The 72,089-nt window shown below is 37.7% G+C and overlaps 1 protein-coding gene across 4 annotated transcripts; it reads right to left on the bottom strand.

Annotated features, from left to right (window-relative positions):
• Positions 1 to 25,088: 25,088 nt before the first annotated feature.
• HDAC2 (histone deacetylase 2) lies at positions 25,089 to 55,092 on the bottom strand. 4 transcript variants are annotated; one of them, XM_006743458.3, is made up of 14 exons: positions 54,798 to 55,092; positions 44,831 to 44,943; positions 43,635 to 43,752; positions 40,849 to 40,923; positions 40,100 to 40,238; positions 37,932 to 38,073; positions 34,698 to 34,790; positions 34,510 to 34,618; positions 31,203 to 31,343; positions 30,872 to 30,980; positions 30,119 to 30,249; positions 28,828 to 28,983; positions 26,130 to 26,187; positions 25,089 to 25,462 (listed from the first exon to the last, which is right to left on the bottom strand). In XM_006743458.3, exons 1-14 carry the CDS (start codon positions 54,847 to 54,849, stop codon positions 25,432 to 25,434), a joined length of 1,467 nt encoding a protein of 488 aa, XP_006743521.1. In that variant the 5' UTR covers positions 54,850 to 55,092; the 3' UTR covers positions 25,089 to 25,431. The 4 variants fall into 4 exon arrangements, with proteins under 4 accessions (XP_006743521.1, XP_081684966.1, XP_081684964.1 ...); XM_081828840.1 differs by lacking the exon at positions 54,798 to 55,092 and adding an exon at positions 54,574 to 54,592; XM_081828838.1 differs by lacking the exon at positions 54,798 to 55,092 and adding an exon at positions 53,985 to 54,219.
• Positions 55,093 to 72,089: the final 16,997 nt, after the last annotated feature.

Consider the following 72,089-nt stretch of genomic DNA (forward strand, 5'->3'; position numbering starts at 1 on the left):
CACAGATTTGTACATACCTCCAGTACCATGAATCCTACAAACCCTGACATGTGAAGACGACTCCTCTATACTATGAGGAGCACAAAATTAGAGCCTAGATGCAGATGTGCGGGTGTTCAATCTATCCCGCCTTTAAGATAGCTGTCAAATCCCAGTGAATGGGATAATCAGTGGAAAATTCTAAATATTCTTGCTTGCCTGCATAGCTTATTTCATTCTGTATTAACACAAATCCTCTTCAACTTTGTATATTACTTTATTCAGTGTTCTAATTCAATTCTTTCCATTTAGGACAGATGAACTGTTGCTGTTGTAAGGATCAAACCAGAGGTTATAGAGGACTGTAACTTGCACATTAACTATCACATAATAGATGCTCAATAATGTTTTGCTGGATTTAAGTCTGAATTTTGTTCCCTTAGGCCCATATTCACATATTCTTTGTGAAGTTGTAGAAAAGAATTTGGCCACCTTCTTCCTGTCTTCCTGGTTGGCATTTCATGGATGGTTCCCCTGCATATCAATCAACTTCATAAACTACGGCATTAATTGTCTATCTTCCTGAGTGTAGTTGGACCTACTTGCTGTTGCTGAAGTCAGCTTCAAGTTACATGGACATGTGTGGACTTTAATTACAGCTCCCTTTCTTTGAATTTAGAGGACAGTTATTTAGTTATATATATATATATATTGATCAATGTCAATAAGCATTATCCGACACTGTAAGAGAAAGGCAGGGAGTTTAACTCTCTAATCAAGCCTTTGCCCTGCCTTTTCTAAAGTAACTACAAATACCACGGCACATTAAAATTCTATCCAACAAACTTTCTATGTCCCAAGTGCTCCCAGAAGCACAACAGGGGACAAAGAAATTAATAATAGATGGCTCTCTAACCCTAAAGAGAATATGTCTTTCTTTTTCTCCTTTTCAAACATAAAAGCAGTTATTTTTGGTAAGAAGCACTCACCACAGTCTGCTTCTCTCTGCTCATTAAATTAAATAATTGATCATAAAATTATTATTGAATTAATCAACATTTCTATAACAATTCTTTTTAATTTAATGACTAGATTAAGGATATTTTTTCAATATTCTAGCTTCATGATTGCTAACATTACTAATAAAAGTTAATATAATTTAATTTATCCAATGTTCTAGTTCATCTGTTCTAATTAAGAACATCTCACAACTCACTAATAAGGAAATCAGTTTATAGGAATTTTTATGTAAACACTTCTATCATCTCAATACATTGTTATCACTTTATCAGGGGGAAAAATAAGAATCTATTTTTATTGAATAGAAAAGTATTAAAAAATATTTTTTTTCTCTTTACACAAATCAGAAAAAGAATGATAAAGTATGGACTTTTAAGTTTTTCTCCAATCAGAGAGGTGTTTAATGATATGGTTGTAATTTGTAATTCTCAGGTTACTTACATATTTTGATATCTTTCATATATTTATCAACCATTTGATTTCTCCTTTTGTGAAGAGCCTATTCAGTTCTTCTGGCCATTTCGCTCATTGATTTATACTACTATTTAACATTCTGGATACCAGACTTTTTGTTATTGTTGTATGTATTCTAAATACTTTCTCCATTCTGTTTCTGTCTGTTTAGTTTTTAAAGAAATAGACATTTTTTTTTAAATTTAACATCTAAAAAACGTTCTTAGCTTTTGTTTTAAAAGGTATCTTTGCTGGGTATAGAATTCTAGCTGGACAGTTTTTCTTTCCATGTTTTAAAGATGCTGCTTCATTCTCTCCTGGCTTGCATTGTTTCTAGCGAGATGTCTACTGTCATTCTCATCTTTGTTTCGCTGTAAATAATGTGCCTTCTTTCTGTAGCTGCTTTTAAGATTTTTATCTTTATCACTGGTTGTAATCAATCTGTTTACTATATTCCTTGGTGACCTTTTCCCCATGTTTCTTGGGCTAGAGGTTTATTGAACTTCTTGGATATGTAGGTTTATAGTTTTTGTCAAAATTTAAAATTATTTTTGTCATTATTTTATTAATTATTGTTTCTACTCTCACTCTTCTCCTTCAGAGACTAGAATTACAGGTCTATTAGACCACTTAATGCAGTCCTATAGTACAGTAAAATTCTCAGTTTTCCCCACTCTTCCTCTATATTTCATTTTGAATAGTTTCTATTGCTTATCTGCAAGTTTACTAATGTTTTCATCTGCAGTGTTTAATTTGCTCTTACTCCCAGACAGTATTTTTTCATCTAAGACATTGTATTTTTTCATCTCTGGAAGTTCTACTTGCATCTTTTTCATATCTTTGATGTCCTCACAAAACATGTTCAATCCTGTTTCTACCACCTTAGACATGTGGAACATAGTTATAATAATGGTTTTAATTCCTTGTCTACATATCTAATTTTCTTATCTGTATAGTTTATGGGTCTGTCTCCAATGATTAATTTTTCTTTTCATTTTGTGTCTTTATTTTTTTATTTTATTTTTTTGCTTGCCAGACATTATGAACCATACCTTGTTAGAGACTAGATTTTTGTGTTCCGATAAATAATCATAACTTTGCTCTGAGATGTATTTTATGGAAAAAAACTTGATCTTTCAAGGCTTGTTTTTCAATTTTGTTAGATGACATTGAGCAACCATTAGTCTGGAGTTGATTTTGGCCCATTACTGAGGTGATGCCCTTCTGAGAGCTTTACTTGATGCTGAATTATGTGGTTTTCTAGTCTGGCTAAAAGAAACACAAACTTTCTGCCCTGTCTGAGCTCCAAATATTATTCTCTCTGCTTCTTTTGGAAGGTTCTTTCTCTGGTCTCAGGTATTTTCTCACAAGCATACGCTGATCAGTACTTAGCTGAAAACTTGGTGCAGATCTCTGAGGCTCTCTCTTTATACACATATACGTGTGTATATATGCTCTGTCCTGTGAACTCTAGTCATCTGACCTCCTGTCACGGCCAGCTCCATCTTTTCAACTCAGGGAGACTACTGAACTCCGCTTGTGTTTTCCCTTCCCTGGGCTGTAGCCTAAAAACTCTCTCTAGGAAGTAAATAGGGGCAATTATGGTTATATTAATTTGCTAGGCTGCCTTAACAAAATACCACAGATTGGGTGGTTTGAACAGCAGAAATTTATTTTCTCATAGTTCAGCGGCTAGAAGTCCAAATCGAGGTGCTGATAGGTTTCTCTTCAGGCATCTCTCCTTGGCTTACAGATGGCTGCCTTCTTGCTGTGTCCTCATGTAGTCTTTTCTCTCTGTTGTGTGTATGCATGATCCCGGTGTCTCTCAGTGTGTCCCAATTTTCTCTTCTTATAAGGACAAGTCAGATTAAATTAGGGCCCACTCTACTTGCTTCATTTTAATCTAATCCCCCCTTTACATAAAGGCCCTACCTTCAAATACAGTCACATTCAGAGACTCCTGAGGTTCAGACTTCAACATATGAATTTGTGGGGGCAGGGGACACAATTTAGCCAGAGCAACATTTGTTTTCTGTCTCTCATGGATCACTCTTCTGTCTGATATCTGAAAACTGTTATTTCATATGTTTCATCCAATTTTTAACTTGTTTCAGGAGAGAGATTAAATCTGGTACCTGTCACATCATCTTGGCTAGAAGTAAAATTTTGAAACTATTAATTTTATTTATTTTTTATTTCTTTAAGAAACTATTAATTTTTTTTAAAAAGATTCTATTTATTTATTTGAGAAAGAGAGAGAGAGAACAAGAGCAGGCAGAGGGAGAAGCATGCTCCCCGCTGAGCAGGGAGCCCAATGCGGGGCTTGATCCCAGCACCCTGGGATCATGAACTGAGCCTAAGGCAGACACTTAACCAACTGAACCACCCAGATGCCCCAAGAAACTATTAATTTTAAAGTAATAAAATTCATTAATTTTTTTCTTGCTTACCCCAAGTTGTGAAAATATTCTTTTATATGGTTTTCTAAAAGGTTTATATTGTGGCCTCCCCTGTTTAAGTCTTTAATCCACCTGGAATTGATTTTTGTTTATGGTGTGAAATTGGAGTCCAATTTCCCCCATAAGGATTTCTAATTGTGTCAGCATTATTTACCAAAAAGCCCATTCTATTTCCCCCCTTGCTATGAAGTATATTCTCATCATAAATAGTTTATAAATGTGAGAATCTGTTTCTGAGCCCTCTTCTCTGTTCCATTGGTATAATTTTTATTCTTGTACCAATCCTATATGCTCTTAATTACAACAAGTAAAAGTTTGAAAATATCAATTGTTGATGACGATGCACAGGAAAAGAAATACTCATAAATGCTATTGAGAATAGAATCAATACGATCACTGTTTTTGTTTCCTAGAGCTGCTATAACAAATTACCACATCTGAGTGGCTTAAAATAACATTATTATCTCATAGTTCTGGAGGCTAGAAGTCCAAGATCAAGGTGTCAGCAAGGCCAAGCTCCTCCTAAAGGCTCTAGAGAGGACTCCTTCTATGTCTTTGCTAATTTCTTGTGGTTGCCAACAGTGTAGCTGCATCACTCCAATTTCTGCCTGTCTTCACTTGGCCAACTTCCCTCTGGGTATGTCTGCTTGTCTCCCCGTCACTCTCTCCTTATAAGGACCCTAGTCAATGGATTTAGTATCCGCCCTAATCCAGTATGACCTTATTGTAACTTGATTACATCTGCAAAGACCCAGTTTTCAAATAAGGTTCCATTGACAGGTACCAGGGCTTAGCACCTCATCATATCTCTTTGGGGGACACAATTCACCCCCAAAAATGACTTTGAAAAATAATGTGACATTTATTAATATAGTTGAAATATATATATATATCTATGACTAGCAGCAATTCCATTCCTAAATATATATCCTAAAGACATGATCACTATGTGCACCAGACTATAAGAGTATGTTTAGTGATATCATTTATACATTACATAAAAGTGATAAGGATAAACACATTGTGACATATTTGTGTAGTGGAATACTATAATGCAATGAAAATAAACAAAAGGCACATCTATTCACCAACTTGAATGAATCTTATAAACATACTACTAGGCAAAAAATACTAGTCACAAATGAATACATATGGTGTAATCCTACCAAAATGGGCAATTTGTGCCTATATTTTGGGCCTCAAGCTCCTACATGTAAGTTAAAGAAACTCGTACAAGAATTTCGACAAGAACATGTAAGTATAAATTCTCTGCTAATTCAAGCTGTTTTGAGGGAAAAAAAGAGTTTTTCACTTTCCAAAGAGTCTGACAGGTTGGTTCATCCAAAGTAGAGCAGAGGTCAGCAAACTTTTTCTGTAAAAAACCAGTCAGAACCCGCAGCCATCGACATTACATAAGAGAATGAGCATGGCTTACTCCAATATAACTTCACTGATGAGAACAGGCGGTGGGCTGCATTTGGTCCACAGACCAGAATTAGTTGCCTCCTGATCAAAAGCACAAATCACATTACATTGCCAACAACCCATGACACCCTTTGTGCTGTTGCTCAAAAACCTTTATTTTATGTATTTATATCCTTTTTGCCAAATTAAGTCCAATCTCCTTCCGTTCCATTCACAGCACTGCAGGATTTGGGGCCCCAACCTATGTCTCCAATCTCAGCTTTCTCCTCTACTCCTCAGGCACACAACTTGAATTTGAATCAAGCTGGGGTCTTAGGTATTCCCTCAGCATTGCCCCAAGATCCTGTTCCACACTGACACTGTTCCCATCCAATGGACCATTCCCATAAAAACAATTCCATGTCTACATTCCACTCTTCCTTCCAGAGTCAGCCCACATATGCCACCTCCTCGGTAACAACTTTTTAAATCATCAAGCTAACTTTCTCTTCTCGATTTCCATAATGCTTATTTCTCTCTCACCTGCTGTAAGACTCTTTTGTCCCCCTCCTTTTTGTTGAGATATAATTTACACATAATAAAATTCACCCATTTTAAGTGCACAGTTGATGAGTTTTGACCGCTACATACAACTGTATAATCACCACCACAATCAAGATATAAAACATTTCTATTATTCCCCAAAGTTTGTTTGTGCCTCTTTGAAGTCGACCCCCTCCTCCAAACTCTGGCCAAAGGCAACCTCTGGTCTTCTTGTTGTTATAGTTTTGCCTGTTCTAGAATTTCATGTAAGTGGACTCATAGAGTATGATGTCTTTTTATATGGCTTTCAATTCGGATGAAGTTTCTGAGGTTCATCCATGGTGTTTGTATCAGTATTTTGTTCCTTTTAAAAAAGATATATCACAAAATGTGCTGGTAGACAGACATTTGAATTGCTTCTGTTTTTAATTCCTATGAATAGTGTTGCAATGAATATTTGCATATACTTCTCTGTGTAGACCTGTGTTTTCACTTTTCTTTGGTAAATACCTAGGAGTGGGATTGTTGGGTCATATGAAAATGCCAAACTGTTTCCCACCATCACCACATGAGAGTTCCAGTTGCTCCACATCCTCATTAGCACCTGATCGTCAGTCTTTAATTTTAGCCATACTAGTGGATGTGGTGGTATCTCACTACGGTCTTCACTTGCACTTCTCTCATGACTAATTGTGTTGAGCTACTTTTCATGGTGTTTATTAGCCATCTGTATATCTTCCTTCATGAAATGCCTAAGTGCTTTACCCATTTTTTGAATTGGGTTGTTCGTCTTATTGAGTTGTAAGAGTTCTTTATAAATTCTGGATAAAAGTCCTTTGTCAGATATGCTTTGCAGATATTTTCTCCTACTCTGTGGCTTGCCTTTTTGATTCCTTAGCTGTTTTTCTCTATGAAAAAAAAGTTAAATGTAATGAATTCCATCCTCCCTGTTATTTGCAAACTCCATAAGGGTAGGGATCCTGAGTTACACATCTTGAGTGCATAGCACATCATAGGTACCTGTAAATATATGATAATAAGACTGGAAACTAATTATGTGGTGGGCACTATGATCAGTGTTTTTTATATGTTTCTTTGCATTTAATTGTCACACACCTGTAGGTGGACATTCTTTTCCTCATTTTGATGCTGAGGAAATGAAGGCACAGAGAGGTTTAGTAACTTCATCAGTTAAATGACTAGAAAGCGAGGGGGCTAGAATTCAAACCTGGGTCTGTTTGACTAAAGTCCATGTCCTTAGACACGTTATGATGCCCCCCTTCGTTAGATGACTAGGTAAATGAATGGATGAATGCTGCCTCATTTGTTCTTAAGGATTATGTGTATGTGCACATGTGTATTGGTATTTGCCTTTCTATGCACTAAAAGCTCTGCAACAATACAAAGTTCAGAAAATAATCATTAGCCATGATGACAAGGGAAAGTTGGGGAACCGAAGTAGGAAAGAAAGTTTATGTGTTTTATATCTTTTATTTTTGAACAAGGTGAATGTATTATGTACTACATCGAAGTATTAAGTAAGAAGAAAAATGAAGCCCCATATTTAGGACAATGGTATATATTAGAAATCAATGGAAAAATAGTTTACACATTTATTAAGGAAATGGTTATTAATGATTCTGCAAAAGAGAAAGAAAAAGAAATAATTGCATTTCTGGGTCTCCAGAGTAGAGGATTCCGCTTTCAACATTTTAAAATTCAAAGCCTCTGCATGTGACTATAGACACGCATGCAAATCTAGGCCAGGGGCGAGAGGCCATGGCTTTAGAATTCCCTCTTCATTCACTGTATCAGTTCTAATGTCCAGTAGCCAAACCCATCTGCCTGTGTACTCTTGGCCCTCAACAGGGGAAGAGTCAATTACTATTGAGAGCTTTGGGTTACTAACATAGAATTTGTACCTGGAGTTGGTTGCTGCCCAGATTCACAAAAGGACAAATTATAATGAATTTTGAAAGACTCCTCTGCAGTTAATGAAAACACCAGGTGTAACAGACCTTACTGACCTTAATGAGAAGGTCTGAGATCGATTTAATTACCCGGCCAGGCAACGCCTACCCCAGACGCTCTGTCAGTTTCACAACTTGTAAGCACCAACCTGGATTGGGTTGAGTGTGGACACGGCATCCATAAGACTTGTCGAAGCTATTCATCACTCTGAAGTTTCATTAAAGCTGTGACAGCAACCACACACTCCCACAGGACTGGCTGGCTATCTCGCTGTGCTCCTAAGAAGGCAGCTTCTGCAGGCCTGGGCGAGCAGGTGAAAGAGTGGCCGTGTGTCTTTTGTCTTCTCTCTCCAGCTGCCTGGTGGCCTGGGTCACAGCATGCATCGTCTGTGGATCCAAGTTAAGACTCTTACCCAGAAGGCTGGGTGCAAAGGTGGATGAGGCCACGGCCAGCACCAGTGACACTGTAGAATGAGCCAGGTGGAGAGAAGCAAAGGAGGAAGGGGAGACTTAGGAGTAGGCGTAGGAAGAACAGTGGTGGGGTATTTATGCTGAAGGGATGGATAGTGAAGTCGTTATTAATGATTCTGAGAGACAAACACAGAGAGAGAGAGAGAAGCCACTGCAAACACCCCACCCAGGACAGCCCAGGACCTGCACTGTAGAGAGCACACTCTGTAAGTACAGTACATTTCGTCGATAGGAAGCTCCGTGCAAAAGTCCCAAAGCGATTCCTTGAAAGTCCTATCTAGTCATGAGTTTAGAAAGATCTAGACATGGAAATGCAGCAATGGCTGTAATGGGTATAATAAACGCCATTGGCAGGCCTGGGTTTTAACTCCCAGCAATGGTGGTCCTCTTCAAATAAGAAGCCCTGAGCAACATTATCCCCCCCTTAAATGTTTATAGAATTATCTTATTATAAAGTAATAATAGCTTGCATAGTACAGAAAAGAACAGTGAAAGGTAAATGCCCATAAGTAGTGTGGTGCAGTAATTAAGAGTCCAGGATCTGGTAAAAATCTCAGCTCTGCACTTTCTACCCTTAAAGCGATGGAAGCCAAGTAAACACTTTGTACTCCAATCTTCTCACCTCAAAGATAGAATAATAATGGTAATAATAGCATTTGCCTCGATAATGTTGTTGGGGAGGAGAAACCAAGTGATTATATAATGTGTTTCGCATGATCCTGGGAAATAGGTAGCCTCCAGTAAACTCCAGCTGTCTTCATGATCATCATCACTGTTGCCATCGTTATTACTAATATTGTTATGACTCTAGTTTATCTTCCACTTCCCATATTTAGTCTGTTAACAAATCACACAATACAAAATCTGATGTCCACCTTGGCTCAGATTTTTGTCATCTGGACTGAAAATACATACGCTTGTTGGTCCCCAGCCTCATTGTCCTGCATCTCAGACTTTTGACCGGGTGTATATCCGGAGGTAAGTAAGGATATGGCAAATACACTTGTCATTTACATTATGTGACAGTGCGAGTATTTGCTTCCTAGGACCCTGATATTGAAAACGCATAGCACTGCTAAAAGCATTAAATAAAATCAGAGTTGGTACAGCTACACTAAACTGTGCTTTCTAAATTTACTGATGGAGGTGAAGAAAATAAGCTGGCATGGACTTTGTACAATTTCTGGATCGCACTAACCTAAATGCAAACAGTGTATTCAGCTAAAAATACTGTTTCCTCCCATGAGGTTCCCAATCTTGCAGAGAAAAATGCCTCTGTGAAGTACAGTACTTGAGACAGTGAGTGACCTTGCATTCTGGAGGAGAAATTACCCAGGAACGTCACCACCACCATCTCCAGAAGGAGAGATTCTCTGGCACTGAGTCAAAACCAACATGGAGTCCCCAGAAGGACAGAACAGATGGCACCAGGACTGCAGCCAGCCTCAGGAGAGTGGACAATAGAGGGTGTCCTCGCGTGGTCAGTGTGGACTTCCGGTTGTGGCCTGGCCGACTGAGATGAGGTGACAGAAGGCAGGAAAGAAACAAGACCCACAATTGACGGATTGGCCAACGCTCCAGGGAGAAAATAACCATCTCAGAAACTTCACAGCAAATATTTGCCTCAGAGGCTCTTCCTTAGAAAGATGTTGCGAGTTGTTAAATGTGTCCTGATGTTAGGAAAATGAGAATTTTACTTTTTTCTTATACAGAAAGAAAAACCAAGAAGAAAAGCACTGCTCTTAAGAACAGTTTATTAATTATAAAAGCAGAGAACCTGTTTCTTTCCAACCCTTACATTGAACTTCACCATCTCATAGGCAACCTTGTGGATTTAAGGTTGGATTGGTACTTTAAGCCCTTGGGATCGCCTGTACACATCCTCGTGTGCTCCCTCTGTTCAACAGGAAGACATCTGAAGCCACATGTGTGTCTGCTTCACTTCAGTAGTAATGTAGGTTAGCGTCGCACACTTTGTAGGCGGCTCAATAGATATCGATGGAATTAACGTTTTAAAATGAAACCATCAGCTCTGCTGTTACCATCATCCTTATTTCAGTTCACTGACCATTATCCTGAAGCCAAATACATTATCGTCTTTACATTTTGTTAGAGCCATCTATGTGAAGTTGGCAGAAAAACCCACAGTAAACTAGAGTTAGTAATTGTCTCCACATGTATTTTGTTTTTTTAACCCCAGATCTCAAAGCATTTTAGGAAGAAACACTATTGCATCTTTTATTTTTAATGGAAAAATAAAATAACCATAAAAAATGAATGCAATCTAAATAATAGCCAGTAAAAAGTTAGTAAATGATGCTAATTGATAAAATGGTATACTATGTAGTCATTAAAATTATGATATAATTTTTATAATTTTATAATTTATAACTTTTTCTATATTAACAGAACACTTCCCTTGGACAATTTTTTATTTACAAAAATAAAAGCAACTTAAAACATGTAAAATACAATACCTTTTTTGTAAAAATAGGTATGGCTATATGCATAAAAATATGTATTTGTATGTGTGTTTGTAAATAGGAAAGTATTTGAAAGGTATTAACCGTTGGCTTTTTACCATGCATGGGGAAAGGGGCACATTACAACTGATTCTTGTTTTTATATTTTATATATTACCCCGTTTTCTGTTTTGATAACAATGGAGAAGTATTACTTTACACACAGAAAAAAATATAGCCAATTTAAAAGAGTATGTAGCAACAATCCTAAAGTATTTTTTAATTATTCAAAATCTCATCACCAATAATTGTTTAAAATTTTTTTTCATGCTAGTTGTAATGTTTTGTAACAAAGCACGCCAAAATTCATTGCCTTAAAATGCAGATCTATTATTATTATTATAAGTGATGAATCTGTTTGACACTTGAGGATTTCCTGATCTAGGCTGAGTTTGGTTGATGTTATGGGCTGAATTGCATCCCCTCAAAATTCATATGTTGAAGTCCTAACCCCTAGTACCTCAAAATGTGACTGTATTTGGAGAAAGACTCTTTACAGAAGTAATTAAGTTAAAATTAGGTCATTATGGTGGGCTTAATCCGGTATGATTGGTGTCCTTACAAGAAGAGGAAATTTGGACACAGACATGCCTAGAGAGAGAATGCTATGTGAACATTAAGATGGTCAACCTACAAGTCAAGAAGAGAAGCCTCAGAAGAAACCAAATCTGTCATCCCATCTTGATCTCAGACTTCTAGACTCTAGAACTGTGAAAGAATAAATTTCTCTTGTTTAAGCCCCATAGTCTGTGGCATTCAGTTATGGCCGCTCTGGCAATAATACGATAATAATAATAAGGCTATATTATATATTGGCCAAGGCAATTCACGTGACTAAGCCAAAGGTAGAGATCAAACACAATGTAAATTATAGTCAATAAGAAGTATATCTACTGTAGGAGAACATTGCAAAGTGGCATAGCACAGAGTATGGATATGGCAGTGGGAAAGGGGGGATGGAGGGAACTGGGTCAAATAATGTAATCTATCATATCTTAGATGTTCACATATGTTTATATGAACTTAAATCGCATACTATATCTATATATTTTCAATGTTATTTAATGTTTAATCTTATTCCACATTTTTAATAGGATTAATAATTTTAAATTTCATTGGATGTATAATATACCATATTAAATCCACTCTTTTTATTAATCAGGACTATACGGTACAGAATCAATTGAAGAGTAGGTTAGTGAGGAACTAGAATAAAGAAAAGCATATTGAAAATTTGCTTCTAACCATCAGTCTATGAAATTAACACATAAGTTAACGAATATACAAGTTTAATTCATATCGAAAGTTCATAATAACACAGTATAATGTTTTGTACATAGTGAGCATTCAATATATATTTGCTGAGTAGATTCTTGTAAATTTATTTTGAATGTGAGAACTGTTGCTAAAACAGCACATTAAAAAATGTGAGAAATCTCATTTGTTAAACAAAGGAAAACGAAAAAAAAATACATACAAAATACCGATGACAGTATTAACTGCAAAACATTACAATTTGGTTTCCACCATCAACTTTCTGGCCAGAAATACATGGAAGCATTTTATGGACCTGCTAAAATTTTTAATTCACTTGGATGGAAGATGGACTAAAATTTAGCAATCCTGATAGCAATTATTTTTAACTACGATATTATTTTGCCCTCCAAAAACAATCTTACGTTTATGCAAAAGGAATGCAAGAAATTATCAGAGAATTTTGTTTTCTGAAGACTAATAAGCCTTATTTTTCTAAAAGGATCAAAGAACGACAAACCTTTATTGAAGTTTCCTTTCTAAGAGAAAGTAAATCTTGGCTCCAAGTTCATTTTCCAAATCAGGAAGCAGAAAATTTTTTAGGATAGTATTGAACTTGAGAAGTAGAAAAAATTTTTTTCACACTGGTTAATTATTTTTATAATTTGGTTCTAAAAACATTACCACTATATATATTCCTAAAGAAGATTTTAGTGTCTTATGTAATCAGTAATGCAGTCACTTAAAAAGCATGTGGAAATTGCAGAGCTAAATAGCAGACATTTATTTATTACATTTGGTACATGCCCATACTCTTGGGATAGCTCAATGTGTGTCTATAGTACTCCTTTGTCTCCTCTTAGAAACCCCTCTAGAGCTCTGTTATGAATTATATTGTTTAAATATGTCCACACTGTTTCAGGAGAGTTATTCCCAAGTCACTTTCAAACTGAACACATGTTGCATCTGTTTTCTGTTTGTGAATACTGAATGCTTGGCACTTTAATTGGGATATTTTCCTTTGGAATGAAATAATTTCAAATATTCGTTTAATCAAAACATCAGTTTCCTTTTCCAGTTTCCATCATGGGTTGTTGGTAGGTTTCCCAGACCTGATCTCCTGTTCCGTGGAAAGGGACCCACCTCCTCTTGGTGTGTAGGAGGCCACAGAGGGAAGTCAGGCAATAGCCGGCCTGTTAGCTCATCCCTTCCATATCCTGCCCCTCTCTACATTCCACCTGCCTCATATTCAAATACTCTTGAGTTAGAACTGTCCCACCTTCTTCTGATAACTTATAATCTTTTTTTCTTCTTTAAAAGTTTTAATGGCAGCAGAAAAATTTTTCCCACAGGTGAAGTTCTATGAAGTCACTGGAAACTCACAGCTCCCTCTCCTGCAGATTCAATCACAAGCTTTGGGGGCCCTTGATCTTTGGGATACATGCGTGTGAGAGAAACTAGCCTGGCAGCAGGGACAAAACAGAGCTGGGTGGATCGAAAGAGACTGGAGGGAAGGAAGACAGACTGTTGCTGTTGTCCATGGGGAAAAAGAAAGGTCACTGAAGTAGAACCGAAATGTGCTTCTTGAAGCAAAGTTCAGTCACTTATGAGCCCGTTGACCCAATCTCTCTACACCTCAGTTTCTCTACTTAGAAAACAGAGGTGAAGCAAGCATTTATAATGGTTTTAAAACTAAATTATAAAGTTTTTTAAATGCTTAGTATTTAATAGAAGCTCAATGTTAATCTATGATTTTAAATGGACACATCTGAAAAAGATTGTGAAGGAAGAAACAAATAAATGCTAGAGGATTGAATACAGGAAATGAAGAAGAAAGATATACAAATATGAGAAGGTATCTAGCCCATTAACACACATTTCTCTACTTTATTGACCACAGGACACTTTTTTTTCCCACCAGGAATCTCAGAGGACACTAGTTAGAGACGTGTGAACATGATACCTCTCTGGGAGATCACCAAGCACAGCTTCGCATTCCAGGCTCTGTGCAGGAGCTCCTGAAAATAAATTTGTCAACATTTAATCTAAAGTCTTCCCCAAACTGTTTGAGCACGGAACATTTTTCTTGTTTTAGCAACTGCTAATATAGCATGGGACTAGAGTCCGCAGAACAGACTATGGGGGACACGAGTTTAAATGTGGATCCTGGGGCGCCTGAGTGGTTCAGTCGGTTAAGCTGCTGCCTTCAGCTCAGGTCATGATCCTGGGGTTCTGGGATCGAGCCCCCATGTCCAGCTCCCTGCTCAGCGGAGAGCTTGCTTCTCCCTCTCCTTCTGCCTGCCACTCTGCCTATTTGTGTTCTCTTTCTATCTCTCTGTCAAGTAAATAAATAAAATCTTAAAAAAAAAAATCTCTTTAAATGTGGATGCTGGGCTTTGTTATGGATTTTCAGCTTGTCCTACATTGACATTCAGATCGACCAACTGGAGGGCAGCCTCTCCAAAGGCAGGTCAGTAACCCACCCTCTCCCTTTGTTCTGTGGCAAGTCTTCATGAGGCCGGCTCAGCAACAGATTCTGGGCTTTCCGTAGGTGTTCTTTTGGAGTTCTTTAAGATTCTGGTTCAAAATAAAACACAGGGCATCTCAAAGTTTGTCTCTCTGTGGGGATTTTTTTTTTACCTCTAGCTTTTCCTCCATTATCTGAAAGCTAGAAAATGTTAACAATATTTCTGTGATAGAAAGTGAAATTAATCACAGCTTGCAGTCAGTGAGTTGTTTTAAGAAATTATTTTATCAAACTAATATATATTTTCATTGTAGATAAGTTCAAAAATAGAAATAAACAAAAGAAATTAAAAATCACATTAATTCCATCATACAGAAATAATCACTGTTAATATTTGGACTTTTGTCCTTCCAGATTCTGTACATGTGTATTTATCACTCGAACTAAAATGTAGCGAAGTTATATATTTGTTATGTAACCTGCTTCCCCCTCACTAATTAATATCTCTAAATATATTTTCATGTCAAGAATACAGATTTATATCATCATTTTTATGGAATAATAAATATTCCAGTGAATTAATAAACTATAATTCCTTACAGAAATTTACAAGAATGACTATTTAGATTGTTATCATCAACAACACTAAAATGAACATCTTGGGACTAATTTTGTTATGTTTGCCAACAATATTTTAAATCAGGCTTAAAACCACTTGTAAAAATTTACAGTTTCATACATTCTTCGTATTTACAAGCACGACTCTCTCTTGGAGAGCATGACACAAGAAGACCGGTTAGTCTTCACACTTCTGATCAAAGAAGGAAAAAGGATGAGCCTTCTCCTTCTCCTGAGCTGTGTTTTCCAGGTATATTTAAGGCACTCTGGAGTCAGTATCTTAGGGGAGGATGATATATAATAGCCAAACTGTTGTCATCAAAACATTGCAGCCTGATTTCAACGTACCTTCATATCCTCATTCCCTAACTCTTGTATTCCATTCCCATGTACAGTTTTAGTTGTTTATTTTTGTACCTGGAGAGTGTTTGGAGACAAGGTTATTTTAACCTATGACAAGATGTGCAAATTTCCAAATCATGACATATTTAATTTTTAAAAGTATATTCTAGCAATAATGAATCTCTACATTGGCATACTATTGAAAAATTAAGCAAACCCAGAAATCACAGAATAACCTCAACTGCCAAATTTTGTTCTGATCTATAGAGTAGAATTTAAGTAATAATAATAAGTAACATAAAAAATGAGGCCCCTGGGTGGCTCAGTCAGTTAAGAGTCTATCTTCAGCTCAGGTCGTGATCTCAGGGTCCTGGGATGGAGCCCTGCATGGGGCTCCCTGTTCAGTGAGGAGTCTGCTTCTCCCTCTGCCTCTGCTTCTACCCCTCTCCCAACTTGTGCTCTCTCTCCCTCTCTCAAATAAATAAAATGTTTGTTGTTTTTTTAAAAAAAGCAAAGAATTTACTTGTTCTGAATATTTTATATAAATGCAGTCATAAAACAGGTGACTTTTTGTGTCTGGCTTCTCTAACTTGGTGTAATGTTTTCAAAGTTTGTGCTCTAGCCTGTATCGGTATTTCATTACTTTTTATGGCTGAGTAATATGTCATATATACATACGAGATGTTGGTCAATAGCTTTTTTCTTGTGGCGTCTTCGTCTGGCTTTGGTATCAGGAAAAGACTGGCCTCATCAAATGAGTTAGGAAGTGCTCCTTCCTTGTCTATATTTTTGGAAGAATTTGAAGATTGGTGTCAATCCTTTAAATGATTGATAGAATTCACCAGTGAAGCCATCTGGTCCTGGACTTTTCTTTGTTGGGAGGATTTTATTAAAGATTCAATCCCTTTACTTGTTATAGGTCTGTGAGACTTTTCTATTTCTTTTCGAGTCAGCTTTGGTAATTTGTGTATTTCTAGGAATTTCTCCATTCCATCTAGGTTATCAAATTGTTGGCACACAATTCTTCGTTCTATCTCTTATATGCCTTTATTTCTGTAAGGTTGATAGTAATGTCTCCACTTCCACTGCTGATTTTACTTATTTATGTATCCTCTCTTTTTCTTAGCCTAGCTAAAATTTTGTCAGTTTTATTAATCTCTCCAAATAATTCCCAAATTTGATGACATATATGAATCCACAAACCCATGAAGCTCAATGAACTCAAGAATTATAAGTTCACGGGGCACCTGGCTGGCTCAGTCAGTGAAGTATGGGACTCTTGATCTCGGTGTTGTGGGTTCGAGACCCATGTTGAGTGTAGAGATTACTTAAAAATAAAAAGTTAAAAAAAATTATGAGTTCACAAAGAGACTTACATTCAGTAGGGTCTCACAGTTTGGTGTGAAGGTTTTCATTTTCTCAGTGTGTCACCTCACCTCCTGTGTCTCTAAGCCCAGAACCAATCTGGTTCAGTTTTTGCAGAGGGCAAACCTCTACTAATTGGGGTGGGGGAGGGGTGCTTGCCAGGCTTCTCAGGGTAGAGAAAGGTATCTAGGGATCTAATCGTTCCTCCTAAACACATCAACCAATTTTCCCATTTTCACCTCTAATCAGCACTGCAGCTTTCATGATGCCTCCCATTCTAAGCCTTTCCGAAGTTCTGGCAGGGAACTGACTGTTTCCTGGCTTTCACCCTTGCAAGAGTAGGTTTCAGTTACCACTTGTCTCTAGCTTTCCAAAATGATCATTTCTCTTCTCTGCTATTGTTTCCTCTTACATTCTCCTTCTGGATTTATTTTTGTTCCTTTTTAGTATACTAGTAAAGCTTTGGGAAGGACCAGAGATAGAGTCATACCTCATTTACTCTTTATGTCTACCTGAAATTGATACTATCCCCATTTTATAGAGGAGGAAACTGAGGCTCAGAGAGTTTAGAAAACTTGTCCAAAGTCACAAAGACAGTAAATGGTGGCTCCCAGTTTCAGTGGCCTTTATACAACCTTGTATAGTTTCACGAAGCAAAAGTAGACACAATCGGCTCCAGGGCCATCTGGCTTCAGCAAGTGTCTAAAACAAGTGTTTGAGAGTTCCCTATGTTCTCTAAGTAAGGTTCAACAAGTTTATCCTCCTAGTGCTCATACCTCAAGACTAGACAGGTTCAATTTTTTGACCTCCACTCATACTCAATACTCCTAGACACAGGAATCCTGTTAGGCATTTACCAGCAACGGTTCAAAAGACAGTGAAGAGGAAACCAACTGGTGGTGATATGGCTGAGAGAGATGCTCGTTGTGCAGAAAAGAAACCCCAAAACACAAAAAACAATGGTTTTACTTCTAAAGAATGGAGGGCAAGGCAAAAGTGACTCAAGTCTAGCCAACCAGAGTCCACAGAGAATGGTTGATGATTTACTACTCCGTTGCACACAACAGCTAACACCAGAGAGTCCTTTGGAAAGAGGAACAGTTATCAGTTTATTTGCCTCTCGGCTCCAAACACATCTTTCACCGCCTGCACTGCAATGTGAGAGTTCAAGCTTTTAAAGGTTTCTCTTTTGCCAGCTGGCACAATACTAAGCTCTGTCAGTAGAGGGCGCTAGAGGATGACGTGGCTTCTCTGGTTCTGGTGCGCTCTTCTCAGCAGGTCTTTGCTGGTCCACGGCTCCGCTAGCACTCAGTGCCTGGAGCATGGGCAGCTTCTCCTGCTCTGGGCTCCTGCATCACCAGTCAGCTGTCTAGCCCTTGACCTCTGTAGTGTATGGTGATCAGCAGCGTCCAGCAGCTGGTAGTTTCACCTGTTCTTAGCCAGGCAGCTCAAGCAGTTTCATGGCCGAGTCCCTTCCACAAGACACCTTTCTATGAGTAGCTTCTGCTAGCACCCTACAGGGAGGATTTCTGGCAAGTTTCGAGGGCGGATTTCCAGTAAGCCCCACCTATGCGGTATCCCAGTGACGCCTCTGCCATCGAGTGAGCTGTCAGTGTGCCGTCTTCAGAGTCTTGGCTAGGGCAGGTGGCTCTTTGGGTACGTTCAGCGCTAGGGAGTAGTGGCTACTCCTTACATCTGTTATTCCTGTATTTTAAAAAATATATATTCTCTTCATTTTCTTATTAGGCAATCCCTCATTACTCTAATCCTGTTATAATTAATGGTAAAAGGATGGTTGGTAGAAGGGTCATTAAGAAAGCCCAATGCTTTACCATGAGATTTATGTTAATTTGATTTTCAAACAGATTTTGAAAGGGTATTCACCATTGAAGGGAATAGCACAGAAATTATACCTAAGCCTATTGCATGTAAATATTAAACTATACAAATAAATATACCTGAAAATAATACCTTCTTCTTTTACTTCACCAAAAAGAAGTTTTGTTTGCATTTGATTGATAGGGAGGATAATAGCTAATAATGGTTTGGACTGTGGATTATAGAGAAAGTCTTTTCCTGAAAAATACTGTATGTCCTCTGCAGGCAGATCCTATGGAGATGAGAAATCCAGCCCATTTAGAAGAGGGTAACTCCTGAAATACTGAGATGAGTGCTCCCATTCTTGCATCTAGGGGGCTGTTGCTCACCACTGGAGCAGACAAGGGTGCCCTCGAGCATCTCAGTCTCACTTGCAATCTAGTCAAAGACAACAAAGTTCGAACTTTCCTGCTATCCTGCAGAATAATGAGATTTTTGAAGTCTTTCCCACTTAAAACATAGCATAAGTGCAATTAAAAAAGGCAAAGGAGAGGGCGCCTGGGTGGCTCAGTTGGTTAAGCAACTGCCTTCGGCTCGGGTCATGATCCTGGGGTCCCGGGATCGAGTCCCACATCGGGCTCCCTGCTCGGCAGGGAGTCTGCTTCTCCCTCTGACCCTCCTTCCTCTCATGCTCTCTGTCTCTCATTCTCTCTCTCTCAAATAAATAAATAAAATCTTTAAAAGAAAAAAAAAAAAGGCAAAGGAGAAATTCTTGTCTCTTCAAATCAAACATTCAGCTTATTGGTTGCCAGGCTATCGTGACCTTTTGTTGGTATCTGTTAAGCCGAAGGCATGACCTTTTATTGATAACTTAGGAATGCCTGTCTATACTTGCCTAGACATCAGTCTATTAAGTATAGACCACATGACTGGAGGTCACCCTTGAAATGTTGATTTCTGAAGAAACAAAAAAAGGTAACTAGTTGAATGATGCATGAGAAAAGTTGGAAGCTTCTGATTTATCAATAGAACCCAAAATTCACAACCCAAAGGAATTAGAGTTTCAATCATAACTGTTGAACCCTAACACACACTACTTGTTACAAGGTGAGCCTGCCAAAAAATTTTACCTATTCAGAGTTCTATTAATAACACAATCTAACCAAGGAATCTGCTCTCCCTTATAATTTATTCCACCAGAATTTATTAATAATCCTAATCATAACTCTGTAAAGTACCAAAGATCAAAGAGGCTAGGTACATAGTTTAGAGACAGAAATTGTAGAACAAGAATCCAATGCTCCTGCCCCGCATATTACCCTCACTGTACTAAGCTGTATTTCCTAGAACTAAATTTCAATTCTCCTATATTAAATGATTAAACCCCCAGGAAAAAATAGAAAATTCTTCTTCTAATATTCATTTCTAGTCTACTTTTTACGAGAGAAGGCATGATTTACTACCAGATACATTCTCTTGTGTGTTATGGATATAAAGCTCAGGAATTAGTGTTATAATTATTACTTAAAGAAAAGCCCAAATGAGTACACCAAATTGTAGCTTAATTCAAATAGTATTCAATCCAATACTGCATCCAAAAGAACTTGTTAGTATATGTTACTCTGCTTGTTAAATGGACCAAGTGACTACAGGAGAAAAAGCACAGATAGAACAGCATTTAAACAGTGGAATATATGCCATCTTGTGGTGAGGTGAGGAAATGCAGCAATTGTTCAGCAGTTCTAAATACTGTAACTCTCCTGAGCATTATTTCTTCACATTAACATTGCTACTCATGTGAATAGCCAATAACAATATAAGTCCTATTTTTTCTATAACCCATTCACAACAATTTTGCTTGACAGATTATCATTAAGTAAATTGTAGGGGTATTAATATCCTCCTAAATTTGCCAAATCTTGCTAGCTTCCTTGCGAAAATCAGTTCTCAAAAGATTGCTTCTTTATCCACCATGACCTAGGAGTTTTAGTAGGCATCAGACTGCACCAAAAGGCTCAAAGGCAACCTATGATGTTTAAAGAACACCTGTAGGGCGCCTGGGTGGCTCAGTCGGTTAAGCATCTGCCTTCAGCTCAGGTCATGATCCCAGGGTCCTGGGATTGAGCCCCACGTCGGGCTCTCTGCTCAGCGGAGATCCTGCTTCTCCCTCTCCCTCAGCCCCTCCCCCTCCTCTCCTCCTCCTCTCTCTGTCTCTCTCTCTCTGAAATAAATAAAATCTTAAAAAAAATAAATAAATAAAGAATACCTGAAGATCCAAGACTTTTCCCCTGAATCACTTTGGCCTTATCTACCACCCTTTACCTGACATGGTAACAATAGCAGCTGACACTGATTCCTGTATTTCTTTTCTTTAAGTACTCTCTACACCCAACGTGGGGCTCGAACTCACGACGCCGAGACCAAATCACATGCTCTGTGGACTGAGCCAGCCAGCCTTCTTTAACAGCAGCAGCTAACACTTCTTGAGCATTAACTATGTATCAACTCAATCCTTCCAATAACCTTATGAGGTAAGGACGACTATCATCTTCCTCATTTAAATCAAAAAGGAATGGAGGCATCGAGGTTAGTAACTTACACAAGATAATGGTGAAGAAAAAGAGATCTTACACTATTGAAATGTACTACTTGTGATAGCACACAAATCAAAGTTTTTATTTAAACCTTGAAAACCCATGTCATTTATATCACCATATAAATAAGACATGTTATGAATCCCAGAGAACAGAGAAGCTTCAGAAAGACTTTTACTGAAGGCACTGGAGCCGGAAGACGCAGGTAAATTACTTCAATATAAGAATGTCAGAAACTCCCTCTATTTAGACAGGATGCTAGTAGCTTTGGTAGAAGGACAAAGATTAGTTATTATATAACTACCTTATAGTACCAGTGCTGACTTGGAGAAAGCATTCACCTATGTCATGAGGAAATGTGAAAAATTAAGAACAAAGCAACATCTTCATTAAATTAAAGGACCACTGTTTTGCTTTGTTTTTTTTTTTTCCCGAGTTAAGGTCTTAATTTCAAAGTGCATTTTTAAAAAATGAAATGCTAGTGAGAGTTGATAGCTACTCTACCCTGATCAGGAACATGATTCTTCCAGATGGTTTATATAATCTCAGTTTAGGCTCAATGTCTTTAAAAGCCACATGGCACGCCTTTCTTCTCCTGCGAAGAAATGAAACTAGGATAGTCACTATTGTCTCAGCAACGGAACTGCATGAACCTGAAAGTCATTTCAAAAGATAATTTTGAGACATGGAAAAGGAAGCTGTAAGGTTGTGTAAAATTACTATCCCTTGGACTAGAAATCATGTTTCTTTTTTAAAGATTTTATTTATTTGACAGAGACACAGCAAGAGCAGGAACACAAGCAGGGGGAGTGGGAGAGGGAGAAGCAGGCTTCCCACGGAGCAGGGAGCCCGATGCGGGGCTCGATCCCAGGACCCCGGGAGCATGACCTGAGCCAAAGGCAGACGCTTAACCGACTGAGCCACCCAGGTGCCCCTGCTTGTGTTTTTTAATTAACATTTTGGGGTAATGTTCACATGGTCCAACATTCGAATCTCCATGAAAGCAGCCAACGCCCCAATGCTGCATTTCATTATCATCTTTCCTAGATGTTATTTGTATAATCAATTTTGTCTTTTTACGCACAAAAAAAAGGTAGTATGTCATGTATTCCACCTCTTCCTTCTTTCCCTTAATGGTAGATGTTGAGATTTTTCCATATATAGCATGGACTTCTCATACTTGCTATGGCTCTTTCAGAACTATCATTCAACTCCTCCTCTACATAACGTTTAAGTCATTTTAATCTTTTATTTCAAACAACGTTGCATAATGAAGATTTCTGAAAGCCATTTGCACAAGTGTGTTAAATTTCTCAAAATGAAATTTTGAATCCGATTATTTGTAATTTTTAAAAAAGATTTGAGTGTGCACGAGCAAGTGCAGGGGGAAGGGCAGAGGGAGAGGGAGAGAGCATCCTGAGCAGGCTGCCCGCAGAGCGCAGGGCTCGATCTCACAACCCTGACATCGTGACCTGAGCCCAAACCTAGTCAGTCACTTAACCGACTATGCCACCCAGGCCCTCGATTTTTTTTTTTGAAATTTTGATATAGGATGTTAAATTGAGTCATTATAGGTTATAGTGACTCACACGCTCTATTACAATGTATGACAATTTCCTCATCCTCTTGCCAACACTTGCTTTTCAAGTTTATGATAGATTTAAAAAATGGTCAAAAAATTAAAAATCACCTTCATAGATTTTAATTTGCATTTCCTAAGTGGTTCAAGATCTTTTTATATTTAATAACTATTTGTATTTCTTTCCCAGTGTTCATATCCTTCATGCACTTTTTCAGTCCTTCTAAGTAGCTTTAGATATTATTAGCCTTTTGAACTGTGGCCAAATTGTAATTCTTTCTGCACACTGCTCCCTGCCGTGTTTTCCTCAACTTAAGTGTTATTAGCCTCAGTTTTTTTTTTAGTCAAATATATCAATTGTTTCGTCTATAGTTTGGAGTCAGACTTTATCTACTCCAATTACATTTTTAAGTCTCTTATAGTTTCTAGTACTTATGGTCTCACTTTCCCTTTCCAATTTAAATTCAATTCTTCTGGTGGAAGGTATAATACTTTTCCCATATGACTATCAATTATCCCAGCACTCCTTAAGGAATAACCCTCTTTCTTCCCTCACCAATCTGAAATATTTATCATTTCCAAACGTATATTGATATCTATCTACTGTTACACTGATCTTTCTCATTATACACCAGAACTATAGCTTCTCTATAATTTTATTTCTAGAAATTTTTGTTATTGCTATTTTGTGAACAGGGTCCTTGTTCTTTCAGCAGTTGTTTGGTTGTACCAAGTCACTCAGGCTGAATGTGCTTGTTTCATAATTCTCTTGAAGCTTCAGTTATACATAATGCTTGTATTTGTAAATAGGAAAACAAAATGTAAATGTGCCCAAGGAGGTTCATTATGGTATTGAAACAGATGTTTGGTGTGTGCTTAGACACACTGAACAGTAATACATAGCAGTTAAGATGAATTACACTTGTTCAACAGGGGTAAATCACAATGTAAGAACCAAGTCACAGAAGTGTATGTATGTGATACTTCTTGTTTCAAACACTAAATATATTTCCTTAGTCCCTGAAGGACTGAGTTAATACCAGTCATAAAGGCTTAGATCCTGACGGATTTGTAGCAAGAATAAGAACATGGATAAAATATCCATGAACTTCAGAGTCATGGTTACTTCTGAAAAGTGGGAAAGGGGAGTTAAATGGCAAAGTGTATAAAGAAGTCTTCAAACTGGTATATTTAAAGGCAAAAAAAAAAAAACCACTTGAAGCAAATATGGCAAAAGTGAAAAAAAGTCTATTAAATCTGAGAGGGTACATGGCTGTTCGTTACCTAAATCCGGGTGCTTCTGTGAATGTCTGAAGTATTTCTCAACACATGGGCTTATAGAGAAACATCTTCCACATCATCATCTTCTGGAATTTTATGATTTTTATCTCAAAACAATCACTGTAGGTCTAGCAAAAAAGTAATTTCACTCATTTTGACAAGTTCCTAAAACGTTTTATTTTTTCTGTTGCATATCCTAGAGTAAGTATAAATTACCCACTTGTCTGCTTTCTACCACTAGAATGTAAGCTGTGGGTGCAGGCATTTTTCCATTACCTTCAGTTGTATACGCAAGGCATTAAAATGAACAGATACTCAATAAATTGAAAAATAAACTAATTCTTTAAGTGTTTACTTTACTTCCTTGGTTTGGAAACTTGTGTGCAATAGTGGAACCTGGATGCTATGTAAAATGCAGTAAAAGGACCAGGTTTTGTCTAAATAGGTTTTATTTTAGACAGACGTAATATGAATACAGGAAAATTCTGATCAAACACAACCATACAATTCCTTTTCTACTTGGTACATAGTGGGGTTAGCAACAAAGTCACATATTGCTCAGTATGGAAGACAGTTTCCTTCTCTGATTATGATTTCTTCTTTCAATTCAGAATTTTCATTTCCAATTTTTGGGAATCTTTGGTGCAGCTCAAATATAATTCCTGTATTTCAATCGCACAGCTTGTATTATTAATGTAGAGATAAATTATTATAACGAGATGCCAATCTTCACGGGTAGTGACTGGCCAAACTATAAAAAACAAGATGGTAGAACTGCAATTGCATTAAGAAGTAAGTACTGTAAAATACTCTTTCCTGAACAGTAAATGGATGTCCTTGAAGTTGTAATCAGTTATCTTTCACTCCTAGTGTATTCTAATTGTACAGAAAGTCATGTTATTAGCCCCCGAAAAAGGATTTCATGTCGTAATAAACAGACAAAAGACAATCCAAGTACAATTTTTTAATAAAGATAATTACAAAAGATGGAAAATCAGCTCAGAAAGGCCAATTACTTCTTTAATAGATCAGTTTTTGACATAATAACTCACATCAATTTTAAATACTATCACATAAAGCATGGTGGAGAAAAGAAATTTCGCTTCATAATTAGAAAACTCACAATAAAACTTGCCAAGGAAAACAAAAACAAAAAAAGCCATTTTGAAAATAAATACAGTCCATGCCAAAGTAGTATAAAATGAAGCCAGAAGTCTTCAAAAAGAAAAAATTTTTCTTCCCAATATTTTCTCACTCTTTTATGGTTTCTGAAATTGGTGAGACATTCAAATTCAAGGGTTGCTGAGCTGTTCTGATTTGGCTCTGTTAAAAGAGGCAACATAAAAAATATTAAGGTCCTGTAAGGGTCATGCCCAGAAACACACGATAATGCCTTGTTTTTGGAGTACTAACTCCCTTAATCTTTCCAGTGATTTTACAATCTATTCCAAGTTATCCTACAAATGCTAGCACAAAATTTTATGTGGTCAAGTATTTATATGCTTTCTGAGATAAAAACTTCAATAATGATTTTGCTAAACATAACTGCATCATGAATTGCGTTATGCTAGCCCAGTGTTTAAATTTATCCATCTCCCAACACTAAAAAAATTCACATATATAGAAATTAAGAGAACCATGAAAAGATCACATAAAGTTAAAAGCAAAAGGTCTCAGATACATTACATACAAGACTACAAACTGATTTATGTTCAGTTATACAGTATTATTTTGAGTCTTTATCATTTTTTAAGGCAAGCTACGTAAGTAACAGATGAACAGCCAACACATAAACTGATGGTTAAGATGGCATATATTCCCTTATGCACCAATATGGACTAAAATTTAGAGCACCTCATACAACTTACTGATGCTCTCAAGCAAGTTCAGTCCAGCGCTTCTCAAAAGAATACACACATACACACCCAAAGTAAATGTATTTATTATTTTTATAATATATAAAAATTACCAGATAAAGAATATACTTTACCCTTTGGTATCTGTTTTTTCACCACTACTGTCCTTGGATTTATCTTCTTCCTTAACATCTAAAAACAAAAATTGGGAAGAGATTAAAGCCTATTTTAAAATACAAAATATACACATTTTAAAATATACTTGAACTATAAAAAGCTGTCATATACAATATTACTATTCATGAGTTCAGTAACTATAGAAGCTTTGCTAAATATGACAGAGGTTCAAGGGGTCAATGTGACAACATAAGTCCTGCCTTTCTGAAGTTCTGTTTCCCTTATGCTACAATATTACAGCTGGGATGTGTGCCGTGGAGAAGTTCAGCCTACAGATATGAGCACAGCACTGAGGGAGGTTGGGAAAGGCTACCACAGCGAAGTGACATTTGTGAAGAGTCCTAAGAATGAACAGCTTTTGGGTGGGAAAAGGGATGAAGTAACCTGAACAGAAGGAAAACTTAAAAGGATTTCGAGGCAAGACAGAACTTTTTAAAAAGATTTTATTTATTTATTCATGAGAGACAGACAGAGAGAAACGGAGGCAGAGGGAGAAGCAGGCTCCCAGCAGAGAAGGGAGCCCAATGCAGGACTCGATCCCGGCATCCTGGGATCACGACCTAAGCCACAGGCAGATGGTTAACCAAGACTGAGCCACCCACACACCCCAGGCAAGACAGAGCTAACAGTTTAGAAGGAAGAACTGAAAGACCACTGGGACTGAAGTATAAGATAAGCCCAGGGGCACAGTAGAGGCTAAATCCTCCTGCTTACACCACTCACTTTTAACCCAGACTCTGTAAGTCTTAAAACTTTACCATTCTAATAAAAATAAATAAAATGGTAACATTAACACTACAAACTCAAGATTACTAAAACAAATTAGCCCAAATGTGCTCAATTTCTTTAAAGAAACATGAACTGAAGTTGTGAAGCAATGACCTGACAATAAAGATATCTGATTATAAACATTGTTATTAAACATTCTACATAGACATTTCAGGGGACTGGTCTCACAATACAAAAAATGTGTGTGATAATAAGGATACTATGACTTTTTTTCAACTTCTGGCTTAATTTTGGATATGTAAACTTAGTAATTTCAAAGGGCCAAAACAGAACTGGGAAAGGGAGGAAGAAAAAAGAAATGGCCCCAACTTTAGGTTCTGATTTACAGATTTTTAAAAAAAGTTTTCTATGGTAGTATTTCTTTATGTGTAAGACAAAGGATTTTAAACAAAGAAGAGCCACCACAAAATAATTTTTTTTAAATTATCATTATCAGCAGCAGCAGTTTTGAGGAGCTAAATACTAAGAGATTAATCCACTACGAGGTCATTAAGCCAGATCAAAGGGTACTCTCATTTTTAGCTAGAATAGCAATGACAGACAAGTAGCACCCTAGTGAAGGTGTTTTCCCATTTGGGGGGGGCAAAAAAAAGCACAAAACAGCTAAAGATTTTTAAAATGAGAAGAAACTCCAAAAATGACAAGAATATGTACTGATGGTGAAAGAAATGAAAAATACTAGAAAAGCCCTACAGCTAAAGCTAAGCCCTCCTTACCTCAGACATAAGTGGAATTTCTGGATGTCAGTTAGTATGTAGCGGATTGGAGCCTTCATTGTGATACATTCAAAAGTTAAAATTATAAAATGGTAGAGAATGGTAGCCTATAGTGGAGTCAATCACAAGTAAAAGAACAGAACTGGAAGTGTCAGATATGCTGGGGAATCCTAACCTCTCTAGTAAAAAAGAAAAAAACTTCAATGTGACAGATACAGGGAAAAGGATGCTGGCCAAGTATGTCTATCGTCTATTAGTTTTTCCACATGCCACAGGGTCAAAATTAACAGCCAACTAAAACTCATCTTCATCACCATTACTTATATACAGGTATCAGGTATCCATTCAATCAAGAAACACACTAAGTGTTAAGAATATAGATATTTAAGATACTGTGTTCCCTAGCCATGAGGAGCTCAAACTAGCATGGAGGCACATAAAATCCTGTAACGAGGCATTATAATTTATGTTAAATAAAATGACCAAGATATGTATAAGTGCTCTGGGAACTCAGATAAAAGGTAATAGATTCTAGTAGTAAATTTACTGCCTAAAGCATCATTTTGTCATGAGACAAGCTACCAGCATTTTTAAGTTAAGTTATGGCATCAAAGTATTATACCTCCCCCCTCCAACCCAGCTTCCAAATACCTTCCTATCTTTCCTCAGAGTTTTTATGCTTTCACCAAACAATTTCTGAGCAAAGTCTACTCTCTCAGCTTTTTCACAATGGTGAAACTGGTCTAAGGTTAACTCTTCTTTTGTGTCTTATTCCCATCAAATAAACTTCAGGTAGTTGAAAACTATCTTAGAATTTGAGCTCTGCTCAGACTACAAATGGATCTATAACCACTTTGTCTTCTTACCCAATCTGTATCACAGTGTGGTGTTTGCTATTTTATGTCTATGTCAGCAAGAGAAGGTAAGAAGGTTTTCTGTAAGAGCAAATGTGACTAGTAACATTAACAGAGCTTTAAATAAAAAATTTAGAAGGTTAAGCACTACTTACCACATGGAAAAAAGTCATCTACCTAGCATAACCATCCCTTTAATACTTGTGCAACTGACTTCAGGATTTCATAAAAAATTGCAGTGAAGCTCATCTTAAAAACTTAAAATTAAAACACATTTACCAAAAAATAAATCTTACCTGCTTTTTTGTCCTCTGTTTCCTTCTTGTCTTCTTCAATTCTAGCTTTCTTTGCTCCTTTCTTATGATCAGCCACATTTCTACGTCCTCCTTCTCCTTCATCCTCAGAGTCTGAGAATTCTTCATCACAAGCTATCCGTTTGTCTGATGCTCGAACTGATTAAAGATTTTAATAAAAGTTCACAAAGGCAGTTACAGGTTTTATAATTGTTACACACTCATGTAAAATGTACCAACCAATTTCCACATCTAAAAGTACAGGGTAACAGATGCTTAATAATCTTAAGATTAGAAGTGAATGCATGGTTTGTTCAATACCGAAAATTTAGATTTGATCTAGGAAGAAGTATAATTCAAAGAAACATGAAAAACATTTGCGGAATCTCACCAAAAAAAATTTGGAGGGAAAAACTATTTTTTACTAACAGGAGGTAGGGATAATGCCTCTACCTAAGGAGTGACCATTTATTTCAGAGCTAAAAGGAGATGTAGATAGACAACATTAAAAATATCATTAATATCAAGTATGTTAGAAGGTCTACACCACAAGAGATACCATTGTATTACAACTCTAGCAATCAATATTAAGTGGAATGAGAGGCTAGAGAATCAAACAGGTGTTTAATGTTATTGAACTCATTCTCCTTTGGATAAATGGTATTACTTTCCAATTCATTCCCAAATATACATTAAATTTTTTTTTTTTGAGAGCATGCATGCACACATGCATGTGGGGGTGGATAGAGAGAGAGGGAGAGAGAATCCCAAGCAGGCTCCAAACCCAGTACGGGGCCCAACGTGGGGCTTGATCTCCCGACACTGAAATCATGACCTGAGCCAAAAATCAACAGTCAGATGCTTAACCGACTGAGCCACCTAGGTGCTCCTATATAGAGAGTCACATGAACTAAAAAACACTGATGCTCAAATCAGGCTTTAAGGCATAAGAAAGTTAAATCTAGGGGCGCCTGGGTGGCTCAAGTCGTGATCCCAATCCCTGGGACTGAACCCCGCACCCCGCATCAGGATGCGTGCTCTGCGGGGAGCCTGCTTCTCCCTCTCCCTACCGCTCCCCCTGCTTGTGCTCTCTCTCTCTGTCAAATAAATAAAATCTTAAAAAAAGTTAAATCTATGTAAGATTAAAAATGGGAAAAAAAGGACAATAATATTAGTGTCCTCATGAAACATAACCCATAGTGAATTTCTTGGACCACTAAAACCTCTAATCTGTAGTGATATTTTTAACAAATCAGAAGAATGTAACAGAATACACATCAAGGCATTATCTTACTAGAAATTCTCTTGTCTGGATCTTCTCCATCTTCATCTCCACTGTCTTCATGAACAGCATCTTCTGGAATGGCTTGCATCTGGACGCCAGGTGCATGAGGTAACATGCGTAAATTTTCAAATAAACGCTGTCTAAATTACACATGCAAATTTATTAGAAAAAATTCATTTCTTTTTAAGTTCCTCTTAAATGTAAGAGGAAACATTAAGCAAAAATTTCATCTTTTATCTGACTTAACCTATGAGTTGAAATAATAACATAAGAGCATGATACTTCACAGACTATCATTAACCCATCTAATCCTCAAAATTTAGAACGTAGGTTCTATTTCATCCCCCCATTTCAGTGATGAGAAAACATAACCTAAAGGCAAATTAACCTGCCAAATGTCACAAAACTAGTGTGTGGCAGAGAGAGAGAGAGAGAGGACACAAACTTGGGTCTGTGTACTACAATAGCTCTCTAAACATTTTGTTCTTGAAGATAAAGCTTTTCCAAAATGTTCCGAAAAAGAAAATTTCATGTAAAGCAAGAATGTATACAATTTACAGTGCCCTTTGAAACTTAAAAATCCATAAGTAATAGAAAATGGAAATATTTTTGAGCTATGAAGCCCATACATTTTATCTCAGAAAAAAAACAAAGAAATCAGTAATCTTAAGGTTTTCAAATGCTTTTGAAAAAGACAAAGGAAACATCTGCTATATAAAAATAAAGATGAAATGTTATCAAATCATTTCAATGATCTCTTACTTTATCTTTTCCATATATTCTGGAGTGTTCTGGTTTGTCATGTTTGAAGGACTAATATGCAGTTTGAAGTCCGGGCCAAAATACTCAAAGTAATCATTATATGGCAATTCTATTAAAAACAATGAAATAAAGTGACATATTAAAAGCTCAGTTTTCACACAGACCCATGCACAAAATCCAGATTCAAGCTGTGAAATATTCCCCAAGAAAACTTTTATAAGTGACTGCTCTCCTATTTGCATGGTTTGGAATCGACTGTAATCATCCATCTGTCCACTTGTATAATATTGACAGTTCCATCCAATAAAGATATCATAATAAGAACACTTACCATTGGGAATCTCACAATCAAGGGCAACTGCAGTCTCGTATGTCCAACATCGAGCAACATTACGAATTGTGTATCCACCTCCCCCAAGCATCAGTAATGGTAAATTGAAAGTTTTCACAACTTCTACACATTTAGCATGACCTGAGACAAAAAAAAAGATTTGGGTAACAACAAATCTAAATATTTTAACAGTTTGAAAAGTAAGTTTTAAAAAGATAATAAATGCAAACAAAAAGTTTTATTCAACCAAAACGGCTTTTCTAAGTATTTAAAGACTATGTAAAAATTTCAAGAAATTTCTAAAGTTTTTTAAATACCTTTCACACAATGATATATAAAACACAGTAAGATATAATTGGCTATTTTAACAAGTGTCCCTAATAGAAAAGTGAATTATACAACTAAATTAAGATTAAAAATATGAACAGAACACTTTATTAACATAGGAAGACATTATGTCGTATGAAGATCCTATGTTCATGTGACATTACATGGGGAAGAAAAGGTTACAACATGCACAATTTAATTTTACCACTTTTCCATATAAACATATGCAGACAAATTATGAAAAGCTATACAACAAAGTTTAACTGTAGGTTATCTTCAGGTAGCAGTACTATTAGGTAATTTTCTTAACTTATCTAAGATTATAAAATTACTATCTATTACTATAAGAAATACTTCAACAACCACCTATGTGTAGAAATTTGAATAGAAAGTAAACTTAATATAAAAATGAAATATTTCCTTTGGATAAATATGATTTTTTAATAATTAATTATAAGTTAGTTACCAGTATTAGTAATACAGCAATCATTCAGGCATACAAATCAGTCTTTAAAGAAAAAAAAAAACCTTCAATTATAGAAGAAATCCATGCTTACTGAAGAATATTTGGAAAAAAGTCAAAAAAGTACAAAGAAAAAACTATTTAAAACTCCATCATCCAAAGATAGTTTTTGAAGTATTTCCTTCCAATTCCTTCTGAGTTAGTAAGATTTAATGATTTTTTTCTCATGTAATTGTATATTTGTGAGCATTTCCACTGAGTATTCTTCAACTGTCGCACTATAAAATTCATAACCTAATTTCTATTACTGCTACTAGAAAAACACGGGCTTCTTATAATAGATAAAAACCACTTCGCTATTTTTAAAGACAAAATAAACAAAAAGTTAGCTTTTATAGACTTCTGAGTAAAGATAGCTAAACAAAAATACTTTCCTTCTTCTCAAAACCTGATAAAAATGAGTATAAGGGAATTTTTTAAAGGCTAAAACTGAAACCTATAAAAAATGAAGAATGGCAGAGAACATACAGTAACAACATAAATGAAGGTAGAAAAGAGATGGACAAGAGGTAACGGGTTTTAAAAGACCTGAGAAATCTAAATTGAATTGCTGGCAGTGGAGAAAACAGAATCAAGTTTAAGATCTGGGATTATAAATATCCTTAGTGCTTTATACAACAGAAATTCTAACAGTTGAAACATAGATGATTATAAAAGTAAAAACTGCAGTTTATGATTATGAATGCTACTACTTTTAAGTATGAAAGCATCAAAGCATTCTCAAAGTGCTAGGACATGAAAACAGACAGTTAATACCCATTTTGTACATTGGGAAGATCATGTCCATTTTGAGGCCAACAGAAGGTTTTCAACACACTAAGTTCAACGATAAGAAACTATTTGACCACTGTTGACCTACCAAGAAAAGGGGCAATCAAATTTGTAGGTTCAACCTAATAAAAGCAGAACAGATTATACCATTAATTCTAATGCTAACTGGTATAGAAGCAATCATAACATTAAATAAAAGACTTTAATATCTGGATTTAGTTATTTAATTCCATTTAAGTCAACAGTCATTTTAGGAAAGTTCTATTTGAGAATTCTTCACATCTTATGAGGCAATTCAATCCAAGCACATCCATTTGTTAACTGAAAATTCAAAAAAACCTACAAAATCATTACAATATTCATTACTGATCCCCATATAACAAATTTTAAGAACTCACTAAAATTTCTACACTTGATCAAATTTAAATTTTTGGTGCTACACTCCTGATCCCCCAACACATCTTTTCTTAGAAAGCTATTGAGAATGTGCTCCACCAAAATGACACAAAAATTAAGAGCAAGACAGAGGAAAGAGCAATGGGGGAGGGAGGACATATAAAAGAGAAGCAAAGAGCTCTTTTTCTACCAAGTCTATAAGGGATACTCATCCAAACAATAACAGGTCAGAAGGCTATTCTTCGAGAAAGTAAAAATGATGGAATACTTGATACACCTCAACATTTGAAGCTATTTAGATACTGGTGGTTTAATAATGATTAAAGAGAAAGCCAAGTAATGAAAAAATCAGGCAAGAAAAACAAGTTATACAATAAAGAACAATTTGATAAGCCTTTAAAAAGTGCTTTAATGTTGATGACTTTGTAAACACTGAATGCCACACCAAAATTCTAGTATAATTACCAGATTTAAACTGTAAAAAGGAAGATACTGGAAGGGTGTATGCATGTGTTGGGGACAAAGTGGTGAAAAAGGGCTAAATCCCTCTTCTTCCATGATGGGAAGTGAATATACAAAGCTAAAATTGAAAGTAACAAAGTATGGGGCACCTGGCTGGCTCAGTTGAAGGAGCACGCAACTCTTTTTTTTTTTTTTAAGATTTTATTTATTTTAGAGAGAGAGAGAGAACATGAACCCGGGGAGGAGTAGAGGGAGAGAGAGGGTCTCAAGGAGACTCCCCGCTGAGCGCAGAGCCCAATGCAGGGCTCAATCGCACGACCTTGAAAGATCATGACCTGCAATAAAATCAAGAATCAGATGCTCAACCTCCTGAGCCACCCAGGAGCCCTGAGGAACATGCAACTCTTGATCTCGGGGTTTTGAGTTCGAACCCCATGTTGGGTGCAGAGATTACTTGAAAATAAAATAACATAAAATAAAAAATAAAAATAAAATAAAATAAAGTTAGTTTGCATGGTACTTGGAGAAAGATAAACACCGAAAGGAGCAACTGAAAATGGCTGCCTTGGTTAGGACTGCAAGCTTTATAAAACTACTCATGTATGAATGTATCAACAAAATAAAAAACCTAGTTTACTGAAACAGCATTAATTATAGTTATAAAAATCAATTCCAAATGCATACATACATTCGACAAAAAACAATGAAAAATACAAAACATGTGTTAATACAGTAGGCAAAAAATTATAATGATAATTTTTACGGGAAGTTGTCAGAAAGCAAAAAAAACAACATGTTCCTGGGACTATCACCCATTAAACTGCTTACCTTTGACCGTCAGATTGAAGCAACCAAGCCGATCACCCGACAGCGAGTCGGCTCCACACTGTAGCACCACAGCACTAGGTTGATACATCTCCATCACCTTTGAGATAATCTGTTGCAAGATAACAAATGTTAATATCTGTAAAATTATTTTAAAATTCCATTTTGATTTTGAAAATACTAATACTTACAGGCTTAAATATCTGCCCATAGGACTCATCATCTATACCATCTCTCATTGGAAAATTGACGGCATAGTATTTGCCTTTTCCTGCACCAATATCCTAAAACACACAAACAGTTCTTAGAAAATGTTTCATAGTAAAAATGCTTGACATGTTTATTAAATATTTTTTTACAAGATTAAAAAACTAGGTAACAATATCCAATTCTGAATTCATCTTTTAGGTGAAGAAAGGAAGTAATACAGAATAGGTGTAAATTCCAATATTAATGGATTGTTTTATTAAGCTGAACAGAACCAATTCCAATTAATGTGTAATGGTTATTTTGGGGAGAAAAGAAACTTAACAATTAAAGGCAATATTACATTAGGCCAAGAAATTAATCATGAACAGAATATGTAAAACTACAGAAAATAAATACTCTAAGCCAAAGAATTGTGCAGGACAATTGTCTCCATAATGCAGAATTGCTCTTGTGGCTCACATTCTGGTATAAGTTTATTTATGATGAAAGAAAAGCTCCTACTTTCCTCAAGTTTTGACAACTGCAGACTACAGCACCAAAATCTACTCTTTAATTAGGCTTGAAATAAATTTTGTTTCTATTTGTTGAATAAATTCCACTCTGGGTATTAGTACTTCCCAAAGAAGCAAGAGAAACTGAGAGCTGGGTTCAGCAATATATACACACTTATAAAATACACACACATACACACACACACTACATATATTATTTGTATATATATTATGCATGTGCAGATGCATGTGTGTAAATGTACTGGAGTGCACACACACATCTAATTCCTAGAAGAAATGGTATAGCACAAAAATTGCTACAAAATAGTTCTTTACCTGCAACACCAAAGAATTGGCAGTAACTGATTCTTATGTCTTTTTTTTTTTTTTTAATATTTTATTTATTTGACAGAGATAGAGACGAGGAGAGAGGGAACACAAGCAGGGTGAGTGGGAGAGGGAGAAGCAGGCTTCCCACTGAGCAGGGAGCCCGATGTGGGGCTCGATCCCAGGACCCTGGGACCACGACCTGAGCCGAAGGCTGACGCTTAACGACTGAACCACCCAAGAGCCTAATTCTTATGTCTTTTAAGTTATGTCTCAATATACATGAATCTTTAGGATTACTAATGCTTTTGTACAAGTCTTCCTTTATCTCTGATTCATTTTAAAAAAGCATAGCTTATTTTTCAATATTAGAGTTATCATGACCCAACTTCCAAGGAAAAAAAAGTAAGTGGAATTACCTATCTCCCCCCAACAATTTTTCTTGAGGAAATCTAAATGTTTATATATAACTAAATACAAACCATTCAGATGTGGATAAACTAAAGCATGGTGAATCCTTAAAATTCTGCACTAAAAACTAAACTGCTGGAATATACTCTGACATTAAGAGTTCAGAACACAGAAAGCTGGTCAGCACATCTCACTCTAGCCGAAAGCTGGCACCTCAGCTGCTGCCCTTGTTGCACCAAGCTTTATCCCTCCCGTATCTTATTCCTCAACTGCTCCTTTAGCATACCCTTTTTTCCTCTACTTAGACTCCTGATCTAATAAATGCAAGCAGTTTTAACAATGACCTAAGTTCAAAGTAGCTTTCTTTTCTAATTTAGAATAAATTGGTAGGTAGAAAGGGAATGTCTATTAAATTAACATCAAAGATACACATAAGTTTTATGAAATTCTAAATATAATTCCATGTATGACTGATTTTGATTTCCTTACAAAATTTGGGGGACACTTTTATAATAACCAAAGGGAAAATATTATGATGACATTTCATATAGTAAGTGTAAAATGTTTAGTGAGTAAAAGAGAAATTGAAAGTCACTCTAAAACCTTTAAAAAACACCCATTCTCCAATACTTTCTAACAACTTCAATCATAAGAATACTGTCAGAAATGAACACAGAGGCCAGTTTCACCATTTCTGAGATTAACTACGATTATATTGAAAAGAGACTTTCTTTAAGCTTAAAACTGGGAAGGCTTTGCTGAATTTTCACTGAGTACAATGGCTGTAGACCAAGGAATTCTACCGGTCTAGAGCAGTGGTTCTCGAACGTTAGTGTGCAGAACCAGTTTCAGAGGCCTGACAGTATGTTCCCGGGAGCTGCTGATACTGCTAGTTTGAGGGTCATACTCTAAGAAATACTGTATGTAAGTTAAGACCAAGGGGAAAAGGCACTGAAGGAGCTAACAGGCATGGAACTGAAAATATACATTTGCAACTTTAAAAGCCACATAATTTAAACTCAAATAAATTAAACAATTGACCTTCTGTCCATTTATAAGTAAAGAAAGATTTCACATCACAACTCTTACTGAAAGAGCACCATCTTGTGGTCAAATAAAAAAACCACACATACTTGAAAAATAAGGCCACTCTTCAAACTTCTGGTGGCTAAGTAGCTCTAACTACATACCACAGATATGAAAAATAACCTTAATAAAGTAACTTAGAATACTGAATGCCATGATAAGAGAAATTTCCCATATAATCCAGGCTGAATTAAAAAAGGCTATTTAAATTTTTGAATAAATTTCAACATGTACATAGTCTGGTTCAAGAAAAACAAGCGAAGCAAAAAAACTTCAGGAACTTTGTACAAACAAGATTTGACCAGTGATTTTCACATTCATACAATAAAAAAGCACTAAATGGAAGAAGATAACAGAAATATAAAAGAAATAAATGCACTTAATGTAACAGGCAGGCAGGATAAGCTATGGTATTCTTTCTCTCTCCAAATGATATAGACTACAAATTTCAGAAGCCTAAGGAAGAAGAGATTAAAATTAGGCCTATTAAATCAAGACTGATTATAAAAGGAGGGCAAGTACAAGAACCTAAAAGATTTATTTTCTTCCACCAATCTTTACAATCAACAGCAATGTTGGCTACTATCAAGTAGGTTTTGAAGATGCAAATAAACATCTAGAAAATTTCTTTGTGCTTCAGGGATGTTCAAAAATAATTACTCAACCAAAGAAAATGGCTGAGCAAAAAAAAAAGTCCTCTCAGTTATCACTAAATTTTTGCTTATAGTCAACAAAAGTGAACTCTAGCAAATGTTTTATAGCATGTAAAATGACTCAATTCTGCATACAAGTTTCAAATGAGTAACTCAAGAACAGTATTAGTTTAGATAGATTATTAGCTTCCTCAGGTCTCCTAATATTTATATCATAATTCTTATTCAGACTGAAGTTCAGTCTTACCCTCAAGTCTCCTGTTCCAGGAAAGTATTCCCCATATTTATGGAATGATACAGTCATTACACGATCTGTCGTATAAAAAGCTTCTTCAACACCATCACCATGATGGATATCAATATCAATATATAGGACTCTCTGATGATACCTGAAAACGAAGCCATCAGTTAACTTTTTAAAAGGTTTTAAAAGATGGGAAGAACCACCATGGGTTCAGAAAACCTATTTTTGAGCTCTTGCATTTCAGAATGTTTAATCCCCTTTCTTACTTTATTTCCAGCCTAAGAGATCATTCAAATATCTAAAGTTACAGGTTTGAGCCTTAGATCTTTAAGTCCTCCCTTTAGCCCCAAACTAGGTAAGAAAATGTATTTACTCTCCCCGTGAAATCTGTCCAGTTCTACATGTTTTAAAAACATACTACATGTTTCTATATATTAACAACTGAAGATTATACAGTACTTACAGGATTACTTTAAAACATCTCTCTAGTAAATTTTCAGTATTATAAAAGTGGTTGGCAATTTATGGTGCATAGCCCAAATCTGAGCAACAGTCTTTTTGTGAAGCCTTGAGGTAAGAATAGTTTTTACATTTTTAAATCACTGAAAAGTAAAATTAAAACAAGCGTATTTCACATGTGACAAGGGAAATGCAAATTTCAACGTCCATAAATAGTTACCGAAACATAGCCATGCTTGTTTATAAAGTATCTATGGCTTGTTTTGTGCTTTCAGCTGCAAAGTAGAGTAGTTGTGACAGAAACCACAGCTGGTACTCTCATCGCTTCTCGTGCTGCCTGGAGCGCTACAAATTGCTGTGATGCAGTTATAGCTTGAATGCGTTTTAAGAGCCACGTATATCACCATACTGTGACATCTTATTACCATGTCAAAGCAAGAGAAAAGGAAATGAACTTTGAATGTCACACTTTTATGGCATGGTGAACTGAGGATTATTTTGTTATTAAATTAAATGGCAGAGCTTTCTATGTTTATTATGTAAAGATACCACCACTATGTTAAAAGAAAATAATATAAACTGACATTATCAAACTAAGAACTCATTAGAATATTCTCAACTCACAGGAAAGCACCATTCAGCAGTTACGGGGGAAAAAAAAAAAAAAAAGCAGAATGTCTCATCATAGTAGACTTTCTTCACAAAAATAATAAAAAAGCTGTTAGCCAAGTAAGTTTCTGAGTGTTTCATAAGTGGCTTATCAAGAGTCAATTAATTAAACCATGATTGATCACACCACTTAAAGAACTATGTCTAGACAAATTAAAACGTGTTTAAGGCTATAAGCATGTGGGCAAGAACCACTTCTCAGAGATGAAAATACAAGAACCAAAATCAACAGTGAATTAAAAACCAAGGCAAATAATTTCAAGTGGTTTTCCTTGGCTCTCACTGAGTTAACTGAAACATTTTAGCTGTTTATCTGAGGAGTCAAAACCAAATTTTAAATGATGGAAAAATAAGCCTCTATAAACAGTATGCATAGAATAACTACAGGCAAGAACATTTCTGATACCGAGAAAAAACTAAGTCACTACATTCTGAAGTGGAATCTGCTAAGACATGTTACAACTGATAATGGTTAAAAAAAAAAACAAAAAACTTGGTAAATTTCAATTCCTAAGTCCCTCTATAGATCTCTCTCAAAATGCAGTCAAGGAACCTTAAAACTAACTCCTTTAGTAATTTAGACATAATTATACCCATTAGTAGAGAACAAAGGCCATTCCATGTGGAAACTAGGCAATTGGCTAGACTCATTCAATGAACCAATTTCCTTTAACACAAGGTTTCAAATTTTGCCTTCAAAAGTTAAAACTTACAAAATGTTAGAACATAAACTTCCAGGACCCTGTCATCTCTCATTAGTTGAAACTGTAACTCAAATCTAAATCTCCAAACTACTCCTAGTCTTTTTAAAAAAAGTATTTAATGGGAGTTTTAAACATGTATATGCACTTCTCATTCTTATTAATCCAAGGAATGGGAAAATGTCCTGTATTTCTACAACCATTTGTAATAAATCCATAGAAGACTCACCACTGAACTACTTTTAACCTACTGTTTCTTTGATATTTTTTTAAAGGTTATAGATTTATATTGTTTTAATTAAAACTTTTTCATAAGAAAAATATCAACATAAACTAACTTACTTTAGTAATTCAAGGATGGCAAGTACAATATCATTAACGTAACAGAATCCTGATGCTTCTGATTTCTTAGCATGATGTAATCCTCCAGCCCAGTTAACAGCCATATCAGTTTGTTGTCGGTTTAACTTCACAGCCCCAGCTAAAAGACAAGACAGGGTAGTCTTCCAAAGTGTTTAAAATAAAAAAATTAATACAACTAGACAAAAGCCCTATAGGAAAGAGTATGCCATGTAGAAGTAAAAGAGTTTAAAATTACAAAAAGATAAGGATCATTGTCTGGGACACTGACAACAGTTTTTCCTTGGATAAATATTATCCTATAGATGTGATCTGATTAAATAAGAGTATTTATGGAAAGTGGTAACTAGAAGAGAGGAGAGAAATCTCTAAGTGAAAATACAACAGAAGTAAGAAACAAAAAGTCCAAGTCATTATGCTCATAAAGCATGGGGTTTATTTATTTTTAAAGAAAGAAGGTTACTACTTTTATTATTTTTTTAAAAGTAAGCTCTATGCCCAATGTGGGACCTGACCTCATGATTCCTAGATCGAGTCACATGCTCTACCAACTGAGCCAGTCAGGTGCCCCAAACATGTGAATTTTTAAAGACAATTGTACTACTATAAACATACAGACTACTTTTTGTTATCAAAATCCACTACCACTAAAAACTTTTGCTTTAAACAAATAACCCAAAAGTTACACACCAGGTTTAAATCAATTTTTAAATCTGAATCAGCACACTTACCAACTGAGCCACCAGTCGAAAGCTGACAAAACTCAAAGAGTCCATCAAACACTGGACAATCCTCTCCAACATTAACTGTGAAAGATGGATTTCAGTTAGAATCCATTCTACGAATTAATGGAAGGTTTTCTTTCAAAAACGATTTTTTTTTTTTAAAGATTTTATTTATTTATTTGAGACAGAGAGAATGAGAGAGACAGAGAGCACATGAGAGGGGGGAGGGTCAGAGGGAGAAGCAGGCTCTCTGCCAAGCAGGGAGCCCGATGCGGGACTCGATCCTGGGACTCCAGGATCATGACCTGAGCCGAAGGCAGTCGCTTAACCAACTGAGCCACCCAGGCGCCCATCAAAACGATTTCTTACAAATACTTTTTTATTTGATGCAATCATAGAACACACATCACAGAAGAAATCTAAACTTTGCTATTTAAAAATATAATTTATCATTTTATCCAAGGTAATTAAAATGTTCTATACGAAACACCACCCCCAAATCTTACCAGGATTATTTATAGAATAATCTCTGCTCTATTACTAAAAAAATAGCCATCAAAATATAAAAGGCATTTGATTTAATTAAAACATGCACTTAAATTTGAGGCATTTCTCCTTAAACATACAATAAATTAATCAGGATTCTAAAAAATGTAAGCAACTTTAATTCCTTTATGATTTACTTTCTCTAAAACTTTTTTTTTTTTTTCAAAGATTTTATTTATTTATTCATGAGAGACAGAGAGAGAGGCAGAGGGAGAAGCAGGCTCCCAAGGAGCAGGGAGCCCGATGCGGGACTCGATCCCAGGACGCCGGGATCATGACCTGAGCCGAAGGCAGATGCTTAACCATCTGAGCCACCCAGGCGCCCTTTCTCTAAAACTTCTTAAATGCACAGAACATCCATTAACTTTGAAATGTATTTTACTGAGCACTAAAAAGATAAAGCAGCTAGTTGCCTACCCAATCTTAAAGGATGGTAGGAATTAACTAGGTTCTTAACAGCCAAGACATACAAGGAAGGGGTATATAAAGCACAAGGAAACGACACATACAGATACATGACACATCGCAATGTATTTAGTTCCTTAGTACTGACAGGATAAAAGGGACGTATTATGTACATGATCCATTCTCAGCCTCTTCCCACCCCCCAAATATTACCTCTTAAAAAAACAGGGGTAATTATTTTACATAGCTTTGTATACCCATAATTTATTAGCACTATAATGAATGGATTTTAGTTTCTTACCGCTCAGATATAATCATAATCTTAATATAATTCAGTATTCTGTATTAAATCAATCCTGTTAATTCACTTGCCCTATCTACCCATAACTTTTAATCCAAGGCTGAATCTCCATCAAAAAAACAGGGATAAGTAATACATTCTATTTACATTATAGCATTTTATTGAGTAAATGAAATAATCTATAGTAGAAATGTATACAAAATTCTATAAATGTGTAAGATGTCTAGCAACTACACTAATTTAGTATTACTGAAATTGTTCTTTTTTAAAAAATCATCACTGAAGACTACAGAAGTCTACAGAACAGAAACACTGATGAGAATGAACTTCAGTATCAAGCTTTAAAAAAAAAACTGTTCCAAGCATTTTATGATGACATTTTGCATTCCTTTTTCAAGCCAACCAATTGCTAACAATAAAATACTTTTTATCTATATAAAAAAGAAAACTATAGAAGAAAATCAAAAGCTTCACTAACAAAGGAAAGAAACAGATTATATATTACAATCCACATTAACTAAAGCACACAAATAGAAGATAAGAAATATATATACCAGGCTAAGGCCAACCAGGTATAATTACTTTTCTTTAAAAAAAAAAAAAAGCAGGGGAGTAAGGTCTCCCCACCAATATCCATTATCCCAAAGTTAACAAGGGACCAAAACAAAGAATAGAGGAACATCCAAACAGCTCTTTGGCAGTCTGGCAGACCAACAGGCTTCAGGTAGTTTTTTTTTTAAAGATTTTATTTATTTAACAGAGAGACACAGCAAGAGAGGGAACAGAAGCAGGGAGAATGGGAGAGGGAGAAGCAGGCTTCCCGCCGAGCAGGTAGCCTGACGCGGAGCTAGCTAGATCCCAGGACCCTGGGACCATGACCCAAGCCGAAGGCAGACGCTTAACAACTGAGCCACCCAGGCACCCCTAGATTTTGTTTTTTAAAGATTTTATTTCTTTATTTATTTGAGACGGGGGATGGAGAGGGAGAGAGAAAATCTCAAGTTGACTCTGTGCTGAGTCCAGAGCCTAACTCAGGGCTTGATCTCAAGACCCTGAGATCAGGACTTAAGCTGAAATCAAGAGTCAGACGCTTTACCAACTGAGCCACCCAGGAGCCCGTTTTTATTTATTTATTTATTTTAATTTAAAATAGCTTTCCGAGTCGCCTGGGTGGCTCAGTTGGTTAAGTGTCTGCCTTCAGCTCAGGTCATGATCCTAGGACCCTGAGATCAAGCCCTGCATCAGGCTTCCTGCTCAGCGGGGAGTCTCCTTCTCCTTCTCCCTCTGCCTGCTGCTTCCCCTGCTTGTGCTCTCTCTCTTCTCCATCAAATAAATAAATAAAATCTTAAAAAAATTTTTAAAAATAAATAAAGTAGCTTTATTAGTATTTTTACATTGACTTTTCAAACCAATAATTACTTTAAAAAAGTATTTTAGATCAGGTAGTATACCTAGATTTGGGTAACTCTAATGATAAGCTTCTAAGAATACTCGTTTATACTTATCAATACTAATATATACTTTTAACATAGAAACGTACATCTTTGCATCTGCTTACTATACTCAGACATGTTATCTGGTCTTATTGAACGTAGAAATTTGATGTACTCATCACTGTGGTATTTTGTCATTTCTTCAGCAGTGGCTTTATGGGGCCTCTGTGAAGAAAAACAAATGTCAGAATTGTGTAACTACAACTGGTTATATCAGAGTCATCAAACACAAGGTATACAATTTCCCCTAATTGTCCTCTCAAAAGAACTAGGTCTGCCAGAACAAAATAAATTCCAAAGCTAATCCAAATTTATACATGTGTGTTTCAGAAAACAGTAATCAATTCCAAAGCTAATTCCTACTCCTTTAAAAGCATTAGACAGGTATGACCCCAACTATATATAATTATATTAATTACTCCTTTTATTTTAGTGGAAATGGGTCAACGCTTATAAAGTTGAATCTGTGTTCAGAAACTCTACTTTCTCTCATTTTCCATCATAAACCTTCTGTTCTATAACCAGTGAGAATGAGACTCATTCTCAATTATAAGTCTTTGTTCATGATCTCTCTTCCTTTCCTTTGCCTATCCTTTGCCTTGTTCCCAAGAGCTCAATTTCATTCACACACTTCTCCCAAAAGGCTTCCAGGAAGACCTATCCAACTCCTCTTCTGTAAATGTTTATATTTGAAAGAAAGTAACCCACAGACACCCAATATTGCTAACTGCTTCAAGTCTTTCTTTTCTCCTCAAACAGGCAAGAATTGTTGTGTCTTGCATTTGTTTATATATACTTCCATCAGTGCAAAAACATTTAAGGCGGTTGTATCCTAAATGTTAGCTGTACTGTGTGCATGCCCACTGACAGATTGTTCCATATGCCAATAAATATTTGTAGAATTTTCTACATAGTTCTTTTATAATAGTCCCAGGTCAACCCTTCAGCAGCACAGCCAGGTCAACCACTACTGTAACAAAGATATTTAGTATGCTACCTGAGTTGTTCTCCAGAATGTGAAAAGATAGGGTACGAGAAACTTAAGAAATGGTTGAGGAAGAGGGACAAGAGAGGTCATAACTCCCACACTCTATTTCTCTGAAGAATAAAACAAAAAGAGGATTTTCTGTTTTCTTCCAGGCCTTTTCATCTGCTAAATGCACTTCAAAGGGAATAATCATTTCAAAGCAGATTAAGGAAAAAAAAATATCACTGCTGAATATTTATCAAAACGTATACTCACATATATTTCCATTTTTCTATATAAGCCATAATTTAGCAGCAAGTTATGGGTCATGCGGATCCTATGAGGTTTCATGGGATGACCCTGTCCATAATAATAATTTCCAATATCACCTAAAATAGAAAAAAGACAAACTGAACAATATAGACAAGAAAGTCTTCACAATCTAAATTTATGTATGTTCATCATTAGAAGGCACTTACCACCTAAACAAGATTTAAAACCTTAAATAATGATTTTAGATTTTTCAACTTTCAAACTGTATTAGAAAACCAAGATACTGTGCACACGTTTACGTGTGATAACACCATTAATATATATGATGTTTATTTACAGATTAAAGCAAGCAAGCTTTTCTGATTTTCAGTTTACCAAAGTTTTGGATTAGCCCTAATAAAATACTCCATACTCACAAAAGTAGTTTTACTTACTTAAATTGATAATTATTTTTCATATTTACAGGCAAATTCAGATGCCTAAATTCTGAGTTTCACTGTTATTATTTAAAAATTTTACAGCAAATATTGCTTCTTGAATATTTACTGGCATCCCAGAAATTCTTTATAGTTGGAATTATGGGGGTTAAAACGTTCTACACATCCATCACAGTCTATAAGAGAAAATTTTTGGTGAATGAAACTTAGATCCTAAATAGAGTTTTGCTCTGGTAAGACATACTCATGACATTTTTTAAGATAGTAAGGATATTTGTCTCATTCTTCATGATTAGAAGTTGTAACTGCCAGCCTTTCTATGACATCTTATATTACCAGTGTCTTAAACCAAATTTTCATCTACCGAATTTCAATGAAATCAATACTTTCAGGTAAAGACCTATTGTTTTTATAATAAAGTAAAATTAAGGAAACCCCTAGAAATATACTGTTTTTTAAATGTAACAAGCACTTTTTGCAACAGCCTGTATTAAATTAGAAATTACTTTTAGTATTAATTCTAGTCTTTAAATAAGTAATTCCAAAATTTTATTAGGACAGTCAAGCTGACTTTAACGGCTTGAAGTTAATCTTTTCAACACAGGTTTATATAAAAGTGAGGGATAAAGAATTCCATCTCCCCACCTTCAGGATCAAAAAAAATCTTTCAAAATCCTGCCTAAATACACACTTTGTTTAATAGAAACTGAAAACTCAAAAACTTGTGTTTCTCTTTCATATATTTGATAATTGTCTAGGATGAACATTCCTACTTCATAACAGGCCTATTTTATAACCTCCCTATTTCTAAATACCACTACTGCTTGACTTTGTTGGTATACCACTAATTTACTTAATTCTTCATTTCCAACACAAACTCTCTTCTGAAAACAATTAATATATACACAGTCATTTTAAGGGAAAGCCACCTTTCTTAAAACAAGAGCCAACAAACAAATAAGACAATACAGACAAGTAGCTAAGCAGAGCTATGGGGATGTGCAACATTCCCCTACATTTATCACAATTCAGAGGCAATGCGTGAAATAAACTACCTTTATAAGGATCGGCTGTAAAGCCCATCTCTACATGGCTGGCACTACACAGAGCTCCTTGAAAGCAGCCTGGTCTCAAATTCTTTTTTTTTTTTTTAAGATTTTATTTATTTATTTGACAGAGAGGCACAGCAAGAGAGGGAACACAAGCAGGGGGAGTGGGAGAGGGAGAAGCAGGCTTCCCGCGGAGCAGGGAGCCCGATGCGGGCCCGATCTCAGGGCCCTGGGATCATGACCTGAGCCCAAGGCAGAGGCTTAACGACTGAGTCACCCAGGTGCCCCTGGTCTCAAATTCTTTAAGGTATGGAAAGCCCACTAGAATTACAAGGCATCGTGTACCCAAGTTAATGCAAGGGAGGTATTTCTAAGTTATTATCACTACCAGAAGAAATCACGAGAGTTGGAATAAAGAAACTACTCCTCACAGAACTTGCAAATGCTTCTGTGTAAGATTTACTAACATGAAATGTCTCTAACATCCATCACATTTTAAGATCAAATATTCTAGTTATAGACTTACTGAGAATCCAGTGGAAAGTCACAAATAATATAATAGGAAATATGTCAATAATCTACAGAAGGGAGACTACAGTTGCAATTTCTCAGCAAGCCTGTTTTTAAAAAGAAATGACGATAGCAGTAATTAACATTTTTTCCCTGAGGAAATAAATTAATGTGCATTTGCAATAAATTTACATATATTTTGCTGGATGTACAAATACTTATCAGCGATTCCCATGTATCTCTCAGATAGGTCTTTTTCTTTTTTATTATGTTATGTTAATCACCATACATTACACCATTAGTTTTTGATGTAGTGTTCCATGATTCATTGTTTGCGTATAACACCTAGCGCTCCATTCAGTACATGCCCTCTTTTAATACCCATCACCAGGCTAACCCATCCCCTCACCTCCCCCCCAGAACCCTCAGTTTGTTTCTCAGAGTCCATAGTCTCTCATGGTTCATCTCCCCCACCGATTTCCTCCCCCCTTCATTTCTCCCTTCCTACTATCTTTTTTTTAACATATAATGTATAGTAATTAACATTTATTGAGTGTTCACTAGGAGGTACTATTCTAAGCACTTCACATGTATTATCTGTTAATCTTCTCAATTAACCCTATGATGTAGGTACTATTACTACTGTTCCTATAGTAAAGAAAGGTGAGATGCAGCAGAATCGGGTAACACTGCCAAAGTAACCCAACTAGCATGCCCTAGAGGAGCTAGATTCAAACACATGCAGAGCAACGCAGATAATATTAAGCAGTAGCTACTAGGAAAGCAATGGCATTTTCAGTCGCTAGAAAGAAATGGTAGGGGAAAGCCTGGAAAGAAAAGGATATATGTAATACAAATATTTTAACAAAGGCTTAGGATCAGAAAATGAATATAAGAAACCACCTATCCAATTCATGAAAGTAACACTTTTCTTTTTTAAACCAATTGGGTCCTCAAATTTTGTATGAATACATACAGCTTTCAACAAGTTTCTCTGCTACAATTTAGGGGTCCCATCAAAAATATGTGCACTTCCTAAATGACACAAGGGGAGCTAAGCCAAAGATAAGTGCCATTTCGTTTACTAAGAATTCCTCCAAAATAACCCCCTTGGGTTATAAAAGAAACATCGCCCAACATTTTCTGGCTTAATCCCATATCTCAAAATTCTCTACAAGGTTGCTTTGTAGCCATCCACTTTTTATTAAACATAAAATGTCTTTTCTTAGTTTAAGAACCTACGAATTCCATTCATGATTTAAATGGTTAGTAACATAACTCAGGCATTTTAAATGTTATCTTGATTTTTATCAAAATACACAAAAATGCATTACCAATGAAGCAAACATCCAGAAAAATTAGTGCAAGGTGGTTCCTTGAATACAACAAACTTTGTCAATGTGAAGAAATTACCATAAAGAATTAGTTATCTGCAAAATTTTAGAAATTGCTCACTCTTCAAAAGAAGCTATCAGAATGAAATGGCTACTAAGGTCTACACTCTCTTACCCAAAGTACTTGGGACTGGATGTATTTCAGATTTTTTTTTTTTCAGGTTTTATAAATGTAGTATGTTACATCTGCTATATATTATGTGATACCCTGGGGTCTGCACAGCATTCTATAATCAAACAATATTTTTTGCAGCAAAAATGTGTGAATATTCACAGTAAGCAGAATAAAGATTATAAATATTAATTCAGATTAAGCTTTTGATTCCAAATGAGTTACAGATTTTTCTTCCCATTTTCAGATAACTTTGAATTTTAAGATTGTAAAATGTACCTTTACCCCTAAAGATAAGCACGTTATAAAAATTATCCAGAAAAACAAAGAGAAAAACCAAAGGAAGCAAGAAAAAGCCATAGTATTATTTTCAGCTTCCACACACTACTGACTTAGTCCACTACTAGCTTAAACACTCTGGCCACTGGCTTCCATAATACCACTGTCATGGACTGTATTCCCACCCGATAGCCACTCTGCACCAACCTTTAAGTATCAGGAGTTTCTCATGTTCATTCATTCATTTAACAAATTAAGAGCCTACCGTGCGCTATGCACTATTCTAGGTGCTTGGATAAGTCAGTGAACAAGAGTGATGCCCTAAAAATCCTCTTCTCTCAGCAATAAGTCACCTAACTGTTGGATCTAGAAAATTAGGAGTTGTCCATCCTTCATTCTGTACCACCATCAACCAGCTCCAGCTCCATTTCTAATCCATCAATAAGTTCTATTTGTTGTACTCCCAAAACCTCTCTTAAATGTGTCCATTTCTGTCAGCCACAACCAATATATTTTACGTGGACCAACATGCATTCAATTCTTGCTTTCAGTATTCATTCATCACTCTTCACCATCCTTTCTTCACCTGAGTTCTATTTAAAAATGCTTCAGTGGTTTTCTACTCCCTGAACCAAGTTCAAATCTCTTACTACAAAGTTTTTGTGGTCTGGCCCTTTACTACCTAGCCTGGCATCCCATTATTCCCCCATGTCTTCCGTTTTGTTTAGTGTGCCAAATCCTAACTACGTGGCCTTTGCAGCTTGCAGTATCTTACAGGAAAACTTTTTTTTTTTAAGATTTTATTTATTTATTTGACAAAGAGACAGAGAGAGAGCACAAGTAGGCAGAGAGGCAGGCAGAGGGAGAGGGAGAAGCAGGCTCTCGCTGAGCAGGAAGCCCGACGTGGGGCTCGATCCCAGGACCCCGGGCTCATGGCCTGAGCCGAAGACAGCAGCTTAACCAACTGAACCACCAAGGCGCCCCTACAAGAAAACTCTTTTAAGGCTGCCCCATTCTCTTTCTTCAGGCCTTCCTTGTCTTGAGTACGCTACAAACGTCCCCACTCTTACGATCTAGCATACAGTTTATTTCGTTCTTAGGACTTAAATATAATCTTTTGTCTACCTGGCACACAGTAGGGACTTTAAGCCCATTTGATATTTCTAAACCCAAAGTTGATTTCATGAACAAGTATAAACCAACTGTTATTAGAGAGGAATAAGACTTATTAACCAGTACAAACATCCTTATACTTTAACCTTTTTTTTAAAGATTTTATTTATTTGAGAGAGCGAGAAAGCATGAGCGGGGGGTAGGGGAGAGGGAGAAGCAGGCTCTCCGCTGAGCAGGAAGCCCGATGTGGGGCTTGATCCCAGGACCCATGACCTGAGCCGCAAGGCAGATACTTGAAGTCAGACAACCAGCTCTGAGCCACCCAGGCGCCCCTTTATACTTTTAACTTCTAAATCTGATCTGTTTCAATGCTATCATCATTCCCTAAGAGATTACCAGTTCCAACCATTTCCTTAAGTATGTCAACTGAATAATTTACATATTTTTGTTAGGAAAAAGAAAGAATTACTTAATACTCTTTTTTTTTGGTATCAATGCAAAGAGTTCCACTCTTGTGTCACCAAAAGAAGGAAGAAAAATCGTGTTAGGTGCAAGGTACTGACCTCTTCTTGGACCTTAAAACAAGTCAGTGTGGTAAAGGATAAGGAGTGTATCAAACAGGGATACTAATCTATTTTCATCTGTAAAACAGACAAAATGCCACTGATCCTACCTGTCCATAACTCAGAGTGGTTGTAAGCAGCAGAGAATGTTATATGAAAGTGCTCTATCCATAAAAATAAGGTACTAATCATTTATCACCAATAATTAAAAAAACCTTTAATTTTTATTTAGATGGTAGAGATATAGACATAAGCAAAACAGATTCTGTCCTCACGAAGCTTATATTCTAGTTAGGAGGACAAAATTTAGGTGCTAGAAATAGGATAATAGTACAAGTGATAAGGAGAAAAGCAGTAAGGAGGATTAAGGTAATAGGAAAAAAGTCTGATTAGGTGAAATCTGAAGGAAATGAATACTAAAGAATAGCTGGGGAAGAGTATAAGAAAAGCTGTTTTATTTGAGCATTACACCCTACTATGTTTAAACAATGATGTGCAATTAAGACTATTAGTATTTATGGTGGCACCTCGGTGACTCAGTTGGTTAAGGGTCAACTCTTGATTTTGGCTCAGGTCATGTCCCTCTCCCTCTGCTCCTTCCGCACCACTCGCTGGCTCTCTCTCTCAAATAAATAAAATTAAAAAAAAAAAAAAGACTACTGATATTTATGAACTGCTGCTGTAATTCATTCAGCACTTTGATTTGCTGATTACCTATTTTGGATGAAATGATACCTATTTTATGGATAATATTTATATTACAGCTAAGAACCCATGCAATTTATTACAGGCTATCTACCAAAAAGACTTTAGCACCGCTGTTGCAAATAAAGGTCTAAGAAAATCTGTCAATTAGTTGGCTGCCAAATAAATCCTTATAATCTCCTAAACTATGAGTATACTGGGAGGCATGATCTTGGTAACTTTTATATTCTATCTTTGTATAGTGTTAAGTGCTTTTTGCTGAACCACTTGTCTCCAACATTTTGATGCACCCTATCAAAAGAGGAAAAAATAGAGCATAGAGCAGTATCTATACAATTATGTAAATTATGTTTACACACAACCCTATTATATTGTATACATTGTAAAACCGGCACCAAATGTGATTGGCCTAAAGCTTAATTCAAAACAAAGTACACTTAATATTTCTAGATAAAGTATCATAAATTATTTTTTAAATAAATATTTTATTTATTTATTTACACAAGAGAGAGAGCGTGCGCACGCAGAGGCAAGGTAAGGGGCAGAGGGAGAGAGCATCTCCAGCAGACTCTGATAAGCACGAAGCCCAATGTAGGGCTCCATCTCAAGACCCTGAGATCATGACTTGGGCTGAAACCAAGAGTCTGACACTTAAATGACTGCTCCACCCAGGCGCCCCCTAGGTAAAGTATTACAATTTTGAGTATTGTAATACCGGACTAACACAGTTGGTTTGCTAATTACATTTAAGTACAGAAACCACATCATTTTAAAGTCAGAAGGGATCTCAGCCACTAAGTATATCATTTTACAGAGTACCGATAATCACGCAATACATACAAGATGACCAAGATTTAGAATTAAGTTTTTGAAAACTTTGGACTATGGGTCAGTATCTACAATAAGAAAAGTGAACTCTTACTTTTCTCAAAGATTTAAGGATACCTCATCCATCAATGCCTGAAGGTTTAGCTGGAACCAGCATTCCAGTCATCTAAAGGGTATAATACTGAACACTGTAAAGCATACAGAGAAAAATACATGTCTTTAGAAATTCCTTTCATTTGCTAGATACTCTCTGTTGTCAAGAGTATGCCTAATGGTCCCACTAAGCCTAAAGGTAGGTTTCCTAATCTTATAGAATCCACTACTTCATTCCTGTATTCATCTTTCTTCTACTTTCTTTATCAAGTTAAAACAAGATAATTTAGGGTAGCAGATTTTTAATTCTAATCCAATCCATATTGTATACCTTCAAATCTCCCAATTCTTTGGTGCAGAAGCTGCTTTACTTGCATCTTCTTTCCTCCCCAAAAAAGAAAAAAACACCACTACCCTTTTAAGCTGACAAAATAGGGTTTTTTAAATAATGAAAAAGTAAGCTTTTGGAATTGTTGAAAGTTTAGTATATATACTATCACATACTAATAATTAGCATAATGATACCTAACCCATTTAATAATTTCTACAAAACAATTTTATTAGCCCCCCAAACCCAAAGAATATTTCCAAATGAAAGCAAATAAAAATTCCATTCTGAAAATGAGGCATGAGCCCTAGACGAAAGGCATATAACCTAATGAAGAGATTTCCAAATATTCAGTTATACACTGGTGTTGGCCTTAAGTAAAGCAGCTAAATGGTCTATAGTAAAGTATTAAGCAACAATCATGGGACTTGAATATTTCCACTCTACCTATCAAGTCTGCATCCTGCCCTGAGCATCCCACTCCCTCAGCAAAGGCTCTTAAGGGCCCAGAAACAGCTGTTCATAAAACTGCTACTTAAGTGTACCTCCCAGCTCTACAATTCAAGTCTGGTGACAAGAAGTTACAAGCAGTTTACTTCTTCAGAGCCTTTCACTGTCAGTAGCAACTAAGAGCTGCAGGAAGAGCCTTAGCACCAGTTTCCCCAACTTTTTAAACCTTCTACCCCAACTCCTGACAAGAACAAATCTCTAAACTTTAGGTACAATATCATTTTAAAAATTAACTCACACACACAGTTATTTATTTTCCAATTTGATCAGGGAATGCAGGGCTTGGGTTTTACCACTGTCTCAAAATATGCATGAAAACTTAAAGAATGATTTTAACAAATATAATCCATAAATGTACTATCTTTACTCCTCCAGGATGCCGTAATTTCGATTTGTATTACACATATATGTAGTGCTCTCAAAAAATGTTTTTAAAATACAGCTGTTAACTATTTAGTACTAGCCATCAAATAGCAAACAATTTAGATTTCTTCTTTATGATTTTAAGTTTTTCCACAAATGACACAGGTGGTCATTTTATATACTCAGGCATTAAAAGATTCATCTTTGCTAAATGAAGTAATATGGTATGGTCATTTTCAAATTAAAATCAGATTTATTCTGACCTAGACCTCTTAGGTCCACCACCTTAAGATTTTGTAATATACACATAATACACCATATACAGGACACAACTTCCAAGATTTGTATTGCTTTAGACAGATCAAGGACTTGCAGGTCATTGAGCCTAGCTTTTTTGTAAAATTTTCGAAATCCTTTTCTGGAGAGTAACCCAGTAGAAATATTTACCAAATGAATGTCTTTGTGAAATCTGCAAAACAGGTTACTACTCCATTTCCACAGGAAACAGGATTCAAGAGATTTAATGTTACTGCTCAAATTTCAAATCAGAGAACCCCTAAAATTATCTGACTTTCATAATTTACTTCACCGCAAGCTCAAGCTTACCTGATTATTTAGTACTTCTGCATTACTCCTCCAAGTTTTCCTACACCAAAACTCCCAACACCTAGAAACAGCTTTCGCAAGCAAGATGCAAATGCTCTCCTAAACCTCCCAAGCAGGGTGTATTTCCTGATCGAACAAAGAGCAACAAAGAAGTGGGTGGTAACCGCCTCTCACAGAGACAAGCCAGAACCCATCGAGTCTGATCTACAACACAAGCAGTACAGCTCCACGTTTCCCTAACACCGTCACATTTCCCGCGAAGACTACCTCAAACTCGAAAACCCCAATTTTTATCGAGGAAGTGAAGCCTTTTCATTTGAATCCTGAGAAAGTGGCGCTCAAAGAACCCAGCGAACAAAGGAGAGGGATGGAGCCCAAGGCGAAACGGCAGAGTCAGTGTGTCCCAAGGAGGACGTGGGTCCCCACCCTTGGTAACTTCTTGCCAGCCCCGACCCGGTCGAGGGGTCCGGGCTGAAGCTTGGAGGCGGAGAAAGGAGCAGACGCAGCGGGCCAGCTCGAGACAGAGAGGAAGGGAGGGGCGGGAGCGAGCGGTGACGGGGAGAAGGGCGGGGAGAGACGGGGGCTGAGGGCGGGGCTCCAGCGGGCGCGGGGCTTTGTGTGAAGTCCGGGCCGGGGTAGATATTTTGGCCTGGGGGGAGGGGTCGGGGCCGGAGCAGAGCACCCCCACACCTCCGCCCCCGCAAGTGGCGAGCAGGAGAAGAGAGAGGGGAAGCCATCCCTTTGGCCGCCTCCACTTAGACGGGGTAGGCCGGCACCGTCCCACAGGCGGCTGCCTTCGGGACGGCGGACCCTACTGCCGGAGAGAGAGCGACAGAAGAGAAAAGGGGGTGTCCACCTGGCTCCCGCTGCAGAGCCCGCGGGGGCCGCTCGCCGCGGAGGGGCTCTCCCTGACGGCGTCGGGTCGGGAATGGGTTAAGATGCGCCCAGACGTCGGTCCCTCCTCCTTCCCACCTCTCAGCACCCGCGCCCGCTCGCGTCGGCGGCTGCGGAACCCGGCGCGGCTCAGGGCCTGGCTCCCCAGCCCTGCCCACCCACCCTCCTGCCAGCCGGGCCTCTCACCATCGTAATAGTAGCAGACTTTCTTCTTGCCGCCTCCTTGACTGTACGCCATGGGCTCTCCGGCCACCGCCGCCTCCGGGCTCCGGCTCCTCCTCCTGCTGAAGCTGCTGCTGGTGCCGCCGCGGCTCGGCGGGGAGAGAAAAGGACTGGGGCGAAGATGGGGGTGGCAGTCCCGCAAGGAACGGCTGGCCGGAGGGAGGAGATGAAGGGACGCCGGGAGGACTCGGTACCGCCCGGCCGAGGGGCCGAGAGCGCGGAGCGGGGGGTGGCAGCGGCGCCAACTCGCGACACTGGGGAGGGGGGAGGGGGCAGCCAAACCACCTCCGGAGGCCGAGGGGAGGTGGGACGTGTCCACTGTGGCCTTCACGGGGGAGAAAGGGGTCCAACTAGAAAAAGAGGTCTCTTCAGTCTTGAAATAAGAGGCCTCTGCTGATGACCAACTTGCAGACGGCGACGCCAAATGCAGTCGTGAAACAAAAAAAAAAAGTCAGGCTATCGCTCCGCAAGCAGATGAAAGGAGTGCGGAGCCGGGTGAACGCTCCCCCCTTTCGATCTTCGCACAGTGGTTGCGCCTATCCGGAGTCTGCGCAGTCGCATCTTCCCAACCGTAGCCTTGGCCGCCTAGACCCCCTCCGCGTCGTCCCACGCCGCTCCCCTCCCCCACTGTCGCGAAGCTCCCGCCCGAGCGGACCACGTGCTGCGAACCGGGCGGGGAGAGACCACTCTTGCACCCCTTCCGGCCTCCTCGAACACGCCACGCTGCAGCTCAGGGTTCCTGGGCTGGGTCGCTGCAGGTTTCTAGTTTGTTCGTTTGTTCTTTCATTTTTTTGCTGATAATTGCCCCGAGGTTCTGACCTGTTAAGGGGACCTATTACAGACAATAAATTGTAGAGTCCACTGCCTGGGTTTCAATGAGTATTTGTAGAACGTATTTGCGTTGGGACGTAAAGCACAGTTCTAAGCATTTGCATTTATAGTATTTTCATTGATACCTATATATCATAGATACTTGTTAACTCATTTAAAACTCTCCCAAACTCTGGGAGGTATATCTATTCCTTCTTTATAAATGGGGGCAGATTAAGGAACTTGGTTCTCTCAACTGTTGAGGACCTGGGGTTTGAATTCATTCAGTCTTTCCCCGAAATCCACACACCTTTACTCCATTATACTGCCGCTGCTGGCTGGACCCTGGAAGATAGAAGCAGAAAGCGCTTTCAGAACTCATGGAAGTTAAATATATATCTATGTCTGATCAACAAGTCAACAAACATTTATCAAGCACCTGCTCTAAGCCAACCACACTGCACGTGAAGGGTGGAGGGACTGACAGTTTGCAATATAGTACTCTTGTCCCCAAATAGCCGAATACACACTCTTCCATACTCCATCCAAAAGAAAGAAAAAAGGTCTTACTGAAGCAGGAGCCATTTGGAGCCACTACCAAAAATATCTTCTTTATTTTGCTCTTTGACTTCAAAATCCCCAAGGTGTTTATACTTACAGCAGCAGTTTTCCTGGATCTCACCCAAGAAGTTTAAGAAAGTCCAAAGTAACCCCTTTCCCCTCTCCCGCCAAGTCTTTATTTTTTTAACAAGCACCCCATGTAACTGATGCAGTTGGTACAGGAGCAGCAGTGTGAGAAACATTGGCTTAAAGTTAATAACGAGGCATTGACTTTCACAGTTTTACTCTATCAAGTCCCAAATCAACTTGGTAGATTCTGAGAAGAAACTAATATTCTTCTCAGAACCAACATAGTGAAGTCTGAAATGAGACTTTATTTACTTCGGGAAAATTTCCCTGCCTCTGCCTACCTCCCTGCCCCCAGGTCTGTTTCCTTGTCCTTCCCGTGGTCTGTCCTTGGGACTAGTAGCGCTCTAGCTCAACACCATGTTAAGGTTGCTCACAAGTCCTCCAAACTTCTCATTACAATAGAGTTTAACAAGAGGAGGGACTATGTCTTGGATATAATTGTATCTCTATGCCTATGACACGGGGCAAGTCACTTAAACTTTTTTTGGTCTGAATTGCTTTATCTGTAAAATGAGGCAGTATTACTTGAAGAATAATTCCTCGTATGAATATTGAGTGGCTCAAATAAAATATGGAATCATTTATAAACAATGAAGAACTATGTAAACTTAAGGATTTATTATGATTATTATTACAATACTAGTAATAATAATTATTGTTTGCATCCATGGTACCTAACTTTGAACATGTGAGAAGAGCCTGGGCATATATTTTGGTTATTGTTGAACTTGTTATTTATTATTTAATAATTTTAAACTAATAGAAGCAATTATTTTACCTTTAGAAACTGGCGTTAGAGAAGGATATCTTATTGGTGATAGGAGGAGACCAAGAGAATTATGTGCCTAAACATCTATAATGAACTTTAGATTATCAGAGCTAACATACAATCAGTTATTAAAACCTATTGACAAGCTCTAATTTCATTCGCCATATTCAAACTCATTTCTATCAAACCTTTTTACCATTAGAAAAAAAGAAAGTTTTAGACAATATACAGGAGAAAGAAAGTTGAGAACATGGTTAATTCATAGAATGCATAATTGAGGATTGTCTTTATTCTTAAACTATTTTTCTTTAGTTTCTTCTCCGTCTATATGAGTTTATAATCTCGAAGATGTTCAGTGCTTTGGGATTATTCAATGAAAGGATCTGTTAAACAAATGGATTATTTAGACCATATAGAACTGATTGAGTATTTAGAAACTATTTAGAAACCGATTGCCTCAGCTTATGCTAAAAATGAAACCCTGATACCAACTGCAGCAGATAGTCTAATTTTTAGTTACTATAAAGGAATTGTTCATATAAGCTTGTTTCTACTCTAAGGAAATTTAGATTTCTTGGTGTTAAATTCTATGTAGCAATTCCATAAGGTAATACAGAAGGTAGAGAAGTACAGTAACTAACACTAGGGTATTGTCACAAACTAAACCAGCCTCAAGCTGAATTCTGATTTCCTCAGAAGCATGATTCCTATTTTTACCCAATACTATAAGCCATTACTCATTCCTCTGAACAGTAGCACCAAACAAGAAAGGTTACAGTGCTATTTGAACTGTGCATTTGTGTAATAAAATTTAAAACTTCCAATTTTTATTAAAAACACATTTTTGGGTTTTTGTGGGGTTTTTTTAATGATTTATTTATTTGAGAGAGTGTGTGTGCACCTGTCAGGGTGGGGGGCAGGGGGTAGGGGCAGAGGGAGAGGGAATCTCAAGCAGACTCTTCTGACCTGAGCTGAAATCAAGAGTCAGACACTTAACTGACTGAGCCACCCAGGCACCCCCAAAACACATTTTTGAATCATAGCTTATTTACTAAATTATTCAGTTAAATTAAATCTTTCAAGTCACCCCTGTTAGCTTGTTTAATGCTTTGTTCCTGTCCCTTAAAACAAAGTATTACTTTGATCCACACCATCTACTTAAACAAATTTTCTAGTAAAATTCTGTACCATTCTGTGTCTGGGAAAATCTACTTGCTACTGTCTCCCAGCCACCCTACATATGTATCTTAATTCTTCGTCTTTCCTCTCTCAAATTTTTTAACTTTCCTTCAAATGTGATAATTACTTCTCTCAACTGAGCACCAGCACTATACCAATGGAGGGGGAATTTGCATGTTGGGACCATCAGGTGAAAAGCCAAATGATGAAGATGGTGGAACAGGAAGATAGGGACCTGGGTCCTTGAACACCTCATTTATATTCGCACCCGACCTGGACTGTCCACCTCTTGGACTTCTGGTTACCTGCAGAGGGAAAAAAACCAATTCAAAACAAACATTGGTTAAACCACTGTAATCAGAATTTTGTTAAATGCAGTTGAGTACAACCCTACCTCATGTGAAATAGGAACTAGAGGTTAGTGGCTTCTGGTAATTTCCACTAAGAAATTACAGATTTCTGTTGAGAGATAGCTCTCTATGGGTTTCTGAATATCTTGAGAGTGGAGGTATGGAATGCCCTTTTTTCCCAAACAGTCTATCCAAAAATGTTTGTATAGTGGACAGCTTTGGAAGATAGAGAAAATGGCTTCCTCTGTAGCAAAGGTGGGGCATGCTTACTGCCCATTACAAAAGATTCAGTTGTTCTAAATTCAGGGTTCATCTCTTATAATGCAATGTACTACAGTGTAGGTGTCATCTGGCCCTCTTCCTCATGACCTGTAGGAACTGGGGCTTGGCAGCCCAAAAAATAATACTCCGGTCACTGCTATTGCTGTGAATAATAAATTATCTTTGTCTTTAGCATAGGAGTCTTGTGTCTTATACTAGCGTCTATGAAACTGTGGTTGACTAGCTTGTTAGCTTGCAAATAGGGTAAAATCTCAGACCCTTCACATTTCTTCGGTTTTTGGTGGTGAGGTTAGGATGCTGAGAAAGACATAGCTTTCTAAAACAAAGGAAAGGTAAGAGCCATGTCAACCAATGGAAGTTGAGGGAAGTCCATGGGAATTAGTGGCAAACCTGACCAGGTTGTATAATCAACTGGGAATTAAGTGGCCCTACACCGTATTGCCTGTTAATGAGGAGGAATTGAGGGGTTTCAGGCTAAATACCAGGAAATAGGTTGTTGTTGGTTTTTTTTAAGATTTATTTATTTTTAAGTGGGGGAGAGGGGCAGCGGGAGAGGGAGAGAGAATCTCAAGCAGATTCTGGGAGACGTGGGGCTCGATCTCACAACCCTGAGATCATGACCAGAGACAAAACCAAGAGTCTTACGCTTAACCGACTGCACCACCCAGGCACCCCAACCAGGAAGTAGGTTTAAAGACAGATGGCTGGGCAGTATCCTGCTTGTGTAACTTTCCTCCCGGCGGGGGGTACTTCTTCACCATGTTGGAGACACTGTCAACCTGACCTGTGCTTTGAGACTTAGGTTAGTCCCACTAGGGATCCCCAACAATTGTAATCAACACTTTCTTTCTGGGGATACTCTGTTCACTCCCAGGACTGTACTTCTTGTATGGAAGCCAGGCATTAATTTTACTGCTTCCAAGATCACAGTAACTTGCACCCTAGCTGTAGTCATAAGAGATTTTGAAATATTTAAGGACCCACCAATAGATCGCATAGGCTCCAGATGACAGTGAAGATCTCTCTGAAACAGAGCCCACCCTTAGTTACTTGGAGGAACTCCCCAGAGGGATATCTGATTCATTTATGTGCACTCTGGTTGATTATCCTGATGATGTGAGTCAGTCAGTTAGAAAAGATGGTAAGAAGTTTGTCCCTGAGTTTAGCTACAGTGATCAGTGATGACAGCTGAGCCTTTGAAGGCTTTGAAGCCTCAACTCACTGGCCAGAGTTGTTATAGATAATAGAATTGCCCTAGATGGCAGATTTTGAACCATCTTTAATACATCAGCCGAACCTGGAATAATGCCTCAGAGCAGATATGAAGGTCAAATCAGAGCCATAAGGAGAAAGCCACTGACTTTCTAAGGTAGATCCTGACGGTTTATGAGATTTCAGGAACCTGGGGGCATGACTGAGGTCAATACAACAGATTGGTCTCATCCTGCCATTTGGCTATTAAATGCCGTATGAGACAAATTGAATAAAGCCTCTGTCAGTCAGATTAATCAGAGTGGTCAACAGGGTTATATATCCATGTGAAAATTTCAGTTCTGTCAAGAACGTGTAGGGTGGATTGTTAGAAGAGGCTGGTCCCTGCACATTCTTACTGAGTGTCCTGCACATTCTTGCTGAGTATGCTAGATTGCAAGGCTTCTCCTTCTCCTGAGACTGAGCAGTTTCTAAAGCTAGTCACATGGATGCCTAACTAGGAAGGTGACCATATCATGACTAATATGTAACTACTAACTATTCACTCTCAGGGTAGGAGAGATTGGCTTCTTGCTGCTTGCTAAGAAATCTGGGCCCTTGGTCCTGGGTTTCTCTTTTGCAGTACAACCCACTCTGTGTGCACATTGTCGTCTGGGTCCATTATGTATTCTATCTGGGACTTAAAGGGGCAAGAGCAACCGACACAAATAGGTTGATGCTCATGCAGCTTGCTGTGCTGTGAGCAGTAAAGTCCTTTTTGTCTGATCCAGGAATCTCCTGACTTTAGCCAGAGTCCATGAAACTAACAGGTTAACTTAATTAGCTTGCAAGAGGGAATAAAATCGCCATGGCTTGACAGTTCATGACCATATAATGCCAAAGTGTTGTTAGCAACAAGAAATTTTTCCTTATACTGTGAACCCACAGATATATCCAGCTTAGGGTGAATTCTAGATTCTTCTTTCCGATCTTGAGGGAGAAATGTAAAAATTCCTAGAAAACTGCACATTAGCTTCAGATGGATTTAATTGGAAAACTGCATCAGATTGGTAATTAGCAAAGGAAAATTGATGTGCTTTTATCCCATTTGTGCTAATGTGAATACAAAGAAGTTGAGGTAATAAACAGGAGCACTTAAATAGAATCACAAATTATTGACGATTCAGTATCTTTTTCATATGAACATGGACAGGGAATGCTAACAATCTAGAACAGTATTACATAGCAGCAGTGAAGGTTAGATTATGCCAGCTGACTTTTTCTTCACCTTCTCTTGCTCTTTTCTAACTGAACTTTTCTCTTTTTTCTAGTTTTATTGAGATATAATGGACCTTTTTCATCCAAATTTTGCATTACCATGCCCCAAGAGATTACCACACTTTCCTTAATATAACAGTGACCTCCACCTGAGTGTGCATAATGGCAGAGATTACTTTGTTTAGTGCTGTTCTTTTTCCTACAATGAAGTCTCATTTTCTAAAGCATTAAACTATCACTATAGACTCTGGTCTTAGTTGAGCTAGTGGCAAATTTGCTTCACAGTTGATGGCCTGGTATCAAATTTTGCCACCTTGCTTTACAGGAATAATTTGATACTAGTTTTATAGTTTATCTGTTGATATAATAAATATTTACATTTGTTGGTATATTAATATGTTAAAAAAACATTCATCAGGCAAAATTTTTAAAACAGGGTTTTTTTTTTTTCCTTCTTTTCCCTCCATTGGTTGCTTTATAATTTGCTTTTATTGCATTTCATTTGTGATGGTATGTTAATTAGCCAAACACATTTTCATTTTTTCTTAAGCTTAAGCAACCAGTATTTATATGAAGTTTGGCTCAAGAAGAGATCTTGCTTAAAAATAAGACAAATAATATCTAAATTCAGATAGCATTTTCCTAACCCTTCTTCCCTAACTCTCCACCTTTATCTTCCACCATCCTATGTGCAGTTTATAACTTAGCATCTATATTTTTTCTTATTTATATTTATCTCTCTTTACAAAATTATAAGATCCTTCATAGCATGTATATTAGTTTACTAGAGCTGCCATAACAAAATACCATGGACTAGGTGGCTTAAACAATAGAAATTTATTTTCTCACAGTTTTGGAGGCTAGAAGTCCAAGATTAAGGTGTTGGTAGGTTTGGTTTCTTCTGAAGCCTCTCTCTTTCACTTGCAGATGGCCACCTTGTCACCGTGTCCTCACATGGTCATCCCTTTGTTTTGTCTGTGTCCTAACGTCTTCTTTTGTAAGAACACTAGTCATACTGGATTAGGACCAACCCTAATAGCCCCATTTTAACTCAATCACCTCTCTAAAGGCCCTAGCTCCAAATACGGTTGCATTTAGAATTTCTAGGAGTTAGGGCTTCAACATATGAATTTTGAGGGAACACAAGTCAGTTCATAACAGGAGGGAATCTTACATGTCTTCAGGTTTTGGATGACTGATGTAAATGTACACATCATTATGTTCTAAAATTAATCCAGGCTTTGTAGTGCATCGGAATAGCCCCACTTATGCTATAACTACTCTATAAAATATATCAAAACAATTTCCTTTGAAACTTCCTAGACAAGAGGATTACACTGGTCAGTGTTCTTGGTTGCCAGTCCTGGTTACAATAAACAAAAAGAAATGCACTAGAAGGGTAGAGGTAGTTCACAAAGTGGATGGGAAAGCCAGAGGACATGCTTGAAAAATTGACAGGAATCAACCAGTAAGACAGATGATAAAACATAGCTAAATACCTTCATGTGAGGGGTCTGGTTATGATGTTGCTTCCTCAGTGGGCATTGGAAACTGTCATTGCTAGCATCACCAACCCCAGCTCAAGACCCTGGAGTCGGCTGCCACCATCATGCCAGAGTCATGCATTGTCTCTGCCTTCTCTATGTGTTTACTTCAATACAAAAGTCGTGAGGAGGAGCGTCCAATAAATGGTTCTTAGGTTATATGCTCTAGCTGTCAGGAATCAATGGGAGCCACGTGTGTCATTTTTGGTGGAAGATGGGAGCTTGGCTTCTATTAAAATGCACCAATGGCCAACTGCCCAAACATAAGAAGAGGGTCAAAATGCTGCTCAGCCCAAAAGTGTCCACCTCAGATGTTAGCCTCTTGATAAGAAATGACATATAATTAAATCCGATGGTTTTCTCTGTCTTATACTGTAGGGCTCATCTTTCTTTTCATAAAATAACTTGGAAAACCTAATTTTTCTTATATTCAATGAGAAAATGAGCCATTTGTTTAGAAACTAAAGAAAAATTACTGTTTATCTCAGACATCAGATCTAACTTAGGTCATTGTGATGGTTAATTCTGTGTGTCACCTTGGCTGGACCACAGTGCTCAGAAATGTGACCAAACAATATTCTGGTTGTTTCTGAATGATAGTTAGTTTTACATGCCAACTTAATTGGGCCACAGGGTGCCCAGATATTTGCTTAAACATTATTCTGGTCTTTCTGTGAGGGTGTTTCTAGATGGGATTAACATTTGAATCAGTCGATTGAGGAAAGCAGATTGCCCTCCATAATGTGGGTGGGCCTCATCCAATTAGTTGAAGTTTCTAAATGGCAGTAAAGACTGACTTCCTCCTGAGCAAGAGGGAATTCTGCCAGCAAATGGCCTTTGGACTTGAACTGCAATATTGACTCCTCCTGGTCTCTAGCCTGATGGCCTTTGGACTTGAAATACAGCATCAACTCTTCCCTGGGTCTCCAGGCTGCTGACCCACCCTGCAGATTTTGGGCATGCCAGCCTCCATGATTGCAGGAGCTAATTTCTTAAAATAAGTCTCTTTTTATAGATACACACATCTTATTGGTTCTGTTTCTCTGGAGAACCCTGACTGATAAAATCATAACCATAGAATGAGTACTATGTCACTGAAGAATAAGCTGTGTATTGCATGACTGAAATCTAGACGACCATAGCTCTCTTATGTTGATGCTTTCTTTTTTTTTTTTAAAGATTTTATTTATTTATTTGATAGAGAGAGACACAGCGAGAGAGGGAACACAAGCAAGGGGAGTGGGAGAGGGAGAAGCAGGCTTCCCACCGAACAGGGAGCCCCATGCAGGGCTTGATCCCAGGACCCCGGGATCACAATCTGAGCCGAAGGCAATGCTTAACGACTGAGCCACCCAGGTGCCCCTGTTGATGCTTTCTTTAAGCTATTAGGACACTACTAGAGACTGAAGAAGAAAATAACTGAATAGATAATTCAATTTTTATATTTTGCTTAGTTTCCCTCTACACTATATTTCCAAGTACTTTAAAAGTACTTATAACAGGCAATAAAGTTGATGCACAAAATTTTGAATTATACAGAATATGAGCTTTGTTTTACATGTAGTTCTATAGAAAAATAAGAAAATGTAAACAGGCCAAAAAAAAAAAATCATCTATCATTCATCTCTTTCTAGCCTGAAATAACTAACCCTTTGTAACATTTTGTTGCATATACTGTCCTACTTTATAAATGCACATAAAGCTATGTAAGCAGGTAAGAAAATACATTACAAAACAAAAATAGTTTTATCAAATAAAACTGTTGATATACTGTTTTATACATATATACCGTTTTAAACTTACCTTTCCCTCTCAATAATACAACTTGTATATAAATAAATGCAAAGTAAGATTTGTTTAACCAAACATCCATTAGATTTTTAAAAATCTTTGGCTCATAAAACTGTGCCTTCTTTAAATCTATTATAATGGATCTTTGTGCATTTGTTCAATATTTACCTTAAAGAGCTTTTGATATATGTTTATCTATGTTTAGGTCCATTAGAATTACATTCTAAAACTCTGCCTTTATCAAACATGGGGGAGATTTTAGCTCTGGTTTTTGTATGTACCACATTTTTCCTTTTTTCTTCTGGTTCTTTAAATGAACTACACCTTGTAACATCCTACTCTGTTCCGCATCTTGGGCCATGATTCTGGAAGGGTTGTAAGTCACATGGCTTCTCTCCTCCCCTCCCAGGCATGTGCTTGTGATCCAAATTGGACCAGACTATTCCCCCAGACATTGCTGATAGAGCAAATTGAAGGACTTACTCTATCTGCTCTTGGCTGTCTTCCCTGACATTAAGGAGAAGGCTGTTTGTACAAAGAGTGACTGAGAGAAATAAAGAGGGAAACAGAAAAGTGATAGATGATAGATAGGAAGGAAGGGAGGAAGGAGAGAAGGAAGGAAGCAAGGGAGGGAGGGAGGAAGGGAGGGAAGGAAGGAAGGAAATAGTTGAGCCTCTGAATCTAGCCATGCCCGAGAGTTAGAACTACCCCTTGGATTCCCCAGTTGTATAAGCCAATAAATTCCTTTTTTTGTTTCGTTTCTTCTTAAACTAGTTGATTTGGGTCTCTTTCACTTTATAACCAAAACAGTCTTGACAATACATGAAGCATTATAAAAAATAAAAGTTATAAAGATATATCAGTCTTACCAATAAATTATCTTAATAGCTATACACACATTTATTTTCTATCATGTGGTTCACTATTTTAAAACACAGAATTTCTGCTCTCAAGCTTACATGACTTACCACTAGTCTCTATCTATTTAAACATCCAACTTTGCGGGAATATTGCACTTTACAGAAACGTGATTTTTTTTCCAAGACTGAAAATTTAGCTTACAAAACTAAAAAGTTTGTATGTTTTTACATTTCAAAATGTTATTCTATAATATTCTTCTAAATGCTTCTCAGTGCTGTGAAAATATGATTTCAATTATAAAAATTCAGTTTACTCGTAACTTTTCAAGACCACAAAATTATGCAAAGGGACTATTACATAACTTTGTAATTGTTACAATGCAGTTGCGTTGTTCCCATTCATGAGAACTTACCCAGCTGTGTTTTCACCTTTTCTTGGCATGTGCTTAGTTTCTGACACAGCGGTTGCCCAGGAGCAGGTAAAGCGAAGGATTGGCATCACCTTATAAACTCAGGATACAAACACTGTTACATCTCTTTTTTCCCCCATTTTCTAGTTTGAAAACTCACCTACCACATTTAATAGGAAACGTAACGTCTCCTTAAGATCTTTTCTCCCAAATTGTTCAAGAACTGTGGGAGAGAACTGAGTTCAAAGCTTAATCCTGGCAAATAGAGATGGCACTGAAGTCTGCAATAGCTCCTTATTGCCACAAGGTGTGACAAAAGCAAGAGCTTGCACACAATGATGGCTTTGCTTTGGGAGTCCCTTGCTGGCCCAGACCCCTGTCCAGAATCCATGACATCCTCTGTAGTTTATCCCCATCCCCTGACGATCACCCATTGTTTCCTAAAGCACAACCAGCCTATAAGGGTTGTCGGATTCAGAGAAGCATCTAGAAGCAAGTATTGCCTGTGCCCGAACCAGCCCCATCCCCTAAACATTTATGTCCTTTTCTTCTTCTGGGGGGTTTTCCCAGGAAGAGCTTTGTATTTTGACATAATTTTAAACTTTCAGAATAGTTTCAAGGATGTAATGAGAAACTTCTGTATACCGTTCTTCCGAATTTGCCTATTATTCCCACATACATTTTTCTTTTTCTGAACCATTTAAAAGTAGGTTGGAAACATTCCCATCTGTGTTTCCTAAGGACTAAGAATTCCCCTACATAACTAAAGTAGAATTATTAAAATTAGGAGATACAAGAGTTATGTAATGCTATTATTTAGTCCAGAGTCTACGTAAAATTTCTACAACTATCCCAATAATATTTTTATAGTTATTCCCCATCCCTCCCTGCCCCAGTGTAAGATGCAATCCAGGATCATATATAGCATTTAGTTGAAATGCCTGTTTCATTTCCTTTAATTCAAAACAGTTCTTCAGCCTTTTTTTGTCTTTCTTCATCTTGCCATTGTTGAGTACAGACCAGTTATTTTATAGAATGGCTTTCTGTTTGTGTTTATCTGTTATTTCTTGTTATTAAATTATTAAATTAATTTTTTTTTTTGCAGAAATACCACTGAAGTGACGTATCTTTGTCAGTGCATTATATCTGGAGTCACATAATACCTATTTTCCTAATTACTGGTCATGTTAACTGGTTGGTTAACTTGGTTAAGGTAATGTCCACCAGGTTTCTTCACTATATAGTTTTTATTTTTCCCCTTGTAAATAAGTTATTTGTGAGGAGATAGTTTGAGATTCTCCCTGTGGCTGCTTGGTGTTTCTCAGAGCATAGTGGCTGAGTTCTATGAATGAACATACCAAGAGAACAAAGTAAAAAAATTATGACATTTTTACAATCTTGCCTCAGAAGTCCTCTCTCTTCACTTCTACAGCAACTTCTTGGATGAGACAACCACAAAGGTGCACCCCAGTTCAAGGCTAGGGGATGGAGAGCCCACTACACAATGGGTAGAATGTGAAGGTCACCTTTAAGACAAAAATGGATCACAAGTGTTGGCAGCCATTTTTGAAAGATGCCTTCTGGCACACTAGGCAGCTCCAGGCCTACTGACTCCAGCCCTTTTCTCCAAGCAGTGCCGGCCCTCCCATTGTGTGGTCAGTCCGTTTAATTGTAGGCCTCTGAGAACCCTGGCCTTAACCTCCATGGATTTGTTGGGGACCCAGTCATCTTGTGTGTCCCTTGCTGCCACCCAGCACAGCCATCCAGATGAGAGATGGCACACTCCTGTGAGCCATGTTGGCAAAGAAGAGAACACGGACAAAAAAGGACCGTCCTCTTGCCTTCTATCCCAGAGCCACATACAAAGAATGGTTGATTTTTAATCTCTCTGCTCTTCAGTTCCTACTGGTTGCCACTTCTATGCTCTGGTGCTGGGATCTGTGCATATCTAACAGTTGACTTCTTCCACCTTCCTGCCCGAAGCCCTTCTCAGTGCCATACTGTGAGATTCCTAAATCAGTGGAAGTTTTTAGAGGAAATTTGAAAAGTCTCATCCCATTCAAGGCATAGAACATAGGTCAAAACTTATCAAATTGTATACTTTGAATATATGCAGTTTGTTCTGCATCGATTAATATCTCCGTTAAGTGGAAAGTAAGGAGTACTATGTACTCTACTGCATATATCCATGACACATGCTTATACTATGAATAGGTTTTAATTCACTGGTTAGGGGATAAAAATGATTTTGCGTTTCTTTTTAAGGGATTCCCATTCCCTCTATCCTTTGATCTCTTTAGAATCCTCATTGTGATAAATGCAAGAATACTGAGGGTACTTTGTCCATGAGGGCCATAGCTACCGTCGTGAGGAAGTCTAATGGTCCATTAGATGCGGCCCCTTTGTTGCCGTTGCTGTCCCCACCAGTGGGTCCTCAGGGTGTTGGGTAAGGAAGGCTCCGGCATCAGCCACACATTATGCCCAGAATGAGCCTTCTCCCCTCAGTTTACTCCCAAGTGTGCACATAAGCTATTTCCTTTAACTCTATACAGATTATTTGCTCCATATAAACAACCGAGGACACGAATGGCCTAGAAAAGCATTGCTGTTAATTGATAATATAATTCAATATTAAATAACCCTAAAAGCCACCTAAATTTCCTTTTACTGAAAACTTTTCCTCCTCTTTTTTTTTTTGAGGGAAGGTTCTGACTAATTCTACACTCAATCGATGTTCATTGTTCTCTATAATCCTTAAAATCCTAGGCTGTAGCATCTGTCACAGATTTAAGGTGACCTCAAACTAATCTCTGAGGGCAATGGATGGTTACTAGCTAGCTTTATCTTTGTGTAAATTGTTCCCTGAAGTTTTCCAAAATGAATGGAAGCAAACCCAAATGTAATGTTGTCTTCACCTAAAACCGCCATTAGCTGCACAAAAGGCCATTCCCTGGCTGAAAAGTCAATATTTTAACAAGTTTTCCTTGAAGAAGCATCACACACTACAGGGACAGAAATTTGGAACTGGCCTTGGGATTGGCAGAGGATCATGCTGTCTGTACCTTCAAGGGATGGAATTCAGAGGTCCTCGTGAAGTTTCCCAGAACCTGTCCCATGCGGGTCACCCTTCCCCAGGGGCAGGGGCTATGTGGATGCTAAATTCCAGGTGCTACATCAGGAGTGGAGCAGAACCTAGTTAATAGGTTAAGGGGAGCCCAGTGGTCAGCAGCCGAAGCTCCGAAGCCCTTAAATGTTTCTAATACAAAAATAAAAAACAAAGGCAGTAGGGAGAATTTGTAAGAATGAACTAGCCGCTGCAGGGAGTCCCTCTCATGCCTTAGATGGCTGCTTCCAGATAAATTCAGTTGGCGGAGAAGAGGAAGGAGTTCCTCTTAAGTGATTGCAGGGCTGGAAACGTGTGTGTGCCGCCATTTGTCACCCAGAGTTGCCTCAAAATAAAGGGACAGTGTGAATTCTGCTTCAAAACTGCTTTGTTATGGTTCCAGCCACTCTTCAGTGCTGTGTGTAAACTCAATGCACTGCTCTCCTGGCACACATTCACCTGCTGGGGCCCATGCTGGGGCCGTCGCCTGTCCTCTGTCGCTTATGAGAGGCTTTGAAATGGTGGTGATAAAGGGGGTTCTCGGGAATTCCCGGGCTGTGCGTTCCATGGATTCAGCTTCCATTCCTGCCCATACTTTTGGAGGATGATGCCAGGCAGCAGGCTGAAGAAGAGCTGGGAGAGCCGTGGGCAGCTTATGAGGATGCTCCTATGTGCCTGCCCGTGCTTCCTCCTGTCGGCCTCCACCATGCGCTTGCGACACCTTCGAGAAGGTCACCCATCAGAGGAAGTACAGTCGGTCATGGGCCACCTAGAGGGCAGGGAGTCAGATGTCCTCACAGTTACTGAGTTCCATGAACTTAATCTTCTCGCAGCAGGTATGGCATTTCCACAAGGGGGCTTCCCGTAGGCTACCCAAGGAAGCAATTACCCAGACAGCGGCACTGTGGCTTCCAGCATTTTATGCTCTGAAGTTATCCAGACCCAGGGAAGTACACTGAATCCACCAAAAAGAAAACAAAAATCTAAATGAGGTAAAGGTGGACCAGTCTTTAGTTAGAAATCTTTGCCACAGGAGAGTTAATGAGGATCTGAGAAGAACCTGAAAACCCAAGTGTAAACCCTTGTAATTATCTGAGTTCTGTGGCCCATATAACACTGACTACTTAAGTCACGTGTGATATTTTGCATTTCCCAGTACAGTATTCATGAATTATAGTGTTCAAAAATCTATAAAATAGAACAAGACACTGAATCCGTTAGGATGCTTTGTGTTGAATGTAACTGAAATCCTAACTCAAAAGATGGTTCAAACAATAAACACATTTATTATCCCTCCCCAAACAGGGAATCCAGAATAGGGTACACTTCAGGGTTGGTTGATTCAGCAGCTCGGCCATTTTGTGAGAGACCAGGTTCCTTAGAGCACTTTCTCCGACATCCATAGTGCCAGCCCCATCCTAAGGCTGGCGTCAAATTGGGCAGTGGGCTTCCTCTCATCTGGTGGGAGAGAGAAAGACACAATGGGGTGTCAGTCTTTCTCATCAGTTTTCTTGGCCAGACTTGATCACAGGCCCACCCTGAATTGGTAATGTAGCCATGGAAAAGACATATACCTCTTGGTTTAGAGTCCAGAGCTTCTCACTTTGTGCTGAGAATGGGTTGAGTGTAGAGCTCTTGATCCCTTCAGGCCCAGGGGCTGCCATTTGGGCCTGTCCAGAGGCCACTGTCACATCCTGCCAGTCACCTCCAGCCAGAGTGGACTGTTCCCTTTATACCACAGTGGCAAACACTATCCTTTTCCATATTTGTCATGTCATGAAAAAAAGGAAATAATCTGATGAGTTTGTCCATTTCCATGTTACATAAAATAAGCCTATATGTGGATATCTCTCACGTACTTCCATGCTTTTAATTTTTTTGATAAAGTATTTAGATTTTCATTGTTTAAGACTAGTTAAGGGGTGCCTGGGTGGCTCAGTCGTTAAGCGTCTGTCTTCAGCTCAGGTCATGATCCCAGGGTCCTGGGATCGAGCCCTGCATTGGGCTCCCTGCTCTGCGGGAAGCCTGCTTCTCCCTCTCCCACTCCCCCTGCTTGTGTTACCTCTCTTGCTGTGTCTCTCTCGGTCAAGTAAATAAATAAAATCTTTAAAAAAAAAAAAAGAGTAGTTAATGCTTAAAAAGCACTCATCCATGTCAGGCAATAACAATCATTTAATCTTCACAATGGGCCCATGAGGAGTGATTATTATTTTAGATTTTATTTATTTATTAGAGAGAGAGAGAGAGAGCACAAGCAGCAGGGAGGGGTAGAGGGAGAGGCAGACTCCCCACTGAGCAGGGAGCCCGATGGAGGATTTGATCCCATGACCCTGGGATCATGACCTGAGCCGAAAGCAGAAGCTTAACCAACCAAGCCACCCAGGCACCCAGGAATTATTATTTTTATACCCATTTTACAGATGAAAAAAAAATTGAGAAGTAGAGAGGTAATTTGTCCAAGAAAACACACTAGTCAGCACAGGAGATTTTGATTGAACCCAGGTAATTCCTAAATCTTTCCTCTTAAAGTTTGATTTGGGATTCTCTGGAAGAGATAGTGACCTAATCCAGTCGGTATTCAACATTTGTCTTGATATATCTATCAACTCATAATAAAAAAAAATTAAATTTTTATTGTGACCCAATGCACATACACTAAATAAAAAAATCCTAAAACAATACTTGCTCTTACTAGGGAGGCAAGCATTCTGCTATTTCTACTCCATTCTATGCACCTCTATTCTTTTTGTTTGCTTGTTTTTTTAAGAGAGGAAGGGCAGAGAGAGAGGGAGAGAGAATATCAAGCAGGCTCCACACCCAGCATGGAGCCCAACACAGGACTCTATCTCACAACCGTGAGATCATGACCTGAGCTGAAATCAAGAATCAGACGCTTAACTGACTGAGCCACACAGGCACCCTTATGTTCTTCTATGCTTGAAAAAGCCAATTGTGACTCTCAAAGTTAATTCTAGTCCTAATAATAGGTCGTGATCCAC

This window comes from Leptonychotes weddellii, chromosome 8 (assembly GCF_054177405.1).
Source record: "Leptonychotes weddellii isolate Sample4059 chromosome 8, ASM5417740v2, whole genome shotgun sequence".
NCBI classification, from domain to species: domain Eukaryota; kingdom Metazoa; phylum Chordata; class Mammalia; order Carnivora; family Phocidae; genus Leptonychotes; species Leptonychotes weddellii.

What these genes read in the sequence shown, in the direction of transcription:
- HDAC2 (XM_006743458.3), bottom strand. Translation starts at nt 54,849, where the DNA reads ATGGCGTACAGTCAAGGAGGCGGCAAGAAGAAAGTCTGCTACTATTAC. An exon ending in CTTCAATCTGACGGTCAAAG is followed by an intron (nt 31,344 to 34,509) that starts GTAAGCAGTTTA and finishes TTTTTGTCTCAG; the next exon opens with GTCATGCTAAATGTGTAGAA. An exon ending in TGATTGTGAGATTCCCAATG is followed by an intron (nt 30,981 to 31,202) that starts GTAAGTGTTCTT and finishes TGTTTTTAATAG; the next exon opens with AATTGCCATATAATGATTAC.